This window comes from Podarcis melisellensis (assembly GCF_964234715.1).
Source record: "Podarcis melisellensis genome assembly, chromosome: 17".
Classification (NCBI taxonomy): domain Eukaryota; kingdom Metazoa; phylum Chordata; class Lepidosauria; order Squamata; family Lacertidae; genus Podarcis; species Podarcis melisellensis.
This window is the reverse complement of record NC_138534.1, coordinates 6,067,688-6,125,952: the sequence shown is the minus strand read 5'-3', so window position 1 is coordinate 6,125,952 and position 58,265 is coordinate 6,067,688. Positions and strand designations below refer to the sequence as shown.

At 45.4% G+C, this 58,265-nt stretch overlaps 3 protein-coding genes and 1 long non-coding RNA gene across 15 annotated transcripts; 2 read left to right on the top strand and 2 right to left on the bottom strand.

Moving 5' to 3' along the window:
• The first annotated feature begins 4,816 nt into the window (after positions 1 to 4,816).
• On the top strand, positions 4,817 to 12,293 carry LOC309360569 (RNA-binding protein 3-like). 4 transcript variants are annotated; one of them, XR_014164216.1, is made up of 8 exons: positions 6,152 to 6,273; positions 6,363 to 6,469; positions 7,560 to 7,665; positions 7,773 to 7,848; positions 7,933 to 7,997; positions 10,962 to 11,101; positions 11,593 to 11,667; positions 11,867 to 12,293. XR_014164216.1 is itself a non-coding variant. In XM_081895136.1 (7 exons), the coding sequence occupies exons 2-6, from the start codon at positions 6,171 to 6,173 to the stop codon at positions 7,994 to 7,996; spliced, it is 459 nt and encodes a 152-aa protein (XP_081751262.1). In that variant the 5' UTR covers positions 4,817 to 4,964; positions 6,152 to 6,170; the 3' UTR covers position 7,997; positions 8,389 to 9,027. The 4 variants fall into 4 exon arrangements, 2 of the variants coding, with proteins under 2 accessions (XP_081751262.1, XP_081751261.1); XR_014164217.1 differs by having other exon boundaries at positions 7,930 to 7,997; XM_081895136.1 differs by lacking the exons at positions 10,962 to 11,101; positions 11,593 to 11,667; positions 11,867 to 12,293 and adding exons at positions 4,817 to 4,964; positions 8,389 to 9,027 and having other exon boundaries at positions 7,930 to 7,997.
• Positions 8,392 to 10,955, bottom strand: LOC309360572. The gene is made up of 2 exons (XR_014164223.1): positions 9,440 to 10,955; positions 8,392 to 9,167 (listed from the first exon to the last, which is right to left on the bottom strand). It is a non-coding gene; the product is annotated as an uncharacterized lncRNA (long non-coding RNA).
• Positions 12,294 to 14,889: 2,596 nt separating the features above from the next.
• LOC309360571 (cold-inducible RNA-binding protein-like) lies at positions 14,890 to 28,201 on the top strand. 7 transcript variants are annotated; one of them, XR_014164218.1, is made up of 8 exons: positions 14,890 to 15,050; positions 17,484 to 17,598; positions 19,481 to 19,587; positions 20,150 to 20,243; positions 20,336 to 20,414; positions 21,952 to 22,015; positions 25,575 to 25,671; positions 27,797 to 28,201. XR_014164218.1 is itself a non-coding variant. In XM_081895140.1 (7 exons), exons 2-6 carry the CDS (start codon positions 17,496 to 17,498, stop codon positions 22,013 to 22,015), a joined length of 447 nt encoding a protein of 148 aa, XP_081751266.1. In that variant the 5' UTR covers positions 14,890 to 15,050; positions 17,484 to 17,495; the 3' UTR covers positions 27,797 to 28,201. The 7 variants fall into 7 exon arrangements, 2 of the variants coding, with proteins under 2 accessions (XP_081751266.1, XP_081751265.1); XR_014164219.1 differs by having other exon boundaries at positions 25,575 to 27,639; XR_014164220.1 differs by having other exon boundaries at positions 25,575 to 27,687.
• Positions 28,202 to 33,688: 5,487 nt separating this feature from the next.
• On the bottom strand, positions 33,689 to 38,798 carry ABT1 (activator of basal transcription 1). Of its 3 annotated transcripts, none has more exons than XM_081894788.1 (4): positions 38,748 to 38,798; positions 37,595 to 37,946; positions 37,012 to 37,187; positions 33,689 to 35,511 (listed from the first exon to the last, which is right to left on the bottom strand). In XM_081894788.1, exons 2-4 carry the CDS (start codon positions 37,857 to 37,859, stop codon positions 35,173 to 35,175), a joined length of 780 nt encoding a protein of 259 aa, XP_081750914.1. In that variant the 5' UTR covers positions 37,860 to 37,946; positions 38,748 to 38,798; the 3' UTR covers positions 33,689 to 35,172. The 3 variants fall into 3 exon arrangements, with proteins under 3 accessions (XP_081750914.1, XP_081750913.1, XP_081750915.1); XM_081894787.1 differs by having other exon boundaries at positions 38,718 to 38,796; XM_081894789.1 differs by lacking the exon at positions 38,748 to 38,798 and adding an exon at positions 38,560 to 38,584.
• Between the last annotated feature and the right edge of the window lie 19,467 nt (positions 38,799 to 58,265).

The following is a 58,265-nucleotide window of genomic DNA, read 5'->3' as shown; positions in this document are numbered from 1 at the left end:
GTTTTTCATGTGTACTAAATCTCAATCTAAAGTTGTTTTTTTAAAAAAACCATTTAACCACATCTGTTAACAAACATGGATACATATGCTATAATGTTATTGTTTTAGTTAAATAAATTGTTTAAATTGTTGAGGTAATGATTGTTTTTCTCCTTCCAATAAAGTACAGCAGAAAAGTTGTCCAAATATGAACGGTTAACTTATTAAGCCTCATAATAATTTCATAATTATCTGTCAATGTATTTCTAATAGTATAACCAAATCAGTAATTTTTGATATAACTGTAAAAACTATTCTGAAAATTTATTATTCCAAAAATGAAACCTTCATCTGGTTGTAAATATTAAGATTACACCAACAAGAATGAGTCTTTCTGTAAAAAAATGATTTAAATCAAGTCTTACTAACCAGTGATTTAAATTGTGATTTAAATCAAATCCACCCAGATTACACCCTTGCAAAGTGTTTATGTACAGTGGTACATACACTTCAGGTTACAGACTCCACTAACCCAGAAATAATACCTCGGGGTAAGAACTTTGTTTCAGGATGAGAACAAAAATCGTGCTCTGGCGGCACGGAGGCCCCATTAGCTAAAGTGGTGCTTCAGGTCAAGAACAGTTTCAGGTTAAGAACAGACCTCTGGAACGAATTAAGTACTTAACCCAAGGTACCACTGTATTTACCTTTTAGACCTTGAAGGATCTGAGATGGATGGTGGTGGATGTATTTCAAGGTACCTTCACACCCTCCCACATTTCAGAGATGAAAATTGGGGTGCTCTTGTGTATGTGTGACGTGCCTCGAGTGGCACACTAGAAATCATTGCCTCAGAATGATTTTGTCTCTCCTCCGCCACCACACATTATGTACTGCTGAAAGCTCTTTTTGGCCTACTACTCCAGATTTCATTCATTTGCTCTGAAATAGCCTGTCTAGTCTAGCACTGGCCTCTAAAAGAGTGAAGCAGGATATATTAGTAAACTTCAGAGTTTTCAGTTTTGTTTTTTTACAAAAGACTTTGTTTAATAAAATGCTAAATGCTAAAATGGATCTGCTGGTTTTTGTTGCAGGACAGTTTCAACTCAAACGGAAAAAAAAATTCACAGTGGCATCTACCGTATATTATCAGCATTGTTTGGGGAGGGAAAAGATGGAAGGAAAGTGGCACCAAGGGATTTTATGTCTGTATAATTTGCATGCTTGTGCCTTAAATAGATGCATGTCCAGATGCATCTACCCACCTATTGGGAGCTTTAATTAATCTAGAGGAGCTGAACCGTGAAGAATTCTAGTGCATGTGTGTGCAAATTAATACAATCTTGCAAAGGCGTTCCCCAAAGACATAACAAGGATGGTACCTTTCAAGAGAATGATACAAGAACAATAAGGACTACCAGTAACTTTTACAAAGGGACTGCTGGAATGTGCTCACCTGGTCTCAAATGCATATGCATGTAAACAACTGCACATGGAACACATGAAGAAATTATTATTATTATTATTATTATTATTATTATTATTATTATTATTATTACTATTTTGACTTGTCCCTTGTTATCTAAGGCCTCCAAGAGACTTATATTTAAAAGCATAAACAAGAGCACATTATTCCATAAAAGATAAATATTATTTTTATTATTACAAAACTTTTAAATTTTTTACAGTAATTTGAAACAATCCTTCCCGGCTGCAATAGAAAACTTTTTAATCGCAATAATAATAAAACATAACACAGACCATCAAAAGTCGGGGGGGTAGGTACATTTTTACCTGGTGCTGAAAATATGTCAGTGAGTGCCAGGCAGACCTCTGGAGAAAGCATTCCACTGTTGGGAAGCCAAAGCTGAAAAGGCCCTCTCCTTTGTCATCACCCTTCAATTTCCCTCAGAGGAGACCAGAAGATGGGCCTCAAGTGAAGATATAACAGTCTAGGTTTATACTGTGAGAGGCATAAAAAGCCGTAAAGAGATTTAAAAGTAAAAAACAGCACTTTGCATTGGGCTTGCAAGCAAATATATATGCAGCCAGTGTAATAGGAACAGTACTGGTATGCTTGCTTCAAACCTATGTGAAGTTAGGCAGCCGTGTTCTGCACTAATTGAAGCTTCTGCACTATATTCAAAGGCATCCTCACATAAAGTTCATTACAATAATCCAATCTTAAGGTTACGATGTTGTTGGTATTTGTCTCTCAAGAGACAATGGAGTGTGCTTGTGGGGGTGAAGTCAAACTGCTGCATTTGCAGCACCAAAGTGATCTCCCCAGGGCACAAGCCTGGGCAGCATTCATGGAGATCTTGGGCTGCCCAGACGACAGGACCCCTCCCTCAGCCTCGCTGATGTGGTCCAGAAGAAAGCAGAGCAATATGTCTGGCACCAGCTTGGCTGCAGGAGTTGCAGGAAGGAGGTCACAAGGCGCCATCCAACCACCTTAGGGACTCTACTCCAGATTTGTGTAGGGTTTACTCTTTAGCCTTCTTTTCCTGAAGATAGCCTGCAAGGCAGTGGAGGGTTAGAATCAGTGTTTTCTTTCCCCCCGATGAACTACCATCCCAAGTTGATGAGCCCCATCTGCCCCTCACCTCTCTCTACAGCATGTGCAGAAACTGCCTTCTTCACCATCGGTTTCACTATTGGTCTTGTTCGTAGTGTTGTAAAAATCCTGCCAATTGCCCAGACCATCTCTGTATTCCACAGCTTTATTAGGACTTCAAACTATAAGCCAGCCACACCAACTAGAAAACTCCCCAGAGCTCTCTGGAAACCAAGTGGATCCATGAGTGTACAAACTGCCACTTCATATACATTAGTTGATTGAGATTGATTTTCCACTGTTGATAATCAGATGCTATAATAAGGCAACTGTGTTTTTTTCTAAAAGGGAAACATTTTCCAAATTGATGCAAGAAAGGCTAGGTAAAGAGACCCCTGACCATTAGGTCCAGTCGTGACCGACTCGGGGGTGCGGCGCTCATTTCACTTTATTGGCCGAGGGAGCCGGCGTACAGCTTCCAGGTTATGTGGCCAGCATGACTAAGCCGCTTCTGGCAAACCAGAGGAGTGTACGGAAACGCCGTTTACCTTCCCGCCAGAGCGGTATATATTTATCTACTTGCACTTTGACGTGCTTTTGAACTGCTAGGTTGGCAAAGAAAGGCTACTGTCACATAAATACAATCTGCTACAGCTTGAGAAGACCCTCTAGTAATGTGTAAACAGTGTGGGCCAAGATGCTCAAGCATAATACATTTACAGCACACAAAAGCATCCTTATTGTCATTTTGTGACATGTTGCAGGGCAGTTATTTTATTACAAATTCCAGAAAGCTAGCCACGCCTGTTGCAACAGTCTTCTCATGCAAATTTACTCAGGAGCAAGTCCTATGTTCAGTTGTGCAAGTCCTATGTTCCTTGTATAAGTTTTTAAAGGAACAGCAACATTGAATTCAGTGGAACTTGTTTCGGGGTAAGCATACATTAAAGTTAGGACTGCAGTCTGAGCACAAGGGAGCAAACTGCAGTCTAATGTAATGCAAAGTCCTCCAAGCAAACTGACAGAAAATGGAGCAGTGGCGGGAACCCTGCAAGACTACCATGGCAACAGCCTCTTTTAAAAGGCAATGTCATAAATCTCATAGTATCAGGTTTCGTGCGTTAGTAATGAAAATGTTGGTAGTGCTATCTTGAGGTTATGATGCACGAGGTTATGAATCTCAGTAGTTATGAGCTATCTGGGTCCCATTTGTAAGTGGTCCATTTAATTTAATGTCGTGGGGGGAAGCTAGAAATATGTAGGAATTTGCTCCCGAAAGCAATAGTTAAGAAATTATCTTTATAAGGAACAGCTAACATGTCCACGGAATAGAGAGCAAGCTGTTGACGGCGGGTGATTCGGTGCTACCGAGTATTGCAATTTCTGGAATCGCGTTCTTTATCCATGGCTTTTTCATTTTGAGTACAGACGGTACCGTCTGGCCTACGTCCACATATGCAGAAGGGCGCTGCTGGCCTCGGGAACGGAGGTATTCAGAAGCCCGCGGGGGAAGCGTCTCAAGCCTCCTCGGAGCAAAGGGGTTGCGAAGGTGGAAGGCGGGCTATCAGCGCGTGACGCGCGTCATTCGGCTTCACTAACGTCGGAACGTGCGCCTCGCCCTTCGCGTCTCCTCAACCCTGCGAAGCAGCCCCCGCTAACTTGGGAATAATAATAATAATAATAATAATAATAATAATAATAATAATAATAATAATGATTTATTCCCCGCTCATCTGGCTGGGTTTCCCCAGCCACTCTGGAGGCTTCCAGGACATAAAAACATCGTAAAACGTCAAACATTAAACATTTCCCGATAACAGTAATATTGTCCACGGAGGCCTGGGCTGCAAGAAACCTGTTTAGGGTCCCACATTATTTCCTCAGTTTGTCTTTCAAGGCACCACAAAACCCGCCTTGCTTCAAAAAAACCGGGCGAGTCAAACGTCCCGCCCTTAACGGTCGGCGCTCTTCGTCTTCCTTCTGGCCCTTCTCCCTCCCTGCCCGTAAAAAAGCCTTCCTTCAGAAATGGAGGGAACAAGAACGACCATTTCGCAAAGCACGGCCTCAAATGAGCAGTCGCTCCCCCGCCCTACAATCCAGTCAGAACCGGAAGCGCAGGTCTCTATTATGTGGAATGGAGAGGGAGGCGGAAGCCTCGCGCGAGTGAACAAAGGCCCCGGATGCTGCAGCACATCTCTTTTTGGAGGGAAAAAGTTGAACGGATCCCCGGATGTCGGAGCGACCTCTCTCGTACCACAGGCGTAACGGTCGTGCGTAGTAAGCGCATGCGTAGTTTGCGCACTTAACCCTAGGAAGGCGCGGCGTCCATCACGTGATTGGTCGCGGTGGGCGGGACGCTATATAAGCGAAGCGCGGGCGGTGCCTCGGCCGCATTTTCAGCTGTTTGAGCCCAGGAAGCTTCCCTTCGGTAAGGCGGGGGGGGGGGCGGTCTTGCGGGGTTCCTTTGTTGTCGGTGAAATGCGCGGTGCAGGGGCGGGTTGTTTCCGACGCTTCCGTTCAAACAAGTACGTCAGTAGCGAGGTAACGGTGGCCGTTCCTCGGTAGCGACGGCGTGAGGGGGTGGCAGTGGGGGCCGCGGCACCAAAGCGCACGCGCGTTCGGAGCCGCGTTCCGAATGCTGATGATGTGCGCATGCGGCGGAGGAGCCCGGTTCCCCTCGCGCGGCGAGAGAGAGAGAGAGAGAAAACAGCGGTCTGGCGTGGCGCGCGTGCGCGTTTTGGTTTTGGAACCGGGGGGGGCGGGGCGGGCATGAGAAGAAGCAGAGCAAGGAAATGGCGGAGGGGGGCGCGCGGGGCGCACTGGCGAGGCCATGCAGCGGCCTTCGTCGCCTGCCGCCATCTTTGGTCGTCCGGATTGCCCCTCTTTAAGCTGGGGGTGAACAAGATGGCGCTCGAGGCGGGGAAATGGAGGGCGGCCTCGAGGCGGGGAGGGGGAAGCGCCGTTTCCTTCGCCTTCGCGCCACCCCCACCTCTCGCCTTCCGCTGAGGAGGAACATGCAGTTGAAATAGAAACTGAGGCGGGGGTGTGGCTTAAGGCTTGCTCCTCTTTATTTATTTAATTTTTTTTTAAAAAAAAAGTCCCAACAGCAGCCCTGAACTCGAAGCTTGTAGGCGCTTGAAGTGGGTCAGATTTAGCAACTGCTGCTGTGACGCGAAGGGCGGGGACGTATTAGCACGGCCCTGAGAAGCTTTCCTTTTCTGATTGGTAGTAATGCGCAACCACATGGAGCTTGGCTAGGCGAGGGTGGGTGGAAGCGATGGGGACAGCATGCGTTATAAAACATGCAACAGGTTTTCTTAGTGTTATGGCACCACATGCAGGGTGACTTGGGGGGGGGGGAATTAAGCCACACTTGATGAATTGAGTGAACAGAGCAAGAGTACCAAAAATATTGGGACTGGTGCTTAACGGTGTCTATTGTTTGTGGAGGGTTGGGGGTTTTAAATTCTCCCTCACGGACTGCGACAGGTTGTTTGCAGCTGGATTTTGCTAACTTGCTCTGCAATAAGCATTGGTGGTTCTTCAAATTCTCGTAATGGAATTATTCCAGTATTAGACCTCTGATCCACAGTTGTGCACGTTTCTCTTCTTCAGACTCCTCCCTACCACCATTATGTCTTCTGAAGAAGGAAAGCTGTTTGTTGGGGGTCTGAATTTTGACACAGATGAGCAAGGCCTGGAGCAGCATTTCAGCTCTTTTGGACCCATTTCTGAAGGTAAGCAAGTGTGGTGTTGGGGGTGGAGTTTTCCCCTGGGATCAGCATAAAATTGGATAACTTTAGCTACTTTTGTTTTCTGTTCCTAGTTGTTGTGATCAAGGATAAAGAGACCCAGAGATCAAGGGGCTTTGGCTTTATCACCTTTGCCAATCCTGAACATGCATCAGATGCCATGAGAGCCATGAATGGAGAGGTGAGTACTTCTTTGTGGTGTGATCTGTTGTGTCCTGGCTGCTTTAATTAAATAATAATAACAATAATAATAGCTTTTATTCCCCAGCCAGAGCCAGGCTCGGGGCAATTAACACCAGTAAAATTACAATAAAAATGTAATGGGGAAACCAATTTAAAATACGGTTTAAAATACAATGAAACAAAAAAAGTTTCCCAGGAACCATACTGCTTTGATTTTAATTTTTGTGAAATGCCCTTAATTAAACTATATCAGAAAATGGCCTTTTCTTGCTTGCAAGTGTCAACCCAATAGTAGGGAGCTGTTGCAATGTATGCACGTTACCTAGAAGCACATGTGGTGATGATGCTTCTGATTTAGTGTCAAAGTGAGCAGTTTTTAATGTCATAAACTGGTGAGAGACAGCTACATTGGTAACAGGCACAGATGAGGAACCTGTGGCCCTCCAGATATTGCTGGATTTTCCTTCTATCAACATTTGACTATTGGCCATACTGCCTGGGATCCGGCTCTTCTTGGGAAGCTGGATCCTGCATTCTTTCAGTTGTATTGAAAGCTCATTGAGTGGCATTGCTAGTTCACATTTCCACTATCCTTCTTACTTTCAGATAATAGTAGTAGTAGTAATGTTTATTGTTTAAACCCAGGCCATCTGGCTAAGGTTCCCCAGCCACTCTTGAGACAAGCTACTCTCAGATTACCACCCACCTTTACAGGGTTTGCACCCAACAGGAATCTCAGCAGCAGGACTGCTTTCTGTGATTCCATTTCTTAAGGCTACCAGAGGTTTTTCAGAATATTGACTTATCTTTGGGAAGTTATTTTTTAAGTGGTTCAATTTGCTGTGTGATCTTTTGTAATGCAAGTGGCAGATACCCAAATCTACACAGGTGGAGAACTTCAGAACTCAATTTAGAAATAAATCCACTGAACTCTACAGTATCTTAATAAGAGCAATAGTACTTGGTGAAGAGTCATGTTTTATTAACAATTGGTTATGTGCATATGAAAATTCATGTAAATAGTTGCTTCGTTTGATCAGCTAGTTAAACAAGCAATGGTCATAATTAAAGTACTTGTTCATTATCAGTCTGTAGATGGGCGCCAGATAAGAGTTGATCACGCAGGGAAGTCTTCCCGTGGATCTAGAGGTGGCTACTTTGGAGGCAGGGGGCGAGGCCGTGGTTATTCCAGAGGTGAGTATAAGGAGATTGAAACAAACATTTGCATGCATTGGGGTAATGAAGTGGGTGGGGTTGCTGGTGGCTTAGTTGTCACTGAATTATTTTTTTCTTCCTTGGAGGTGGTGGAGACAGAAGCTATGGTGGGCGATACGACAACAGAAGTGGAGGCTACAGTGGTTCCCGGGACTACGGCAGGTAATTGTGCTGATGTGCAAGAGCATCATTAATGTTCAGCTTTAGGTGAGCAGATATAAAACACAAATGCTTTGTTTTCAGAAGTCAGGGAGGTTATAACGATCGCTACTCTTCAGGAGGCTCTTACAGAGACAACTATGACAACTGAGGTAAGTGCATTTTGGGAAGGGAGTGAAAATGCTGTCTTGCCAAAACGCTTGTGAACTATCAGTGTTCCGACTTCACACTGAGTAACAGCAGTAACTACAGCTCCCTACTGAGTTGTCAGTATCAAAGATGTTTTTTTTCTTTTTTGTTTATCTGCCATTTGCTCAGATCTAAAACATTGCAGCCTTCAGTTCACATTACTGGTAAATAACTTTTAAGTGCATGTTGGACCTTAAAGAACTCTTAGATTCAAATTGCAAAGTTGTCAGAGTGCTAACTGGGGGAGGGCCTGAGATTCCTAGCATCACTAATCTAAAAAAGTAGGAGTGGTGAATTGCTGCAACATGTCCATATGCTTGTGCCTTTATGATTGTACCTGCTTCTTGTCCTCAGCTCACACCGAGTAAAAATCCTTCCTGAATCAAGATCGTCCTTCCAATGGCCGTATTTATAAAGATTTTTGGAGCTTCGCTGAATCTTGTTTAGTTACCTACTTGTATCTTCCCCCATATAGCTTTTGTCACATGCAGCCCGAAAGCTTCCTCTACAAGATGGCCTGTTTAGACTTTGCTCAAGAGTTGGTTTTTTCAAGAGTGGTTTTTAAGCAATTTTGAAATCGGTTTTATTTGTCTTGCTTTCTCAATCCAAGGTTTCTTTTAACGTGACACATGGGGCCCTACAACTTTAAACAGCTGGAAACTGAGCAAACCTTTTTTTTTGAAATAGTGCAATGCACTTGAGTTCAACTCTTAGCATAGTAAGGGAGGGCAACAAATGCAAACCACCTTGGTATTAGTAAAAGAATTAAATGATTCACGCTGGTTTAGTAAAAAGCTATTTTACTGTAAAAAGTAAATCCAGAAATCAAAACTGAACGCTTTGAGAGGTTCTTGAAAATGTTTGTTTATATTGTCCTTTTTTTACTGGAAGAAACGTGCATAATTCAATTGACATTGTATTTGAAGTGGATAAGGAAGTTCCTGTACTGAGTTTTTGGCTTTACGAAGCCCATTAAAATCCCATCTGAAACAATTCTCTGCTCTTGACGTTTGACATCACATTGCACCGCACAACTTTGATAGCTTAGTGACAAGGAAGCAAAAGCATGTTGGGCCTCACCTAGGTAAATCCGGGGTTGGTACCCAAGTAATAAATTTGATATACAGTGGTGCCTCGCAAGATGAAAATAATCTTTTCCGCGAATCTCTTCGTCTAGCTTTTTTTTTTCGTCTTGCGAAGCAACCTGCTTAGCGGCTATTAAAGGCTTAGCGGCTTAGAAAAAGGGGGGAAGCGAAAAGACTCGCAAGATGTTTTCGTCTTGCGAAGCAAGCCCATAGGGAAATTTGTCTTGCGAAGCGCATCGAAAAACGGAAAACCCTTTCGTCTAGCGGGTTTTTCGTCTTGCGGGGCATTCGTCTTGCGGGGCACCACTGTACACTAATACTTAAGCGGTTGGTGTGAAATGGTGGAAACAGGAAATCTTCAACATGGGGAAGTGGAAACATCTGTCTGCTCCTTAAACTGGCTATAGGATATTTTAGCATGACTTTAAGCTTTAACTGTAGCATATTGTTAGTCATGTTGTATCTGAATAACTTTGTATCTAAATGATATATATTACCCTAATTGCACAAACCAACACGATTTCCTAGAATGTTTATAGCTGTGCCAGTGCTATCATGGGGAAATGAATCTGGGTAGTGGCTGGTGGCGGTGAAATACCTGTGGAGCCTTGTGTTTCAAACAAGGCTCCCAGTGGAGTTCAATACAGTGTTACCTGCAAATCTTGGGCTTTCTTTCTTAGTCTTCAAACAGTGAATTATTTAGCTGAGCCTTTAGTGAAGGCACATCATTATTTTTGGTTTGGGAGTCACTACTACAGAGGGACCAAAATACAGGGTGCCAAGCCAAAAGACGTGTGATGAAACATGTGCCCTATGTTTAAACATTTAAGTTCGGTGTTATAACCTAGAATGGGTTGGTTCTCCTTGCTACAATAGTAGTACACAGTATTGCTGTTGCTAGAGAGGAAGACTTGGGAAGGACTTGCCTCCTTACACAAATGCTAAAGTAGGATAATGTATCCTACTACAACTGGTAAAAATTCAGCTGTCAGATGAGCTGGTGGAGAAGGAAGTTTTTGAAACTGGGGGGCCTTGAGGCTTTGTTCAGGGTTAAGGCTGAACTGATATTGGGCCTAGATGGGCCTACCTGTAGTTAGCTCTGTCCTGTTCTTACACTGTGAGAATTCTCTGCTAGCGTGTGGAAGCCAGTGTCCTTGGAGACCCCGAAGTGTGTTGTGCCTCCTTCAGTGCGATCCATGTGAGACGAAAGCTGCTCTTGGCTAGTTCATTTGTGGAAATAGTCCTGTATTTCGAGGTAACTTTTTTGCTCATGTCTGCATCTTCCCTCCCACAGAGCTCCATTCTTGTGGCTACAGCAAACCAATGATTCTTATTTCTTTGACAAACGTACTGGGCAAGTTTGGGGTCTCCTCAGACCCCACAAGAACTTGGACTGAATCTGCTCCTTTTTTTACCTGGGGTGGGAGGGCCTATCTGGCTGTTGCGACGAGATTTGCTTTCAAAAACTTAGAGGGAAGGTAGTTGGCCAAACAGTACTTGGGTTCATCCAGCTGCATTTGCTGTTTTGTCCAATATCTTGTAATTGTGCCTTGTGCTGACCTTGGACTCGTTAATTGGGAAGACTTCCGATTGCAACATTGTTTGGGTGTGGGAGGCTTCTATTTCCACTTAAAACATTTCCAATTCTTAGTGCATATGGCGGCTTTTGGACAAGAAACTAAAAGTGGGAGAAAAATCTGAACTTAAAAACTTGGGGAATCTCCCAAGGGCTAGGTGAACAGCATCACCTAGGCTTGGAATATCCTGTTAGACATGTATAATCTGAATACAATGAGAATTTGAATGAACTTGTTTTGAGTGACACTGCCTTGTTTTTGACAGGTTAGAAGAGATGATGGTGGCTATTCTATCCTGAAAAAGTGTTGGCCACACGATCTTGAAAGAAGTGATGGAATGGAACAGGAACTATTCTTTGGATCCTGAACTTGAGCTACGAAGTAAACAGTTTATCACACATCAAAGTAAATATATATTTTTCTTAGAGGAAAACCTTTGCTTTCATATTCAGTAGTTTAAGCATGGCTATGTGTTGCTGTGCCATTAAACTGTGGCTATGGTACAAATTGATTTTGGCTATGCAAAAGTAAATAGGAGATCAAACTTCCATTGGAGAGGGTCAGAAGCATGTTACTAGTGAATTGGTACTTCATTAGTCACACACAGTACAACTATATTGCTTAGTGTTCTGCTTGTGCAAGAAGTGATGGCAGCAAATAGCTATGGTCACTTTTTTCTTGCAGCACTTGATGAAAGTAGCATGGCTCATACCTTGTGCATGATAAACTTGTGACAAACTTACTGATTTGGATGCCACAGAAGTAACCATTTAAATTTTCTAACTTTAATAAGCAGTTAGTTTCTTCAAAACCAGGAACATGCCTCAAGGCTCATAAATGGCTGTTTCATATCTAGGGTGTCCTTCTATAATGACTGACCAATTCTTTTCTTGCAGGGTCCCTATAGCTACTGGGTAAAGTGGACAAGAGGAAGATGCCTCTTGCAGAGACTTGTTCAGCCGTTCAGACAGGTTTGTTTGTTTATTTTAAAAAACCCATTAAATTAGATGTATCTGAAGGGAGCAGGAGCAGTAAGCTGAATTGGTTTGAGTTTAGGTCGGATTTATGTTAAAAGGCCTTGGCACAAACTCCTGTAAGAGTATTAACTGACTTAGCACATTAAATCGGTGAGTTCTGTGTGCTAATTTGTCTTCTTGCATTCCGTATTAGGTTAAGTGTCATTACTGGAATGAACCTATCAGCTGGCAGCAGTGGAGCAAGTAGATTACTACGGGCCGTGCATTCAATACTGTTGGAATATAAGTGCTTATGAGGAGGCCGGCTGGCTAAGAAGTGGAAAGTGCTCAAAAGTGAACTGAATTTAAAGAATTGTGGGTGCTCAATTATGTATTACAGCACTTTCTGAAATGTTTAATTTAATTTGTAAAATGTGAATGCTAGCTATATATAGTGTGTTTTGGGGTAGGCTTGTGCAGCGCTTGAGCTAAAATCTATTGAGACATATAAGTGGAAGAGTGTCTGAAACCTTAACACCAAGTGATGTAAAATTTAAATACTACTTAAAACAACTATTTATGTGCTTTGAAATCCAAATATGTTAAACCATGGCTTCTAATAAAAATGAAACAGTAACTGACTTAGTGTTCAGCTTGCATTCTTCAGCACATCACCATCTTAACACGTACACAACCTTACAGGGTAAGCAGCTGGTTAACATTAAAGAAGGGTGCATTGACTTCCAACTCCTTGCACATCAGACGAGTAAGCAAAGGATTACAAGTGTGGACTGAAGGAGTATATTTGATAGGTATTTTACCATACCTCAAAAAAATGTTTTATAAGAAATGCAGAACATGCCTCAGTGGAAAAGACAGGAACCCTCATGACTTGGATTAACTAGCTTTGTGCATGATTTTCTATTTCTGAATTTATTTAGTGATCAGAATACATAACATCAGTCACTCCTAAATTAAGATCCACAGGTAAATGGAATGTTGAGGGACTTGTCAACCAAAGTACACTTGGGCAAATAAGCACCTCCCCTCATAAAACTACATATAGCTACTAAGGCTAGAACTCAAACCCCCTGAACTATTTACATCCTATTTCCAGACTTTCTTGTCCATTAGAAATTCAAATCAAAATGGATACAAGAAAGGGATAGCTGTTCCCAAGTTTTTTGCTTCAGATAATACAAGACAGTTGCCTCTGCTTTTCTAGTGAGTTATAATTTCTATGTACTTATGCTTTGGGTGGTAGCTAGGTTCTATTACTGGTCCTAGTAACCTGCAGGGAGTGCTGTAGCAGGTTTGTAAAGGGGCAAGCATAGGTGGTTCATTTTGAAGGGAATAAAAGGTCTGAAATGGGCAATCCCTGTGTGAGGTTTCATAATGCAAGTAGAAGCAATGTTTGCCTTCCATTAGGAACTTGTTTACCTTGCACCAGAATGTAAATTGTTTTGCCGCATTGCACAAGTTCTGCCTTCAGATTTGCTTTATCTCTATAGAGTCCTATTGCAACACGTGAAATCTGACATGGGAAAGTATTTGTTGAATGGGAAAAAATGCAAGTCTAAATCACTCTGGGTGCAAAATCGGCTAGGCACCAGGTACATTTTGCACCTGTCTTGACCACTTGAGACCAAGTGAAGATGTCCGGGTGCAAGGATGGTACCTGATGTTTTCACCATCTGGAGGGGTATGTCTGGGAATCCCTGGATGTGGACTATTTTCGCACACTAATAGGCTATTCGTATGGAATTCTCAGTTACATTTGTTTTACACAATCGGAATGAATTTTGGGAACCATAATGCTTTTTCTGTGCATTTTAAGCAGGAGCAGTCACCATTAAGGCCAATATGTATGTGGATTGTCCCTGGATAGTGCCTGTTCTCAGAGCTCTTAACTTAGCTCACATCTCGTCCAAAAATGCCAACTGGACATTTCATTTTGGCAACTGCAACCTTGGTAGAAGGAGCCATTCGGCACCCAGTTTATATATCTTTTAACACTGGGAGTGCTGGATGTTGCTTCATCTGATAAACCACCCATGGCAAAGTTAGGACAACTAGCAAAATGTCACTCATGTTCTTGCCTATTGTGATAGATGCAGTCCTGTTCTCCATATTGTGTAGTAATAGGCTTCCATGGAAGATTTAGTGTCTTGGATTCCATTGCACATGAAGAGTGCTGTAACATGCCTAGTTTCCAAGCATGTATCCATAACAAAGAAGGGTACGCATAAAATAGGGATCTGGGCTGTTTCCATATCTGTACATAAGCTTGCAAGTTTTTTTTAAGAGCCTTTGTTTTTTTACAGTTTTTTGCAAAGCTTAAAAAAAGCAAAACCACGTATTGCTCCTTAAAAGAGCTTGTATGTGAGCAATGAAAGTCTTAGTAGGGGCCACCTTTCAGGGGAACAGACATTTTTCTACTTCTGAGTGATCAAGATTAATATAAAATCTTAACTTAAGCAAACTACCCTTTATTGTAAAGTCAAAATGTAGGAAACTTGAGAGGAATCTGGGCGATGGCTTAATTTATACCTTGGCCACCGTCAACTAGCAACCAGAGGAACACGGATTTTTCCTTTGTTTTCTTGGCGCTCACATTATGGGAAGGGCCTGGCTCGGTGGCGGCGTCTGCCTTGCTAGAAGGCTCCAGCCTCCATCCCCAAGCAGCATCTCCACGTGGGCTTGGGACAGCAACCCGGCCCGAAACCCTCGAGAAAGAGCAGCTGCCAGTCCGTGGAGAGCAGAGGCAGGCAACCTCCGGCCCGTGGAGCCTCACGAGGCAGACACCTGCCATCATACACGTCCGGCGGGTGAAACCTTGGCTCTATTAGCATCACTCCCTTCACCCGACACTCCCTGCCTGAAACCCTGGAGAGCCGCTGCCAGCCCGGGCAGGCAGCGCGGAGCTAATGGGCCAAGGGCCACAGTTCGGCATCCTTCCCGCACCGTTTGGGCCTCGGCCTTTTCTCGCCTTCCGAATGAAGAGCTGCGGGCGAAGGCGGGCCTGCTTAGGCGCGCTTCCTCAGGATAAAGCGAGGCGAGCTCGAGTAGGCCGCGGCTTTTGTCGGTTATCTTTTGAAAGAGGGGAGGGGGAGGGGGAGGGGCAGGCGCGCAGGCGCACGTGAGGCGACGATGCCTCGGAGATGAATTGGGGGAGCGGGAAGGAGGGGAGGGGCGTGGTCGCCATTGTGGTTTGGCCCCGCCCTCCGCGCGCCCAGCCAATCCCGGCTCGGGAGCCGCGTGTCGGGCGTGGCCTAACCGCAGCCTCGCTTTCATTCTCCTCGCTTGCGTCTCTCTCTCTCTCTCTCGGCGCCATCGCGATACCCTCTTGCCTCAGTGGCTAACGGCTCTCTTCGCATCCTGCTCGGAGACCGGCTTCGGTGAGTGCTTTGACGCCGGGGAAGCGCCCAGGCCGCTGCAGGAAAGCCGTAGGAGGGGCGCTGCATCGAGCATTGGGAGGGGAGCCGGGAGGGTAACGGGGAAGAAAGGCTCCTCTTCGCCGTGTGGGGCGGGGGAGGCTGAAGGGAGAGACGCTCCACAAAATGGCGGCGGCTGCCCATAAAGAAGGAGAGGGCCCCTCTGCGCACACTCCTGTGTTTGAAACGCCGCTCTCTCAGTCTCCTTCGTGAGGAGCGGTGCGTTGCTGAAGACCACCAGGAAGGGACGAAATTGTTCCAGGGGGATGGAGAGCCTTAGACGTGGTCAAGTCCGCTGTAGCAGCAGGTTTAACGCGGGGGCGGGAGAGGAGGAGCCCTTGGCTTACTGCGCCTGCGCGAAGGCTGTTCGCGGAGCGCGGGACAGCAGCGGGGTAGTCTTTGCGCATGCCTGCTGGGGTCTCAGTCCGTAGAACGTGAGACGCGCTGAGCTCGCCTTCCCGCATTCTGCTCAGACCACGTGCTCGCGGCCATTTTACCAGGGGGGAGGGGTGGATTGGTTGGGGCAAAGAATGGGAGCCCATTCTCTCTGCACGTCTGCCTTGATAAGGCGTCGGGAACCGCTGCAACGCTCACTGACTCTTGTTCCTGCTTGCCTTCCTTCCTTCGATGACTTGTTCCAGCTATTGATGCACTGAGTAGATTGCAGGATCTTGCCATACGCACCTGATGGATGAAATCTGCCTCAGGTCGTCAGCCTCATGTTACCAAAATTATTGACCACAAAATTCTAGTAGTTGCTGCACAGGGTGGAGCCAATACCAGGCTTCATAAGATGGTTCGAGAACGCCTGATCTTAAAATATTTTTAGCTTGAAAGTAAGATCCACCTGTACAGCTAAGGACGTAATCCAAGCAGATAAACACTCATTTTCCTGTAAAATAGAAAACGCCCTCATAAAATACTAGTTACAATGAGGTTGCCATAATATAATATTTTATTTATATCCCACTCATCTGGCTGGGTTTCCCCAGCCACTCTGGGTGGCTTCCAACAAAATATTAAAAATACAAAAAAACTTATTTCAAAGTGTGTGTTCACCCTAATCACTTTAATCATAAATAGTATGAAAGTTGGCTCCCTAGTAGGGAAGTGGCTTAACGCTGCCACCTCCTTTTCACATCTGAGAAAGATAGCCTGCATGCTTCCTTCAGTTAACCTTCCATTTTTCTGAAGCAGGCATTGATGAAAATTGAGAAGTGCTTATTAGCATTTCACCTTAGTATGTCCAAACCTCAATGACTGATAGCTTATCAGATGCTCTGTTGAGAGCAATTCAGATAGGCACTTTGAGTAGGGGAAATAAGCATCTTCCGTTATATCACTGGGAAAACAAGTTAACTGCTCATTTGTAGCTAGTTAACTCCTCCCTGCTTATACCTAAGCCCAGTCACCTGTATCTAATTGCCTCTAGAATAATGAACTGTATCAGCTAGGCTCATTCTTTGTCCAGTAAAATGTACTTTTATGCACTCTTAAGACTGTCCTTTACTGAAGAAGGCTCAAGATATAGAAACTTGTAACATTAAAAGTAATGGCACAAGAACACCTTGTCTGGTATTAAGATAGGAAGCATCAAAAGAACATTAGCAATCCTACCTATATGCTGCTTTATTGCATGCTTATTTGAGAGTAAGTCACATTGTTTTTAGTGATGCTTATTCCCAGATAAGTTTGCACAGGATTACAGTTAAGACTGCAGTTCTGTGCACAATTGTTTGGGAGTAAGACCTACTGGAAATAATACTTATGAGTAAACATGCATAGTCGCCTGGAAATAAGCAACATTGATTTTTCAGTTTGTTGCTTCCAGATAAATAGCTGCAAATAAAAACAGAATAATTTTTCAGGTTCTCAATGTCACTGCCTCAGGGCATGCAGGGGAAAGTAAACATGTTAAGTTTACAATGCTCAGTTGGAATAGATAATTATGGGTCTCAGTTCAGTGGGAAACAGATAGTAAAACAAAGTTAAGAGGCTCCTGGCCTGGAAGTGAGACTGCTACTGGAAGTCAAGCAACTAATGAAGATAAGCTACAAAAGGAAGATGTGACCCTGGTCAATATGGGCAACCTATACATGAGTGACGACCATACAGCAGATTAACAAGAACCCTGGCTTTGTACCATATTATTCATTGGTTTAATGAATATTAATTTGCCCCCATCCAGCAGAAGGAAAGAAACTGGGTTACAAAAGAGCAGCAAGCCCTGGATGTTTTGCTGACAGATGAAGAATAATGATAATCTTTTCCTGGAAAATAAAAATGGGCTGTTAGTTGTCAGTGAGCAGCTACTTGTAAATTGCTAGCGTAGCCTGTTATCTTTTGTCCTTATTCCCACCTATGTTTGCCAAATCTAAACACATTTCTTCCCTACAGATCACTTAAACAATGGCATCGGATGAAGGAAAACTCTTCATTGGAGGGCTCAGTTTTGACACCAATGAGCAGAATTTGGAGCAGTTGTTCTCCCCCTACGGAGACATTGCAGAAGGTGAGGAAGGGTGTCACACCTGATTTTATTCTGTAATTACAGAAGTTCTGAATCTGTTAATGTTTCCACACCAGGAAACCAATTGGTAGGGCTTTGGGGTTTGCAAGTGCATGCACTCACACAATGCTAGCAACTATACTATGATAAGTTAAAGACTCATCCTTCATTCAAGGCATGATAACTCTTTGGCTGAGGCAGAAAATCGCCATTGTTTGTTGAAGCAAGCAAGAGCCACCATTGTAATTCAAGGATGCATTCCAGAAAACAAAGAGTTTGTTGAGTGGGGCTGATGAGGGGTGTGGCCTGGAAAAGTCCCTGGGGCCTGATAGAGAGCCTTCAATGCCCACATTTGGCCTGCAGATCATAGGTTCCTCACCCCTGTGTTAATGTCAGCAACCTTGAATGATTTAGCACAGGGCTCAGCAACCTTCAGCCGTGGGCTGGTCCACCGTCCCTCAGACCATGTGGTGGACCAGACTATTTTAGGGGTGGGGGGATGAACAAATAACCCAGAGATGCATTTTAAATAAAAGGACACATTCTACTCGTGTAAAAAGACTCTGATTCATGGACCATCCGTGGGCCGGATTGAGAAGGCGATTGGGCCACATCCGGCCCACGGGCCTTAGGTTGCCTACCCCTGATTTAGCAATTCCTGTGCTGTATCGCTTCAGATCACAGCTGCGGTTTGCCTGCTCATTCATGTAAAATCCTTTTTTCTAAATGTACAAAATGAGTGTGTGATGAAGACTGTCCAACCATGTTCATATTGAATAAATGGGGTTTTGTTAACATGAGAGAGCACTTGATACATATCTGCAGTCTGAAGTGATACTCCTGGTAATATATAGTGTTAATAATGATGTGCATCTTGCTTTCTCCAAATTGTGTTGTAATTAATCAATACTATGGCTTGCTCATTTGATCTGTTTCAACATTAATTAAACTGAAATTGCAAGCTTGCATTCAGTCCCATGGCTTGCTTTAGTCATTACCAAACACATCCAACCTTTCCCCCGTTCCTTTCTAAAACAGTTCTGTAAATATTCACAATGGTTTTCCAGCCCTGTTCAGTTTCCTCACCCCTTCTTCTCAACTCTATGCACACTCTTGCACATGTGTGAGAAAACCATGAAGTCAGCCTGTTTCCTTCCCCTACCCCGCAGGTTATAAAAGCATCCTTTACTATATGTTTTAGCACATGCTTCCTCAACCTCGGCCCTCCAGATGTTTCGAGACTACAATTCCCATCATCCCAGACTACTGGTTCTGCTAGCTAGGGATCATGGCAGTTGTAGGCTGAAAACATCTGGAGGACTGAGGTTGAGGAAGCCTGTTTTAACAAAATGTTTCAATATAGCCTGAATTTTATAAAACCTCGATCCAAAGTTGTCCTTATTATTTATAGCTGTCAAAATGGGGTGAGGGGCATGTATAAGTTAGATATGAAGAATGCCAATGATATATGGCTGCATCTTCTTTGTTTTCAAAGTGATTAATTGTATTCAAAAATACAAAAGGTATCAATATGTCTAGTTGGGAGGGATTGTGCTTTGATACTACAGACCCTTGATGTATTGGTCTGAGGTTTCCTGGAAGCAAGCTCTTGCGATTGAGAGATTGGTTAATAAATTAACTGAGCTCATGAATGACAGCATCTTGTTTCCCCAGTAAGCTAGACAGCAGGGTTTTTCTTATTCTTCAGCATCCAGTTCTTGGAACTTATTTCCCGGATGTCCCTGTGTGGTTATAATGTCCTTCTAAGCAGTCTTGTGAGTCTGAAGTGGGGCTAAAGAAGGGACCTGGCAAGGGACACTGGCTGTCATCTACATGTAGAAAAAGAGCCAGGAGAATAATCTGTTACAATTTTTTCTCTCTCCAGTGGTTGTGGTGAAAGACAGGGAGACTCAGCGGTCCAGGGGTTTTGGTTTTATTACCTATTGCCGTCCTGAAGATGCCAAGGATGCCATGAGGGCCATGAATGGAGAGGTAAGTGTTGCCTGCAGAGATTGTTCACCATTTCTTATTCATTCTCTATTGCATCCACTTTCTTTGTAACTTCTAGAATATGGAGGGCTATTAGATGTGATCTTCTGTTATGCTTGTATTGCAAAATGTTGTAACTACCTACTATTATCTTGGTGGGTGTGCTGCACAGTGAGCAGTAATAATTTTTAGTCCTTAATTACAGCTCCAGGGTTGCTTAATTCACCTTTTTAAAAGCGACTTTATGATGCTCTTCTAAACTGGGGTGGGGAACCTCTGGCTTCTCAACCCAGAATCCACATTTGGTTCATGAGGCCATTTCATTCCCAAGTTACTCTCATCTGATGTCATAAGTGATGTCAGTTGTGTGGAAAGTTCAGTCCTGTTTGGTTGGGGTGCACCAGTGAGATACACAAAACTGGTGTTCCTGAATTCAGCTTTAAAAAATATTTTTAATCCAAGCTTTGATTATATTGGACTCCTGCGTCCTTGGTAGCAGGTTGGAAGATTAGCATCATCTTGTTAAAAGCTCTGGCTCTGATTTGTTCTCTTGCTTCTCCCCAAGTCTGTGGATGGGCGTCAGATCAGAGTGGACCAGGCTGGAAAATCCTCCCGTGGCTCTTCTGGAGGCAGAGGGCGTGGACGTGGATTCTCCAGAGGTGAGCTTTCCTGTGGCATGTGCCCTTCCGTGCTAACTGCTTAGTGGTGTGGGAGCAAATAGGCTTGATAAACATTCGTGTCTTTGCTGCAGGAGGTGGAGGATATGGAGGTGGCCGTTATGATAACAGAAGCGGTGGCTATGGTGGATCTAGAGACTATTATGGCAGCAGGTAAGACCAGCACACACACCTAAGAGATACTTGGTTGCAGCAGATTGTGGTACCTACAAATATGATGTTGAGATCATGATCCTTTGTGTTCTGTATTAGAATAACAGTTTGAGAGTTCCTTCTGAACCATTAAACTTTTCCTTAGAGGTAGCAAAAGAGAGCTCTTGAATTGCTCCTGATTATTTTAGCACTAGGAAATAGGCTTAGCCAGCTGTGTGCTGCTATGGCACGGAAGCTGCAGGTATTGCTGCTTTACTAACAACAGCCTATCATGTAGAAAGGAAGACTAGTCCTGCCATGCCTGTGTTTCTCTTCTAAATAACAACACAGTTGGTGGGTATGAGTCTGCCAGTAAGACTTGACTTACTGTAATTGAAATTGTTAATGTTAAATGAATATCAAATTACAGTGCTGCTGTATGCCCTTGTTCCTTCATGTATTGTGATTGGCTTATGTTTCATTTTGGTGGGCCGTGGTGGCTGGAATCTAGTCTGGGATGATGCCTGGTTTTCAACATTGCTGAGATACATCGCCCAGTCCAGGCCCCTATACATCTCTGGCTCATGTGAGCCAGAGGGGCACCACAATTTCCTTAAACTGCTCAGCTGGGGGATGCGAATCCTCCAGCCCCTCAGCTGAGCGAGCCCACATACTGCTGCAGCTCGCGCAGGCCAGGGGAGTTACTCAAAGGTGCAGGCAGATGGAGCCTGAGATGGTGGTCACCCAGAACTTCTTCAGGTGCCGTCTGCAGGCAATTTGAGCTGATGCAATGCATTGTCAGCTTAAAATGTCTGAAACTGGTATCACGATCTGAACAACAATGGAATCCTGCTTTCCAGCTGGTTTCTCTTTGCCCCTAAAGCAACTTAGCCAAAGTGATGCCTTTTTTATGCTGCTGGACTCAGCCAGCGCAGCCAATTTTCAAGGAACATGGGAGTTGTAGTACATCAATATTCAGAGGGCCATAGCTCCCACCGCGTCCTGGGTTTGTGCTGTGATTCTGGTCATTTTGTGATGCAGATCTATGCCATCTGTGTACATGGTGCTTTACAAAAACTGCAAGAAGCAAAGAAGTAGTTGCCATTTTGCATTCATATAGGTGCTTACTGGGTACAGTATTGGAAAGACATCTTGAAAAACTAGTATAGCTAGAAATGGATCCTAGTTTTTTATAACCTTATTACTAAATTGGTCCTTCTCTTAATGACCAATTTATATACAGCACTTAAATAAGAATGAGGTTTATAAATGAGCAATTCTGTATTGCACGTAAAGGTTCTTTTTGTGATTTTGGCATTATAGTGATATTTTAATATGCCCACCTGTACAATGGGACATCAGCCCCAAAATAAGTTCTGGGTGGTCTTCCAGGTCCCCAGATCAGATTTTTTTTTCCATGGGCGGGAGGAAGCAAAGAAGAATCCCCCTGCATGAGTGGATGGATGCCTGCTCATACTACATTGAATCTCACTCAATGTATAGCATTTAAGAGCAGCTCAGCAGTGACATATAAGTTTTTTGTGCTTTTTCCCTCAAGGAATCAAGGAGGCTATGGAGACCGTTACTCTGGGAGCTCCTACAGAGACAACTATGATAACTAGGTATGTGTATGTCTAAGCACCATCTGCTTCTGATAACAGGATAGCTACTAAAGCATAGGAGTTAGTTCTCTCACGTCACAGACTAACTTTGTCAGCAGAACTCCTTTCCTCATCAGCAAGTCTAGCATAATTGTGTATGGAGAATTGGCCTGTTGCTGGAGTGAAGCAAAAAATCAAAATGGGACAGTTAAACCCATCCACACACTTTTTTTTTTTAAGGGACACTGTTGAACCAGTCTATAAAAACCATGACTACAGCCTTTTATACACGGAAACTTTCTCCGAACCGTAAGTTTATGGGAATTAAACCTCCACATTCCTAATAGGGTCTTTAAAAACAAAAAAGGTGTATGCAAATATTCATTTACTGGCAGATAATTTCCACCCTGCATCATCTCCAAGGCTGCAAACAGTTGCCCTGGGCTGGGAGGAGGGAGACTAGGTTAGCATCATGCACCAATGTTCTTCAGTGTACTTTATGATTTGTACCTGCTTCTTGTCCTCAGCTTGCACCGAGCATAAATCCTTCCTGAATCAAGATCGTCCTTCCAATGGCCGTATTTATAAAGATTTTTGGAGCTTCGCTGAATCTTGTTTAGTTCTCTACCTGTATCTTCCCTTTTTGTAGTCTTACCACAAGCAGCCCAACAGCTTCTGCTACAGGATGGCCTGTTAGAGCTTTCTGAAGGAAAACATTTTAATTTGCCTTTTTTTTTACAGGTGTGTTTAAGCATTTTTGAATACATACTTTTATTGCTTTCCCCCACCTCCACCCCCTGGATTTCTTTTAACACACCAAGATGGGGGTTCTGACCTATTCTTCACCTATAATTCCCCAGAGTCTGAGCAAGGTGTGAGGATCCTCCTTGTTTTTATAAATGCATTAATACCTTGTAGTTTTGTAAAAGTCCTATGGTGTAGCAAGCAAGGGGTATGGTGGAAGGCAAAACCCCCTTGATTATAAAGGGAGACGTGTGTTTGATCTACAGAAATCAGAATTTATACTGTATGATGTACCTAGAACTGAAGCTTGCAGAACTTGCAAGTTGTTCTTGAAAAACCGTTTGTTTATATTTTTTTTTAAACTGGAAGACACACATGTAACTCGATATTGTACTAAAAGTGGTTAAGGAATTCCTGTATTCAGTTCTTTGGCTTCACGGAGCCTATTAAATGCCCTTCTGAAAATGAAATTTGTTCTTGACGTTTTAACACTTCAACTATGCCCTATCTAAAGCCATAATACATGGCACATATTTTATACTGCTGTGTATTTGTTAAACCTTGGAGAGGAGATGCCGAGGAATTTCAGTACTTAGTTCAGTGGGCTAAATCCCACAAGCATTTGTATTTGGGTACTTGGTATATTGTCAGTTTGAAACTTTGTGCCTTGTGTTTGGGATTCTTTCTATATTGGCTTCTGTGCCACAGAACCTCTGCTGTTGAGGTATTCTGGGATAAGCATGTAAGATACCAGCCTGGCCTGTGGAGCCTGAACTAGATGCATCCAGGAGTACGGGCTATCATCCCTTGGGTGGTATTCAGCTTGACTTTTACCAAAAAGTATACCCATTGAAAACAAAGTTTGCCCATTAATTTCAGTAGGTTTACTCTGAGTAAACTTTGTTCGATACCACTCCTTGTTTGACTATATACATCACAGAGGAATATCTGTAACAGTGGGCAATCTGTCTTAATAGGGCAGGTTATCTGCTGTTGCCAATGTCTCCACTCAGGTACCTAAGAAAAGGGTCCCAAAGCAGTGTGTGAAAACCACTGAGCTAACGTGTAGGTGGGGCTCTATGCCATGATTCCATGGGAGTTAATACCACCACCACCTTACCTCCCAAATTGTGTACGGTGTACACCTTGACTTGCAGAAAATACCAGACTTTGATTTTTAAAGGGGAAAACATGTTTTAGTATTGACAATAAGCCTGAATATATTTGGGGAGAGGGAAGTTTACCTACAAAAATCTCAGAAGCTGCTATCTCATCGTGGGCCCAAAGACTTGAAGTGCTTTGCACGCCTTCTTGCCTTCCCTTGTGGGTAGCAAAACTAGACTAAGTCATGCAGTGTAAACATTCATTGCACAATTGAAATAAGAGCATATGCAAATTTGGTGTATTTGCATTGTGTGTACTAGATGTAGAATGCAGCTGTGTTTTGCACAGACTGTGCAAGGGTACACAGACCTCTGCGTAGGCTGTATTTCATAGCCAACCTGCGTTTTGTCACATTTACGTTAAGGCTTGTTTTGTGATAAATCTCGGGGAACTATTATGAGACCCTGAAAGGGGCAGGGGCAACAAATACACGGGCTTCAGAACAGAGTCAATACTTCATTGGAAGGGATTCTTGCTGTGGCTTCTGGTGTCCTGTCCTTTCCTGCTGGAAGAGTTTGCTGCTGCTGCTGCTACTGCTACTGCTGTTGTTGATGCTGCTGGCCGAGCACTTACTGATCTTGGTGGTGCCTGAGGTAGTGCCTCCTGCTTCACTGCTTTTTCTGTTCTTTATATCTTTATAATTTACTGGAGCTACCAAAAGCCAGTAGTTTGGTACAGTTTTGAGACAGATACAAGAGAGTTTCCACTGTTGGCTTTTTAAGCCATTTATATACACCCTTCATAAACACATACGTCAGTATGATTTTCAGTACAGTTTAACATCTAACAACAATAAAAATACACAATTAAGACATGAAAAATCAAGAGAGTAATTAAATGACAGAGTGGAAAAAGAAAATTACCAGTTGTTTCAAAAAAACGAATGGTTGTTTTAGTAGGCAAGCTCCACCAAATGCTACTTTTGGCATCTTGTGAGTGGGAGGCTGAGCTTTCTGACCACAATAAACTGGTTTCTTCCTTTGCTTTGTTTAAATGGAGCAGGGAGCAAACTCCACAAAGCCAAAAGTCTTGAGTGGGGTGGGTGGTTGTATTTCAATGTAAGTATTTTTGAAATTACAGTAAAACCATTCCCAGAAAGAAAGAAAAAAACTGGGCTGGTGTGTGACACCTTGTAGGTATTTTGATGGGAATGGTAAGCACACATTGTTGTGACTTTAAAATCTTAAGAAATCACTCTGGACTTGTTTGATGATAGATGAAAGCTGGTGGGTGTCTGCCACTTTACCTGCATATGTTGAAACCAAATCCGATTTAAATGCATCTCATTTCAGTCGTAGTGAGAGGAGCTAATGGTACAAGAGTCAAGAACATTCTATAAATTGCTGCATCAAGTTGTTGATTGAGAATGCTTATAGATTATCAAACTTGTGCAATCATTGTGTGGCCAGGTTGCTTCAGTGGCCCATTGGCTTAGTTAGGCAGTGGTTTCTTGTGGTTGCTTTTAAAACCATGGTGATGTCAACCTTTTGCTCCGATCCCATTTTGTGAGTAGAGGATTAAAATACCCTGTCTTCAAGAAGGAAGATGGAATGCCTGTAAAATAATGTGGATTAAACCCAAGACATCAGAATTCAGCAGGCAAGCCTCCATTGACAAGATAGTCATGGTATTGAGTATTGAGCCAGAATTGTAACATGGCTTTATTTGGCAGGTGGAAGGGGCATCCCTGGATCCGGAAGTGAGTTTACCTCAAGGCTGGAGTTGAGAAAAGACTTTCCCTTTGGGTACCTCTCTGGAGCTCCTGTCTTGTGCGTATATTAATGTGGTCATTCTAAAATAGAGGGGCAAACCTTCTAATAAAATGAAGTTAGGTTGGGGGTGGGTGGGCTGAGTACTAATTAAGTAATGCAAATACACTTGCACACAGACACATCAACAGTGGCATCTGCTATGGCATGGATGCACCATTTGAAAAGTGCTTCTCCCCCCCCCCCATCAAAACTTGGTTTTTATTAAGACTTTACTCCAGCTGGTGTAGCCTTCATAAAAACCAGTGTTTTCCCATGTCCCCACATTGACAGATGCCATCCAATGAGAGAGAGAGCATTCTCTGTAAATTGCTGCATGAAGTGCTCCATGAGTGTTCATTGACAATGCCTAGAAAGTCTTGTGACTCATGCAGTTTTTGTGTGTTGAGGTTATTTCAGTGGCTCCTCCAGTCTTGGGCGCTGGCTTCTTGTGGGTGCAGCCTACTTGAGAGCAGGACAGAGTTTACCCATCTCTGCTCCTTGTGTATAAAGTTTCTTCTCCCTACTGCTCTTCATTCTGCAGCCAAAATAGTGCAACTTCTGCCAGACCTTTTAGAACCTGCTTCGTTTTGGCTCTAAGCTGGAAGCAGGGGCATTGCTACTACTTGGTGACACTACTCTCCCATTCCTCTCACCAAAAGCCAGGGTGGGAAGCTCATTTTCTTCCCGAGCCCAAGAGCTGAACACATTTCTTAGCTGTGGTTTGTTAGAAAGCTGCAGAACCTGATCCACAAAACCTGGGTGACTCCAGAAAATGAATGGGGCATAGTTAGCTCATCCCCATCCTGTTCTAGAGCTTTGGGTCTCTGGCTGAGAGTAGGCTGTAACAAGATTTGTTTCCTCTATTGTCGTAAGTGGCCATCACTCCATTTAAAATTCAACCCACTGACCACAGGACCTTAAACGCTGCTGTTTCAGGAAGTGGAAATTGATGGTATCAGCTGGGAGAACTGAAATAGTAAGTTTTTGTGAGAACACCCTCAGTTCTTGTTGAGTTTAGTTTTGAATTTCTTGTTGGTGTTTTTCGAGCCCTCCTCCAAGTGTGTGTGGGGTGTAGTGTTGCTGAGAGCACCCTTTAATTCTCCAATGTGGGCGCTTGCTTTTGGCCCTCGTGAAGTTATTTTGTGGCCTAGCACTGTTTTGCTTGCTGGTTGATTTACGGTGTTTCCTTGTACTTTAGCGTATATTGTGTGTTTAAAGGGATCACCACTTCAAGGCTTCCCTAGGATGAAAAGCTGTATATAAATATTGTAGCAATGGGATCGGGGCAGGCATGGAGAGGAACTTAATCCTTTCCTCCCCTTCTGTGGTCCTGGGGGAAAAAATCCTTTTCTGAAGAGGAAGTCCCATCTGTTGGTGCTGAGGAAAGCCTTCCCCCACCCCAAATGCAAATAACATCTTCGGAGAAGGGATTTTCCTCAGGATGAGTAGAAATGAAGGAGAAAAAGGGTTACATTCCCTCTCTGATCCCACCAGCTGATTCAATATCCGGTTTTTAAAAACATGCTGGTTAGATGCTAAGGTGCATTTGTCCTGAGACTAGGTTGTGAATTTTTAATATCTTCATGCTTAGAGGGCTTCCAAAAGCTGTAAAGCATCAATAAATAAATTATTTTCCTTTCTTTTCTTTTAAAAAGGCACATGCACTGTTGCAGACCAGCTTAGGTTTTCCTGTTGAAAGTCAGTATGTGGTGCACACATTTAATTGAAGTGGGGCACACAGTGCAGTGGCAATTGGAATTGCAGCTCAGGGAAGGGGAGATATGGAAGGCTCCTTACTCTTCAGAGGAACAGAATCCTGCTGGATGTCTCTTTGTAGCTTTGGTATCCCTCTGCATTGGACAGTGGCACTTGAGAACTCATCTCCGCTGACTCAGAAACTGATGCCGTTACTACAAGCACTGATGGTGCCCCACCTCAAAGCAGCCTGGAAGAAAGTCCTCAAATCATTAGTAGGGTGGCAGAAAGGTAAAGAGCCTGACTGAGTTCTGCTATGAAGGGACGGGGCAGTGCAAGGTGGTTGTAATTGCTTGTGTGGTTTTCCCCCCCAAGGAGGCGATATGTTCCAGAGGTGAGTAGATGTTTGAAGACCAAAAGTATTGTGCTTCCTTTCTTTGTCTTTCAGAGTGAGCCAGTGAAAGATCCTGAGAAGGACTGCCGCTACCACACAAGTCCTGAAGAAGCAGCCTTAGCAAATGCTGCTTTTCAGAGAAAAGGCAGGCTGTATTAGTGCTTAGAATCAGATGAAATACTGGGGAGCGTTGAAGGAAGGTATCCTTTACCTTCATGCCCAAACTTTCTTTTTTGTCCCCTCTTCCCCCTTCCAGGGGCAATTTGGCAAGCAGGGTTGTGAAGCCCCATCAAAGTAGCAGGGACTTACTCCTAATCCTCTTGGAGATGATGATTCTCAGCCAAACCACTTAAAATCCTGGCCTGCCACTATCAGCGTAAGATGCAGCCTTCGAGCATTTTGCCAGAAATGTTTTTTGGGTTTTTTTTTTTTACAATAAACATCTTCCAGAAATCATTAGGTACTTTGTTTTGAAGAATTTATTTTATATTGCTCAAGCAATATAAAGGTGCTCAACCCTGTGGCAACATCTCAGCTCCAGGGGGTTTTGAACGATCTGGATTAATTCTATTCCAATCTGGTTTCTAGCCCAAATCTAGGACGGAGACATCTTCCAACCCTCGAGATAATCTACACCAGGGACTAGTGGGTCGGGGCGAGTCTATCCCTGTTCAGTCTGGTTATTTATATCATCAACCATAGTATCCTTCCACAGTTCCTGGCTGGGGAGAGGGGACTGGTTTGTGGCAGCAGTCTTCCCCTGTTGCTGCTTAGCTGAAAGCTCCCTTTTCTACAAGAAGCAGCTGCCGCTATACATACATTTGAATACATACATTTGCATGCAAAGCAGTTTGCCTTTTCCACTACAGGGTGAGTCTGATCCTGTAGAGGTTTCTCCATTCTGATTTAAATCGGGTTTGTTCAATTTATATCTCCCTCCCAAAGTAGCCCAGAGCAGGGTTGATTGATTTTATGTACAAAGGCCAAGAATGAGAAGCTGAGGGTGTATCCAGATGTGAAATGGGATATTGGCAATCAGGATATCCTGTGACTTTTTTATAAAAAAAAGCAGTGGTATTTCCTAAAATTTATACATACTGATTGTGAAGAAGAAGATTTTACTATTAATATCCCACCCATCTGGCTAGGTTTCCCCAGCCGCTTACAGCAAATATAAAACAGTAAAATATCAAACATTTTAAAAAGGGGAAACCATCTAAGCAGTTTACAAAAAATGAAGCAAAAAAAATAAATTTAAAAATTACAACAACAGTATATTTCAGGTTAAAATAGGATACATTATAGACTAGTTTCAGCATTCTGTGTTACTCGATGACAGATCTACAGAACCAAATAATTACTCCTTATTTCTACCTGATTATTTCAGGTATCTTTGATCTGCATGGGGTCAGATTGAAATCCAACAGGCAGAAAACGAGGTGTTGGGTCTGAAATAGATAACTGAGCTCCTGCTTCACTAGCAAGGTCCTGATCTGGATGGGGGGGGGCACCTCCAATTTACAGTTTTTCTATCTATTTATTTATTATAGAACTAATTGTGGAAGGGTTGTATTGTTTACTTTTGCCATCTAAATGTTTCCTGTCAGGAAGAAAGTGGTGAAAAGCAAACAGCAATCTAAAACACTATATTTGATTGTGTCACAAGGGAGCTTAGAGTTGGCAACTTGACCAGGAAGAAAATGAATTCTCTGAAACCAGAAGCTTGAAAAACTCTTCTTTCTTTTTTTAGAAGTAGGACATGCCTGAAAGATGCCAACTCCATTTCCTGTTGAGAAGCAGTGTCAATAGTCTTACATTTCCTCATAGAAAAAAAATTCTGAAGATCTGCAGAGCTCAGAAATAAAATGTATTTGTGCAGTATTTTAACTGCTTTTGCATATTGCGCAGTTCCTTTGATGGCAATACATTTTTTCAGTATCGTGCTACATACTTGCATTTGACTTGTGCTCAGAGATACTCTTGTCAAAAGTACTATTTTCTGTACCTGTTCCTGGTAATTATTCCCCCCCACACACACTTTTTTGCCTTTTAGTAATGTCATATTAAATTTTTGTTGGCTGTTGACATTCTTAAGGTTTCAGCTTCTTTCAAGAACACACAGTTCTCTTGAGGGGCAGCTGCAACTTTTTAAATGCATGAGCAACTAAAAGCACAGGTGTTAAACTGCAAGGTGCTGTGTACTGCACAACCTGCCATTTCACACTGCTTGAAGTGTTGCTTAAAAAAATAAGAGAACAGGCTGTTTTTCTACTATTACTTCTACCAAGAGAACAATTGCCCTCTTACAGCAGCTGCAAAAGGAAGGGCAGGGGAGGGAGGCATTTTAAATGAAAAATCAAATTCTGAAATTCAACTGTGCTGTAAAGACACAAAGTTCCAAAGCAGCCACCAAGAAGGCCCTGTCCCATGTCCCTGCCAGCCGTGCTTGCGACGGTGGCGGGATCAAAAGAGGGACCTTCCCCAAGGATCTCAGAACCTGGCCCAGTTCATAGGAGGTAATAGTATCTTGAAGGTGTAGACTGAATACAGATGGGGAAGGATGGCAGTGGTCAGTCGAACCCCAAGCTACAGAGGTTAAACTGACCACCTGTGTAATCTATACATATAGACAAGCTTTATGCATGTAGGCTGTGTACAAGGGCTTGGGAGCTGCACACAAAAACATGAACATACACAGATTCTGATGTGGATACAATGGGGCTTCTCATCTCTATCTTCCTGCCCCCTCCCAAGCACATACCTCCCCCCCTCTTGGGGACACCCCTGCGGCTATCAGCTCATGTGGTGTTAACCTCTTTGCCTCATTCCTAAAGACCCCCCCTTTTATGAATTCATAGTTGTGCCTTGGGAAGTCGAATGGAGGCTGTTCTGGAAGTCCGTTTGACTTCCAAAACATTTTGAAACCAAGGTGCAGCTTCTGATTGGCTGCAGGAAACTCTTGCAGCCAATCGGAAGCCGCGTCGGGTGTTCGGGTTCCAAAGAACGTTTGCAAACTGGAACACTCCTGGGTTTGCGGCGTTCGGGAGCCAAAACGTTCAACTTACAAGGTAAGACTATATCAGAGGTCAGCAAGGCTTACTGGGCATGGGCTGGGTCACTGCGCATGTCTTGCACCAGAAATCACTTCTGCGCATGACCAGACACCAAAAATTGTGCCTGCACAGAAGCAATTTCTGTAGCCATGGCCATGCACAGATGCAATTTCCGGTGTCTGGGCATGTGCAGAAGTTATTTCCTGAGTGTCCCTGCGCTACACTGCACTGGTTTAACGCAGCTTGCAGGGACTCGCCGGGCAGCTCAGCTCATGGGGCAATTAAACGGCCTCTGTGGGCTCCTTCTGGCCCATGGGCCTTAGTGGTGCATACAAAGGTAGCCTGCTGTGAAATGCGCTGTGCCGAGTGCTCCTCTTCAGGGTTCCAGCCACCAGCAGCTTCTGCGGTGCTCCATTCCACCCCCCCCCCTTTGCCCAAGTCAGTCCACGTTGAGCTGCTTCTGGGTTTTCCCTTTTGAGATTCCCTCCTCCTGTAATAATTTTTTGTACACCTTGGGGTTCCTGTAAGGCTTGCTGCTATTTCCCTCTTCTATTGGGACGGGGCAGTTTGATCTGGGTAAGGACCCACACTCGGAAAAATGGGTTTGCTGCTTTGCACAGCAGGAGTGAGAGCAACGTTTCTGGGTTCAAGAACAGGAACCGATAGTTCAGTAACAGGAGCGTTATTTAAAGGGGCCTCTAAAATCTGCTGCTAAAACTGAAGGCTCAAGTTGTGTGATTCCAGGGCAAGTCCTCAGGCTGCCCCTTCCAGAGCATTCAAGGGGGACCAACAAATCGCAAGCTCTACCAATGCCCTCTAGGCAGTCTGCAGCGCACGTTCCCTGCTGCTGCCTCCCCTGAGCGCATTCACCTGGCTGGAATGTAGCTTGATACACAAAAATAAAAGGCAGTTTTGTTTCTCTGCCCACTACCAGCATTCAGCCCCAAGGAGGTTGCCCAAGAGAGAATGTGGCCCTCCAACTTGAAAAAGAGTCCCTGCCTCTGGTATAGAGGTTGTGCATACTCTGCCTCCCCCTTGTGGTAATCCCTTGCCATTGCAATGCAGCCAAAAGCACATCTTTGTCCTCAAAGCAGCCTTTTGGATGGAAAGGAAATGCTCGTGAAATGCATCCTGCAGCATGTTGGCCTCTGCATGCTGCAATGAGGTTCTGGCCCACAAAATGGGCCTCAGTAAGGGGCTGTTAAGAGTTTGCTTTTGAGTTGCTGAAGATGCATCTCTACATGGCCTTTGACCCCCGAGACATGTTTTAGGATTTACCCTGTTCTTTTTGACTGTTTTGTTTTAATACAGCGGTACCTCTAGATGCGAACGGGATCCGTTCCGGAGCTCCGTTCACATCTAGAAGCAAACGTAACTAGAGACGGCATGTCTGCGCACGCATGCATCGCTTTTTGCTGCTTCTGCGCATGCGCGTGACGTCATTTTGAGCACAAGCGGCGAAACCTGGAAGTAACGCGCTCCGTTACTTCCTAGTTGCTGCGGAGCGCAACTCGAACGCGCTCATCCTGAAGCACATTCAACCCGAGGTATGATTGTACAGTATTTTTAAATTGCTATAAAACCCAACCTGGGGCTTTGTGGTCAAGGGCAGATAAGAAATAGAATAATTTAAAAAATGAAAATGATGCCTAGTGGTGCAGCTATAAAACTGCTAACACATTTGCAAAGCTAAGCAAGGTCCAGTACAGTTTCAAGTTGGATGGGGGACTGTGTGTAGAGATTTCTACGTTGTAGGGCAGCTTTCCAAACTTTTCATGTTAGTGACACACTTTTTAGACATGCATCATTTGGCAACACAGTAATTTAGCTTTACTAGCAAACCAGAGGTTAAACTAACCCTTTCCCAGCCCTTGGAGGAGAGTGGGGAGTGTTTGCGCAGCACACCTACAAACTGCAGCCGACACTGATGTGTTGCAGCACAGTTTAGAAATCTTCGTTGTAGGGGGTTGGGCTAGAATAGATGACCCCCTGGTTCTATGATGCAAACCAACCACAAGCCTTTCTATTTGTCTGGGCAAAATGGAAATGCAGCAAATTTTCTCGATGTTCTTTTTATCTTTTTGTAAACCACTTTGAGATAAATGGGGTCTCAGCTGGCATACTAAAAATGGAGCTGGTAGACAGCCACCCTGGACACAGAATTGACTTGTACTTCCATGGACAACTATGAGTCCAAAATGACTCCCAGGCTGCACACCTGGTCCTTCTGAGGCACCAGTACCCCATTCATGACCAGGGATTCCTCACACCTGCCCCCCCAAACAATACTTCTGTCTTGTCAGGACTCTGCCTCAATCCATTAACCACCACCCATCTTCCAACCACCTCTAGACACACAGGACATTCACCACCTTTACTGGTTCCAGTTTAAAAAGAGGTAGAGCTGGGTATCATCCACATACTGGTGAACACCTACCCCAAACCCCCTGATGATCTGTCTCAAGAGGCTTCATATAGATGTTAAAAAATGGGGGCACAGCCCTGAGGCACCCCACAAATGACTTCCCAGAGGTCTGAACACTTGTCCCCCCTCTAACACCACTTTCTGGACACAGATAGGAGGGATAAGAACCACTGGATAACTATGTCCCCAGCTCCCAACTCCTCTAGATGGTCCAGAAGCATACCATGTTCAGTATCAAAGGCTACTGAGAAATCCAGCAGGACCAGGAGGCAGGTTTCACCTCTTTGCATAGCCTGCCGGAGATCATCAATGCAACCAAGGCAGTTTCAGTCCCGTGATGGGGCCTGAATCCTGACTGGCGATACAGACGAAGAGAGGTTAAATCATTTAGGACAACATGAAGGGGATACAAATAGTTCAGTTTTGAAGGAAAAGGGTGGAGTGAAAGGAGAAGGAATTCTCAAAGTCTTTCAGAGCTTGTCAAATTGCTTTTATTTTTATGTCTGCCTTCTCACATCAATACAGCAGGAACCTCTCCATCTTTCACTTAAGAGGCAGAAGAGGCTGAGAAGGAATCTCACTTCATATGTAAACTCAATGTTAATCATTATACCAGCTTGTTTCTATGCCTTTCCATGTCTTCCTCCTCCTCTGGAGGTTAGATTCAGAAGCCAAATTGCAGAACTAAAACACATCAATCATATTCCAGCAGAAAAAAGACATTTGGATGGAAACATAGACGCTTTCATCAGGATTTCTGGGCTCCAAGTACCAGACACAATTCCAACTCCTCAACTGAGTTTGTGGGCCTGCAAAACTCTAATTCTGTTTCAAGCTTTTCCTGCATAATGAAGCTGTATGTATCATATAGGGTATGGCTTACCAGAGAAATGCTGAGCATTTCAAACCGGAGCTACAATAATCCAACTGTTCTTTTACCTAAACTGGGAATCAGATACTACTTTAGAACACTTCCCATTTGATGTCTATACACTGTGGTTGAAGAACAGACATAACCAGTGCTTCAAAATGATTTTTTTAATTTACCAGTTGGTACCTGCCTTCTCTCTCACACACACATTAAAAATTGAAATAATTCCGAATGTAGGTGGAGTCTGCTTAGGCTTAATTTCTATTGTTGAAACATTGTGAAATGCAAACTAAAAACAATGAAAAATTTAAATAATTCCAGTAGTAACAGACCACATTTTTGGACAATATATGAAAATGATTGATCCGAAACCCAATTCAATACTTTTTGGAAAAATAACATTTTCATGGGGTCTGTGTGATTATTGCTGTTCCAGCCCCAGATGTTTGCTTCAAATATCAGCTGCATGTTGACTTAACAGTATTATCCCCTTAATGTCACCAAAACACTTAGAATCCCCATTTGGCGCAACTCATTCCAAAGTACCTTGGATGATCAGCGGCAGAGAACTGAAATGTCCACAAAGGCAGTGCTTGGCCTGTCCCCCACCCCCCAATTTCTAAATGAAGATCAAGGTTCCTATTAGCAACTGGATTCTAGCTAGTTTCAGCTCCCCTCCCCCGCAGCAGCATCCGATCTAGAACAGCACACTCTTCCGCTGGATCAACTTCTGAATTTGACTCGGGACTGGGCAAGGTGGGACAGCCAGCGCCAATCTCAGCCGCCAAGAGAACAACCAAAAGAGCAAACCTTTGCCAAATCCCCACAGGGGAAAGCTTTAATGCTGCTCAGGCAAAGCTGGACAGCTTCCTAAAAAGAGGCTCCGCACAGCAGAAAGATCAAGTTTTACAACCACGGCGTATGTATAAAGCGTGCTGTGCACCTGACAACAAAGAGTGAACTTCCCCTGCCTGCTTTGGTAGGTTCAAGAATAGACTGAGTCTGCTTGGCTTATAAAAACCCAGCAGCCAGCAGCTAAACCCGGGGTCAGCAGCAAATCTGACATTCCCGAGGACAAGCGCTACTGCTGGATATTGAAGATCTTGGATAGCAGAGAGCTGTTTGACTGCGATTTCTGCTGGATCTCAGCAGCCCGGGCCAACTGCTTCTTCAGGCGCTTGTTCCCTTTGCTGGTCTGGATTTCTTCCTCAGTCTGGCGCTGGACAAAGCCCCAGCCCTTCTCCTCCTGTCCTCCCCGATTGCCCTTTTCTGAAAAGCGCTTGCTCTTCTCTACATTCTGCAGGTAGAAATTAGTCTCACGCTTGGCCAGTGAAACTTCGGCCCGCATGCGCTGCTGCCGCACCTGACGCTCATAGGCCAGTCGCTCGCTCAGGTGAGTCCACTTGAAGCGGTGCAGATACTGGGGACAAAAGACAAGGAAACTTAAGAAGGGCCCTGCAGGATCAGGCCAAAGGCCCAAGTCCAGCACTCTGCTTCTAACTGTGGCCAACCAGATGCAAGAGGGATGTCCTCCACAGGCCACTCCCAGCAACAGGCATTTAAAAGCATGCCACCTCCAACAGCAGAGGTACAGCATCTTCTTAACACTGTCTAAGAGTGATACTTTATACAGTGCATAGAGTCCTGTGGTCTCTTTTCCTTCCCTTTACAGTGGTTAAGAACCTCTGGTTAAGAACATAATTCGTTCTGGAGGTCTGTTCTTAACCTGATACTGTTCTTAACCTGAAGCACCATTTTAGCTAATGGGGCCTCCTGCTGCCGCTGCACAATTTCTGTTCTCATCCTGAAGCAAAGTCCTTAACCCGAGGTAATATTTCTGGCTTATCGGAGTCTGTAACCTGAAGCATTTGTAACCCGAGATACCACTGTATTAACAACGTTGGCTTAAAAGATTTGACAATCGTGCAAACAGGAATGGCCAACGTCCGAATGATCAAGAAGCACCTCTGTTCTCCAGACATTAGTCCGGGGACCCCTGCTCAGTTGGTTAATCTCCATAATCATGCAGCATTAAACATTTTAGTGATATGGAGAACTCGTACTTGGATGATCTGACATCATCAAAAGGAGCTGGAATGGGAGCAGAGAAATGACTGTACTCCCCAAAAAGTATCCCCTCATGACCCACGTTTGGCAGCAGCCTATTGCTATTCCAGAATGTAGCTGATTTGCCAATGCGATACAGTTTGCATATGAAAGGATACCCATATGGATTCATTGTTTCTTCTCCTTGGAAGTGAAATATTACTTTGAGGGTCAACTCTGGACTTGACTATCCCTGTTTCTCCGCCACCCCCCAGCTCCCTGGGCTTTGGGAGCAAGAAGCACTGTGATATTTGTGCCCACCCTTCAAAGCATAGTTTTTTAAAACTGTTTTGCATCACATTAATGAATAGAAGATGGATGTGAGAGAGGCTTTTGCACACTCATGACTTCATCCAATGAGAGAGCGAGAGGAAAGGTCCAGTACCTTCAGAAATGCCACTTTACACCTCATTCCTTCACCCCCATCGTTCTGCCCGGACACTGAGGTCCAGCACCAAGGCCTTCTGGCGGTTCCCTTGCTGCGAGAAGCCAAGTTACAGGGAATCAGGCAGAGGGCCTTCTCGGTAGTGGCACCTGCCCTGTGGAGCACCCTCCCACCAGATGTCTAATAGAAAAATAACTACCAAACTTTTAGAAGACATCTGAAGGCAGCCCTGTTTAGGGAAGCTTTTAATGTTTAATAGGTTATTGTATTTTAGTGTTCTGTTGAAAGCCACCCAGAGTGGCTGGGGAAACCAAGCCAGATGGGCGGGGTATAAATAATAAAGTATTATTATTATTATTAGTCACAAGATCAACTAGATGCGAAGGGAGTAATCCTTATTTACTGGCGCAGCTCTCAGCACCCACTTACCTTCATATTCCAGAGGTCATAATGAAATCGGCTCCTCTTGCGGACACCCATGGGCGTATTGTGCAAACTGGCAGCTACCACCTTTGCCACACGCTTATCCCTGAATTCTACCCAGCCTTCAGTGAAGTTCTTGGCATTGCTACCTGCTTTCTTCTTTTTCTTTCGTATAAATCGCTCTGCAGGACACAGAGAGGAGGGTTACAGGTTCGTGCAGAATGTGACAATGGCCTAGTTTTAAATGCAACCTCAGTCCACACATCCACTGGCTTCTAGATTTCTCACTCAACTGTAGTTTTTTCATATCCTTTGAAAATGTAAGAATTGCACAATGCTTCAGTTAAGGTGGCATACAGATCATAAATCAAGTAACACTCTGAAATCAGCTTCTCTACACTAATCTCCACGTCTTTCATACGCTCCCCATACCAGATGCTGACACTGGTTCTAAGGCGCCTGCAACCAACATGATATTTTGCTTCGTAGCCTTTCACCATGGCGTTTATTCTGCCTGACCCTGTTCAGCTGACTGGCAGACCCACCCACCCCTGCCCATTGCTCCCCAGTACACACAAAGAAGGCTCACCTTCAGGCTGCAGGAAAATACGTCCTACTTCACCATGCACACTAAGCAAGTTACGGACATGTCGTGGCCGGAAGCGAGGAGGGATGTGACCAAGGTAAATTATGCCTGGCACAACTTTTTTGGCATCATCTTCAGTGGAGAGATCCAACTGAACCTCACTTCCTTCTTCCTTCTGGTCAGTCACTGCCTCTTCGTCTTCAGTGTCCATTACCAAGTCTTCAGCTTTTGGTGTCTCCTGACACTTCTCTACACCTTGATCAGCCATCCAAGCGTTGCTCTAACTGCTATTATTATTATACTGGATGGCGCTGGGGGGGGAAAGGGAACGTTGCGCTGGGAGGTTGCTTTCTTCCTGCAAGGAGAAGAGACATTTGAAAAAATAACAACACTCAGGAATCTGCAAGGGAGAGAATGCCTCTTGTTAACACCCAGACCCTCACTGTCACCCATGGGGATCCCTCAGTGTCTGAGTGCATGACATTTATTGTCACTTGACATTTATATTGCTCCTTATCCCATAAGCCATGGGTAGGCAAACTAAGGCCCGGGGGCCAGATGCGGCCCAATCGCCTTCTAAATCCGGCCCACAGACGGTCCAGGAATCAGCATGTTATTAAATGAGTAGAATGTGCCCTTTTATTTAAAATGCATCTCTGGGTTATTTGTGGGGCATAGGAATTCGTTCATATCTTTTTTCTTTCCAAAATATAGTCTGGCCCACCACAAGGTCTGAGGGACGGTGGGCCGGCCCATGGCTAAAAAAGGTTGCTGACCCCTGCCATAAGCCCTGGGTCGCAGCAGACATCTGCGCCACTACTGGGCAGGATGATAGAAGTCTGTGTTGCCCAGTCCTGTCTGCTTCTCGGGCGCTATATTGTGGCCTGGTAGACTGAACACAATGCCAACAATACAGCATATAGCTGTGGTTCTCAAAGGGGGTAGCAGGAACAATCAAGGGCGATTACTCGTGCTGCTGCCCTGCATGATGTTGCGTGCACGCCTTCACACGTGCGCGCAACACGTGTCAGTGCCAAGCAGGTCAAAGCCTTAAGCCTCCATGCCCCTCCGCTCCACTCTCCTGCCTCGCCCGTGTCCCGCCCCCGCCACTCGCTCCCTTCCGTACCCACGAAGAACTCTCACGCTCGGCGCCCACCTGGAATCTGCGCGGAGCACTTCCGGCGCTCACTTACGGCAGCTGTCGCAAAAGGAAGGCGGTAAAAGGAAAGTCCAAGCCCCGCCTCCCCACCCCATAGAGATAGGAAAAGTGACGAGTGACACGCATGCGCATCCACTCCGACTCAATGCAAAAGGAGAAGCCGCCTCTGGTTTGGCACGACTCAGCCAGAAGATTTTTTAGGCCCGTCTGAAGAGATCATTATTGAATCTTTATTGATGTATTTACTTATTTATTTTTCTTTTATTTGCACAGAGCAGCTAAGAAACTGCTTTAAAACAAACACCTCCGAGCGGTGATGCAAGCTGCCGCAATTCCTGCCAAAGCGCCCGATTCTCTGATTTTGAGGGTCGAGGAATCCAGTGCAGCCCCTTTTTCCGCTGTAGACACGAGCAGGGTGCAGCTGCCCTGGGCGGCATTCTCGGCGGACATATGGCAAACAGGGGGAAAGGCATGATTTTTGCAGAATTGCTGTGATATTTTTTAATGCCTCCCATTCCGCGCTCATTTCCAGTTCCTCTCCTATTGTTGCATCCCTTCTGCGAAGCCTACGACAGCCCGGTCACCTACATTATTCCCATCCGCTGCCCACCAAAATGCGGTTCACCATTTCTCTCCTGTTGCGTTTTATTTTTTTCCTAAACTATGTGCAAAATTAATAGCTGTTTTTAAAAAAATAAAATTAAAAAGCCAGCTTTGAGGTCGCAAGGTACGGGTGAGGGTCAGGAGTGCTAGCTTGGCCCCGCGACTGTGGGGGGCCAGGGGCCGTAAGTGTCATGCAGTAATAATAATAATAATTTATTATTTATCCCCCACCCATCTGACTGGGTTTCCCCAGCCACTCTGGGCGGCTTCCAACAAAATATTAAAATACAGTGGTACCTCGGTTTAAGAACCTAATTCATTCTGGAAGTCTGTTCTTAACCTGAAAATGTTCTTAACCCAAGGTGCCACTTTAGCTAATGGGGCCTGCTGCTGTGCGATTTCTGTTCTCATCCTGAAGCAAAGTTCTTAACCCGAGGTACTATTTCTGGGTTAGCGGAGTCTGTAACCTGAAGCGTCTGTAACCCAAGGTACTACTGTACAATAGTCTGTTAAACATTAAAAGCTTCCCTAAACAGGGCTGCCTTCAGATGTCTTCTAAAAATCTGGTAGTTGTTTTTCTCTTTGACATTTGGTGGGAGGGCGTTCCACAGGGCAGGTGCCACTACCGAGAAGGCCCTCAGCCTGGTTCCCTGTAACTTGGCTTCTCGTAGTGAGGGAACCGCCAAAAGGCCCTCGGCACTGGACCTCAGTGCCCAGGTAGAATGACGGGGGTGGAGACGCTCCTTCAGGTATACTGGACCAAGAGCGTTTGGGGCTTGGTTTAAAGGTCAGCACCAACACTTTGAATTGTGCCTGGAAACGTACTGGGAACCAATGTAGGTCTTTCAAGACCGGTGTTATGTTTTCTCGGAGGCCGCTCCCAGTCACCAGTCTAGCTGCCGCATTCTGGAGTAGCCCCACGTAGAGCACATTGCAGTAGTCCAAGCGAGAGATAACTAGAGCATGCACCACTCTGGGGAGACAGTCCGCGGGCAGGTAGGGTCTCAGCCTGTGTACCAGATGAAGTTGGTAGACAGCTGCCTTGGATACAGAATTAACCTGCACCTCCATGGACAGCTGTGAGTCCAAAATGACTCCCAGGCTGCGCACCTGGTCCTTCAGGGGCACAATTACCCCATTCAGGACCAGGGAGTCCTCCACACCTGCCCACCTCCTGTCCCCCCCAAAACAGTACTTCTGTATTGTCAGGATTCAACCTCAATCCGTTAGCCGCCATCCATTCCGCAACCGCCTCCAGACACTCACACAGGACCTTCACCGCCTTCACTGGTTTTGATTTGAAAGAGAGGTAGAGCTGGGTATCATCTGCATACTGATGAACACCCAGACCAAACCCCCTGATGATCTCTCCCAGCGGCAGTGCCAGATTTACGTATAAGCTAAAGAAGCTATAGCTTAGGGCCCCACTTTCTTGGGGGCCCCCCAAAAAATTAAAGGAAAAAAAACATTGAATGTACATTTCCAAAATATAAGATGAAAAACAAATAAAATAACAAATACATACAGCAACAGTGTTTTGTGTTGTGTAGGCTCCTATGATGTAAGTAATGATCCCCGCCTGCTAGCCTGCTCCCTAAATATCACTGGTTTGCTCATTTCTATATATAGGGTGCCTGCTTTCTGCATGGACTGGTTGCAAATGGCTTTAGATACCTATTAGGTCCATAAGTTACCATATAGCATATATTCAACACGAAAACAGCAACAATTTGTTGTTGACAAAGGACAGCTGGACATATAAAGGGCCCCATTACTTTCAGTAGCTTAGGGCCTCGTCAAACCTAAATCTGGTCCTGGTGCCATGCAACGTAAATGGCCCTGGCACTGAAATTTGTGGGTGCCCGGTTCCTTCATCGGAATTTTGTGGGTGCTCGTGCACACATGGCCCCAGGGGATTGGCACCTATGGTGGGTGCGCTCCAAGCCCTTATCCTATCAATGGCAAAACCTCTTGCGCTTTGACAATGCGCACACGGTCCAATCTGTGTCCCGGAAGTTCCTGGTAGCGCAGCGACGACGCTTTCTTCCGATTGGGTTTCTTCGTAAGTCTATGGCTTTTCTTTGTCTTCCTGGGAAGGAAAGCACATGTCCTGTTTCGAATACAGAGCCCAGATGGAAGGAAGGCGCTCTCGAAGCCAAGTGCACGAAAAGGTGCCTCGGAAAAGATCTTGCAAAGCTGGATGCAAAAAGGGCCTCGGGAAAGATGAAGGGGAAGGGGGAAAAACAAAGTTATGACTTCGTGGGGGGGGAGGGCTTAGTTTAGGGGGGAAAGGGGGAAAGTGGGGAAAGCTAGAAAGAGGAGACATAGGAGCATAAAATTAATCATGGGGTGTGGAGAAAGTGGATAGTGAGAAAAGAAAAGGAAAGCCTCTTGCAAAAGAGTCCCATAACCGCTTCTTGATCTTTGGAGGAAGGGCGGTGTATAAACTTAATAAGTAAATAAGACTCAGGGAAGGCAAAATAAATTCACCCTGTGGAACGCAGATGTCAACAAGATGACTACAACCTTTAGAACAGGCATAGGCAAACTCGGCCCTCCAGATGTTTTGGGACTACAACTCCCATCATCCCTAGCCAACAGGACCAGTGGTCAGGGATGATGGGTGTTGTAGTCCCAAAACATCTGGAGGGCTGAGTTTGCCTATGCCTGTTTTAGAAGACATCTATAGGCAGCCCCATATAGGGAAGCCTTTTAATGTGTAATGCTTTATTATGTTTTCATATATGTTAGAAGCCCCCCAGAGTGGCTGGGGCAACCCAGTCAGATGGGCAGGGTACAAATAAATTATTATCATTGTTAATTGTTATTTGAATTGGCTCCAGCAAGAGGCAGGAATGGCCACCAACCCAGATAGCTTTAAAATGGGATTAAAGGCAGGTTTGCGGAGGAGCCAGCTACCAACATGGCTACGAGCCACACCATGGCTGTTCCCCCTCCACGGTCAAGGCAGCACACCTCTAAATACCACTTGCTGGGGCGTGCCCTATTGCTCCCTTGTGGGCTTCCTAGATAAGTCGGGCTTTAAGTGTATGGTGTGGTTCTGCCCTCAGTTAAGCTATGCAAACCCCTTGAGTAGCCACTTAGGTGAAGGTAAAGGACCCCCGACAGTTAAGTCCATTCACGAATGACTCTGGAGTTGCAGCGCTCATCTCGCTTTACAGGCCAAGGGAGACGACGTTTGTCTGCAGACAGTTTTTCTGGGTCATGTGGCCAGCGTGGGGAAAAAAGCATGGTAAATTTTATATGTGCATAGCGGCAAATGTAGATACGATCACTATCTGTAATAATGAAACACAAAGGTTGGACTACTGCAAATGTTCAATCTGTACAAATGTATCAGCCTGTCAGATGGAACCATCTTCCCTCTCCTGATATGCTGTTTTGGGGACACCCCGTCAATTTCAGGGGGGCATGGGAATATGAGGGATGGCGCATTACACAGGGAGAAGCTGTTTCCAGTCTGCTCAGCGGGTGCTTAGAATAGTTGATGGGTAACCTCAGGGCCTCTACAACCCTCATTTTGAAACTGCATTTGGACCAGACAGACTGCCCTTCAAATAGAGAACTGCCCTGTGCTGGCCCCGGGGGGAAGGTTACTGTTGGCGTAGTCAAAGTCCAGTCCTGGGTCACTAGCCTGGAAACAGTTCACAAGGAGTGGGGCAAGGTCCAAAGCCGGAAGCTGGGCGGGGACAGGAACACTGGAGGGTCAGGTCTGGGTCCGGGCAGGAACAGGTACTCAACAACGACGTTGCTCCCGCAACCTGGGACCGGGCTGACTGGCCTTTATCTTCTCTGAGGCCAGGGGCGGTCCCGGCCCCCAGGAGACCCGCCTCTCCTGGCCTTAAGGCGAGCACTCCTCCTGGGAGAAACCAGTTCCCTTCGCCTCTCTGCCCTGAGCCTCTGCAGTTCAGGAGAGGCTGAAGGGTTACTGGGCCCAGGGGGAGACTCACCTGTAGGCACTGAGTCCTCAACCACCTCTGGAGCCAGAGTGGATTCACCTGGTGCCTGCTCCTGAGGATCTGGCACAGGTGTAGGCGCTTCAGAATCAAGGCCCTGCCCCAGTTCAGCCGGCCCTGGAGGCGGGGAATCCTGTGCAGGCTGGGATTCCTCCGGTTCAGCCTCTGAATCGGATTCCCAGGCCATCACATGCCGTCTGAAAGGAAGGCCACAAGGCCATCCTAATTAACCACAAAGGTCCGAAACATCATGCGGAAATGTCCCCATTCAATAATAATGTTATATATCACCCCAATCTCTGCCGAGTGGTATGCAAGACTACAGGAATGCCTGGCGCTCACGCAGGGTTTAAGCTTCCTTTGGAAAATTAAGCATCATGGAGGCTGAAGTGTCTTTATCATGGGTAGGCAAACTAAGGCCCGGGGGCCGGATATGGCCCAATCACCTTTTCAATCCAGCCCTGGATGGTCTCGGAATCAGCATGAGTAGAATGTGTCCTTTTATTTAAAATGCATCTCTGGGTTATTTGTGGGGCATAGGAATTCGTTCAGGTTTTTTTCTTTTTCAAAATATAGTCCAGCCCACTACAAGGTCTGAGGGACAGTGGACCGGCCCCCTGCTGAAAAAGTTTGCTGATCCCTGGTGTTTATGATACAATGGTACCTCAGGTTAAGTACTTAATTCGTTCCGGAGGTCCATTCTTAACCTGAAACTGTTCTTAACCTGAAGCACCACTTTAGCTAATGGGGCCTCCTGTTGCTGCCGAACCGCCGGAGTGGCTTCTGTTCTTATCCTGAAGCAAAGTTCTTAACCTGAAGCACTATTTCTGGGTTAGCGGAGTCTGTAACCTGAAGCGTATGTAACCTGAAGCATATGTAACCCAAGGTACCACTGTATATGGTTTATTTACACAACTGTACAACCTGAGGCTGCTTACAGAGGGGCTCACAGTCACAGCAGCAGCAGCCCAAAAAGCACCAGCTCATGTCATAGTAAGAGCATCCCAGCTCTTGCGCGGTGCATCCCAGCAAAACTCCAAGCCCGTTGCTTCTCCCCTGGCATAAATTCTGGTCTCTTTTATAACCCAGGGGAAGGTCCCTTCTTCAATGGGCTAAAGCTTATTATCTCAAAGGGGATTAGCTTTTCACACCTATTCCTACTTTTCCCTTTCAATGCTTTGAACCTCAAATCCCCCCCAGGTGGTCACCTCACAAGGAAAATGGTCTTTTCAATTAACACTTGTTGTTTGTGAAAATTACTGTCCTAATACACAACCAAGGAAGTGTGCCTTCTTCAGTAGCTTTTACATGTGATAATTACAGAGGCTTATCATTGGGACCCCACACCACTTATGACCCCCAATACACACTTGGGTCTCCCTTTCCCTGCTCCTAACACACCAGTTCTAATTAAATCCTAACATTGATTGAACCCAAGCATTTTGCACCCACAGATCTACAGCAACTTATAAAAACCTCTACAGCTCCCAAATGGTTGGGGCCAAGCAGATTCCCACCTCACTGTAAGAGAAAGCTCACATCTACACTAACTCAACACCCTCCAGCTTCGTAATAGGTTCGTTCACACTTTCGCTTGCCCCATGTTTTGTAGCCACGGGTCCGAACAGTTTTGCCCTTCCCCTGCTGCATTTCCCCAGAAAACCTGCTCTTTAGCGCTAATCGGAACAAACAGCAATTCACAGAAAACACAGCTGTGGTGTTAGTTCCAATTTAGCACTAAACTCTGGGTTTCCCCAAGGGAAAGCGGCAGGACAAACCAAGTGTGGATAAGCCCTACGTTTCAGGAATTTTGATCTCCCACTGCAGGCTTTTATGAGCCCACAAAATGCTCATCATCAGGACCCCCAGAATAATCTGCTATGAGTAACATATCCCTCTGTGTAATAATGAAATTACACAGGGGACACGGGTGGTGCTGTGGGTTAAACCACAGAGCCTAGGGCTTGCCGATCAGAAGGTCGGCGGTTCAAATCCCTGCGACGGGGTGAGCTCCCATTGCTTGGTCCCAACTCCTGCCAACTTAGCAGTTCGAAAGCAGGTCAAAGTGCAAGTAGATAAAGAGGTACCGCTCCGGCGGGAAGGCAAACGGCATTTCCATGTGCTGGTTCGCCAGAAGCGGCTTAGTCATGCTGGCCAGATGACCCAGAAGCTGTACGCCGGCTCCCTTGGCCAATAAAGCAAGATGAGCGCCGCAACCCCAGAGTCGGCCATGACTGGACCTAATGGTCAGTGTTTCCCTTTACCCCTTTACCTTTAATCATGAAATAGGATGGGCTGGCACATAAGATCCAGTGAGTTAAAAAAGGGTAAGCAATACAAATAACTGATTGAGAAATAAATGGAGGCCCAGATGCAAGATGAGAAAGCCTTGCATCATGGATGCCAAGTGCTTAGAGACCTACGGCAACTTTCTTCTTCTTTAATTAAAAAAAAGTGAGTATATGGAGCATAAAAGAGCATCTTTGAAGCAGTGTCATGCAACTTAACAGAGGTCCTCATTAAATGCAGCCCTGGTGTGATGCTCTTAGAAAAGGCAAGCCTATAAATAGCACCAGTCAAGTGGTAATGTGGAAACAGTTTCGGGGGTGGGAATTACTCGGGTATCTGAAGCAAAAATTGGACCAGCACACACAAAAAGATTTTGCAGCAGCTTTGGGCAATTAATTGGCCTTAGGATAATCTCTGTGGTATTTCTCTGTGTGCAGGGCAATTAAATTTGCATTTTAATGAAATCGTACCAGTCAAAACGATAATGCCGTCGAGATCTCCCAGGTTCCTGGTGATAAGCAAAGTGTAACAAGTGACTAAACTTGCATACAAATGAGTCACGGAGGAGAGTTGCAACCGGTTCATTCACTTCTGAGGTCATAAAAATGACCCCCTTGGTCCAGTACTGGAGACAGTGAAGCTGGAAAAAGGAGAAAGTTTGGACAGGGTGGGAAAATCCATGGCAAATGGCAATGAATAGGAATGTCAGAGGCAACAGTAAGAAGAATTTATGCAATGTGTAATCACTCCTACTTGCATCTACTGAATACTGTGTTTAGTGGTATCCAATAAAGCGCAGAATTGTTAAAAATTACTAAGCCATAATATATTATGGAGTAATTCCCACAGTCAGGATCTCCTATTCATTTCCCCCTCACTAGGTGGAGCTGGTCCATCAGCTTTCGGACCCCATTGGCTGCAAAACATTTCTAGATGCTAAAATAGGCGAGAAGTCCCCACTGAGCTGCATATTAAAAGCACCACATAAATACTTCCAAGCTCAGGCAGGCAAGGACAATTAGCAGGGAACCAAAAAGAACGCAAATTCTCTGCATGCTTTCACTACCCGTTAGCGGGGATGGTCTCTCTCACGTTGTGTTTTCTGCCCCTTTAGAGAGGGCCCAAGCACGCCCAAGTGAAAGGCTGGAAGTCCAAGGGCCACAAGTCTGTGGCGGAGGGAAACTGGTGCTTGTTTATGTTTGTGCCAGCTTTTTGCGCTGCATTTATACGGAAAATCCCGATCTTGCGAGGTTTGCTGAAGCAGTTTTAGAACAGAGCAAGGCAACATTCTGGGGTTTGGGTTTTTGGTAAGCAATTTATTAATTTTATAATAACAAAAAAACAACAACATCATAAACAAAATTTCAAACCATAATATTTTGCTTGACTTCCCTCCACTCCCCCTCTTGGTTCCATTTGTGCTTGTTCATGCACATCCATAAAACCTTATACGCTGGTACCTCGGGTTACATACGCTTCAGGTTACAGACTCCGCTAACTCAGAAATAGTGCTTCAGGTTAAGAACTTTGCTTCAGGATGAGAACAGAAATCGTGCTCCGGCGGCGCAGCAGCAGGAGGAGGCCCCATTAGCTAAAGTGGTGCTTCAGGTTAAGAACAGTTTCAGGTTAAGTACGGACCTCCGGAACGAATTAAGTACTTAACCCGAGGTACCACTGTATTCTTAACAGTTCAATTTTAAGACCTTCTTCATCTTATTACAAGTGACTTTTAAAGGTTCTACTAATGTCAAAATCTATACACAAAGCTTTAAAAAAATGCATTAAACATTTCCCTTAAAAAAATAAAATCAAAGTCCTCTTTCTTTCTTGGGTTAACCGATTATCTAATTTGTCCTGCATAGTTCGCTAATTTGTTTTGCCAATTTTCTTTGGCGGTGGCTTCTTCCTTCTGTAGGTGTGGGGTGGTCTTTGTGGGAATGTTCAGGAAGGCAGGAGAGGATATATTGTTCAAATATATCCTTCCTAACTTGTGTTAACAAGTTCTACAATTTAGCAGAGTAACATTCCCCTTTTCAAACTTGTACAGCGGATAGATTTGGCAGGCTTGTTTAAGCCTCTAAAATAAGGCTTCTGGTAATTTCCTCTTTAGTCCCTCATAAAAAGATAGACATGACACACTCTTGTATAAAAGTATATAAAATAGTTTACTCACATTCTGTTCACAAATGGAACCCAGAAGGCAGACTTAAGTTACAAAGTATATACACCTGGAATCCATCCCATAAGGAGATAGTTCAAAGAGAGATAGTCAAAGAGAGATATGGCTGCCTCCTCTGTGCTATTTTTTTACCTGCACAGGTGAGGCCACGCTGGTCACATGCAGAGGAAGTCTGTCCCAGCCCAGGAGGAAATAGGAAGTTACAACTGGCTGGTCAAGACATCCCCTTTTTATGTTCACTCTAGGAATACAGTAATTTGACTGCTCTGTGTTTCACACCCCACAGTCTTGACTTGGCATCCCCTCTCAAATACAGGGACAAAGTCTTTCTCTCTATAAGAGCAGGCAACATTCTGAACTGTCAGCTGCTGATTCAGAGTGAGCCAGAGACTTTCTGGAGAAAGTGTGTGTGTGCGCAAGAAACTCAAACCTGTCACTCAAGAGAGAGGAGCATACCTCCCTGTGTGAAATGCTCTCTCAAGAACCGTTAAGTCCCAGAGTCCTGCTGATATTTCCTGTGAACAGGCAGAAAGAGCCAGCAAGGTATGGCAACAGGTGGAGGCAACACAAGAACCAAGGACTGTGCAACTTAACAGCTGGTACCTCTGATAGGTCACACAAGCCTGTGAATATATGAGTGTAGCCACTGATATCCTGAGCATACCAAATAATTTACTGTAGGGACAGTGTCTAATGGACATTTGTCATTTGTGTACAGTTATGATGCAGCCAGGCCACACTGGCCTATCAACATAAATCAATCGACCAGAAACACAAAGAGGTTAAGCAATGGGAGAAGAAAGAAGCTAAAGGATGCTAGTCCATCGTCCAGTTTTCAAAACATCCAAGCAGGGCTCAGGGTAATGATACCAGGGCACTGCTTTGGGAATGTGTTTCCAAGGAGGCATGGGCTAGCCGCTAGAGACCTTGGAAAGAGGGAAAGGGGTTTCACAGCTAAAAGTGAGGCATGGAAGCCAGGGCTTTCCCTCTTTCTCTGGAAGGCAGTTCAAATATGGCAGAAGCAGCCCAAGAGATTTGGGTGCCTGGCGCGCATCATCGAAATGAGCAGAGTGTGACTACATAATTTTATAACCACTGCTCCATAGCAATTGTTGTTATACTTTTCCATTCACCATATAGATGGGTTTATGAAGCATTTCTGTATCCTTCTGCTGAAGAAGAATTCCACGAAACAGTGATGAGGAATCACTGTTCACAACGTCTGTTTGCGAACTACTTCAGCAGCGTTGGACGTCATAAACAAAGCTTTACAGCCTGTTTTCACCAGATAAGAATATGATACATTGCTTCTTTCAGAGACTTGCATAGTCTTCAAAGACTTTCAGAGACTTATAAGACTTATGTTCATTTGGTTTTATGTTTTCAAGATAATCCATTAAGAGTGCATATTTTGTGACTTTCAGAGATTCATGTTTTCTGTTTATGTGATTTTATATATTTCATATTATATAAAGAGTGTATATTGATATCGTATCATTATATTTGGTCATCGTGTTGCCTTAGATATTACTGACTATTGTTTGCAACACAGGGGTTAAATTGTTTGGTTACTTGCCCTCAGGTAGAGGGCAGGATGTTGCCCCATTCCCAGTGCTGAAGTAACATTGACCTGAGAGTCCAGTCAAATTCTGGATGGAATGAAGGGGCATCATCTTGTTCTTTACCTCAGGCATGGGATAGCGTCAGTTGGTGGAGCATGACTCTCAGGTTCGTGGGTTTGAACCCCATGCTGGGCAAAAGATTCCTGTGTTACAGGTGGTTGTGCTAGATGACTCTTGGGGTTCTTCCAACTCTACAATTCTATGATTCTATGAAAATATCTGGGGCAAACCTTGATCCAAATGGCTGAAAAGTGTAATAATGAAACAGGTAAAGGTAAAGGGACCCCTGACCATTAGGTCCAGTCGTGGCCGACTCTGGGGTTGCGGCGCTCATCTCGCTTTATTGGCTTTATTGGCTGAGGGAGCCGGTGTGCAGCTTCCGGGTCATGTGGCCAGCATGACTTAAGCCGCTTCTGGCGAACCAGAGCAGCGCACGGAAGCACTGTTTACCTTCCGGAGTGGTACCTATTTATCTACTTGCACTTTGACGTGATTTCGAACTGCTAGGTTGGCAGGAGCAGGGACCGAACAACGGGAGCTCACCCTGTCATGGGGATTCGAACCGCCAACCTTCTGATCGGCAACTCCTAGGCTCTGTGGTTTAACCCACAGTGCCACCTGGTCCCTAATAATGAAACAACAGCATCCCAAATAACCACCTGAGATGTCAGCCTCTTTTTGCCTTTTCTAAGGGCCAACAATGGAATTTGGTGGGTTAAAATAAAAATATGTCATTTTCTTCCCCATTTGGGTGACAGGTTTCCTTCCCAGCCACCGTATAAAATCATTCTTTAAAGTGCTCAAAAGAAGCACACCGGGACACTCCCTGTGTTGCAAAATCCTCTGCTGCTGAACCAGGCAACAAACAAAACAAAACAAAATCCATTAACTAAGTGGAGAAAGTAGCTTTACTTGAGGACATGATCACGTTTTGTACTGACCAGAAGGGGCAAAGGGAAGAAGATCAGAAAAAGGAGGGAGGAGCATCTCAGTCCCTTGTTTAGAAGGGAAAACCAAAGTGGTACATTTTAAAGCAATGTAACCACTGAGCCTCTTGGGCTTGCCAGTCGGAAGGTCAGGGGTTCGAATCCCCATGACGGGGTGAGCTCCCGTTGCTTGGTCCCTGCTCCCACCAACATAGCAGTTTGAAAGCACGTCAAAGTGCAAGTAGATAAATAGGTATCACTCTGGCGGGAAGGTAAACGGCGTTTCCGTGCACTGCTCTGGTTTGCCAGAAGCGGCTTAGTCATGCTAGCCTCATGATCCAGAAGCTGTACACTGGCTCCCTCGACCTATAGAGCGAGATGAGTGCTGCAACCCCAGAGTCGTTCACGACTGGCCCTAACGGTCAGGGGTCCCTTTACCTTTACCTAACACAACATCCTATGGCACTCATGGTGATTCCTGGGTCTTTCCAGTGCAGGTGCTACCGGTCAGTTTGCTGGCAGGTAAGTCAAGCTTATCAGGGTACCTAGATGAGAGAACCACTAAAGGCTAGCTGTGTGCCCACTGCTACCAATCTCCATGGCAATGTGTGCCTGCAGTTTCAGATGTACCCCCAATAGATATGCAGTGATGGCAGCCCTGATGTCAGGGGTCAGCACCACTGGGCTGGTTGCCCAAACGTATGAGAGGGCCCACAATCCCATCTTCCCCACAGGGTCTTCTCTTCCATTATCAGGAAGCAGGAGTGCACCAGCCGCCACCAAAAGACTCACTGTGGACACATCAGAACACAGTGCATTTGAGTCCTCAGAGGCAATGCAGGGAATTCAAATGGCAGGTCCTTGCTGGCTAAGGAGACCTTCTGTTGCTGCTGCTGCCAGGGCAAACTAGCTTTATGGTAAGGGGGTTCATGGTGTGCAGAGCTACTGCTTGCCAGGAAAGGGGGTTTCTTGCTTCCACTGTCCAGGAAGGAGAGCAGAGTCATTGCCACTGTCCGGGAAGACACAAGGCAAGAGAAGCCCATGGAATCGTGGAGTTGGAAGGGACCACCAGGGCAATCTAGTCCAACTCTTTGCAATGCAAGAACCTTTTGCCCAATGTGGGGGTTGAACACACAACCTTGAGATTAAGAGGCTCTTGCCAAACTGGATCTTGCCAAATCGGGCACCAGCCTGAGTGTTTGTGTGGCCTAACCAGCTTAGCCAAGTGCTCATATGAACTGTGTGCATTCTAGAACAAGGCTGGTCAACATGTTGCTGGCTTGGGCTACTGGGAGTTGCAGTCCAAAATCTCTGGAGAGCACCAGGTTGGCTACCACTGCACATGGTCCAGAACCCTCTGCAATGTGCAGGTATTGTTCGGCATTCCTCATCAGGCAAGAGAATGTGAACAAAGAGTGATATTAAACTGAGTTGTTTTATGCATAGAACGAGGTCCTAACACACAGCAGGACTTCTCTCTCCCCCCTCCAAATTCTGCTCTGGAGGGTTTGGATGATGAGGTGACTGTAATAGGCTTGGCAGGCATATGGGTTAGCAGGGGGGAAGAGTCTCATTGTGCAAGCAGGCTTTGTTCCTTGCACACATAACCCCACTAAGCACAACATTGAACCTACAGTGTTTGCTGAAATCTGAATGTTTGGGAATCACTCCTCTAGGGAAGGCAGGAACTCAGGATCAAATATTAATTGCAATGTTGGGGGCACACAAATACCACAATTCTACTTCCAGACTTACCATTTACGTCCCGAGAGCATGTGGATAATACATCCATCAGTCTCACGCTGCCTCAGTTTCCCTCCACTTTAATGGGGAGATAATCATATTTCCCAGCCTCATTAATGCTGGCGGGAATCACCTTAACATCGTTCCATGGAAGAAGATGGAGGATTAGTCTTATAGTGGAATTCTCCCTCCTTGCTCTCTGCATATTCATAATCCTGTGTGACATCCCGGTGGGTTATGGCGGGAAATGGCTGTGATGGGACGCAGGATTATGTCTGGTGAACCCACAAAGGAAGCCGGCACTGGGAGGAGATGGCGTGTCAGGGGAAATCGTCTTAGTGACAGAAACAAACCTCTGAGAAGGGGAAGTGTGGGAAGCGATTGCCACAAACATGGAATCTATGCTGATTTGTATACAGCGCGGCATGTCCCCGCACCCCAAGCAGCACTCTGTACGAAGCACACACACCACGGTGGTCCTCCTAGCCAGTCAGACTCATATCCCCTCATTCCATTTATGACACTGAGCTCACACAGATGACAGGCTTTATCGCACATTTCACCACAACTGAGGTAAGGATTGGTAAAATCCTCTACAGCAGGATGATAGCGGCAACCTAGCTGTGCTGGGCCCTGGGGTAAACCCAAGCAACGTGGTCCAGGTCCAGTCCTGAATCCAAGGGTTCCGCGAAGAGTCATTCTGACAGGGTCAAGGCAGGAAACCAGGCAAGGTCAGGCACAGGGTCACAGGTAGGTTCTAGCAAACAGCAATGTTGCTCCTGCAACTTGGGGCGGGGTCCGACAGCCTTTTATCTCTGTCGGGTAACGGCCGGTCCTGATCCCCTGGTGACTCACCTCCCTGTCTCGCCCGAAGGCGAGCACTCCTGCGAGTACTCAGGTCTCTCCTTCTCTCAGACCTTAGTCTCTGCAGCTCGGGAGACATCAGTGAGTTACTAGACCCAGGGGCCACCTCAGCCTCCCCTGACCCAACTGGTAGTGGAGCAGCTGTAAGTGATGGCCCAGCTGAAGGCAACAAGGTAATCCCCGCATCTGGAGCCAGGGCAGGCTCAGGCCCCTGACTCGGCCCAGCTGGTGCTTGTTGCAGGGGAACCTGTGCAGACTGGGGCTCTTCAGAATCAGGCCCCAGACTTGGTTCCGATGCCAGCTGAGGCAGAGGATCTGGTGCGGACTGAGACTCCTCTTGTTCCGAGTCCGAGCCCATGTCCCAGGCCATCACACTAGCCCACCCTAAGGGGAGGGAGCTCATCCTGGGATGAATGGCTGGATGGTCTGTTTGGTCTGGCTCATTATTCTCTAATCCTAGATATACACCCTCCATCACCTTTGGCTCCTGTCAGGTTGGAAGGCATGGAGCAGCAGCGTTCACTTGACTGGTGACCTGCTCTCCATGTAGTTTCATCTTTGGCGAAGGGTAACACTCAAGCTTGATTGATGCTTTTGAATTATGGTGCTGGAGGAGACTCTTGAGAGTCCCATGGACTGCAAGAAGATCAAACCTATCCATTCTGAAGGAAATCTGCCCTGAATGCTCACTGGAAGGACAGATCCAGAAGCTGAGGCTCCAAGACTTTGGCCACCTCATGAGAAGAGAAGACTCCCTGGAAAAGATCCTGATGTTGGGAAAGATGGAGGGCAGAAGGAGAAGGGGGTAGCAGAGGACGAGATGGTTGGACAGTGTTCACGAAGCTACAAACATGAAGAGTCGGACACGACTAAACGACTAAACAACAACAACACACAAGCTGCATCCCCAATCCTAAGTTCTGGTAAAAGGTAAAGGTAAGGGACCCCGGATGGTTAAGTCCAGTCAAAGGTGACTGTGGGGTTGCAGCGCTCATCTTGCTTTCAGGCTGAGTCACCTTTCATCCACAGACAGCTTTCCGGGTCACGTGGCCAGCAGGACTAAATCGCTTCTGGTGCAACGAGACACTGTGACGGAAAACGGAGCTCACAGAAATGCCATTTATCTTCCCACCGCAGTGGTACCTATTTATCTACTTGCACTGGTGTGCTTTCAAAATGCTAGGTTGGCAGGAACTGTGACAGAGCAATGGGAGCTCACTCCGTCACTGGGATTTGAACCACTGACCTTCTGATTGGCAAGCCCAAGAGGCTCAGTGGTTTAAACCACAGTGCTACCCTTTCTAGGTTGCAAATCACCTGTTGCTGGGAGCTGCAGAAGAGAGGGTGATGTGGCACTCAGGTCCTGCTAGCAGGCTCCACGGAGGTTTCTGGAAGGCCAGCTGGGAGAACAAGATCAGGGAAGAGATCTGGCCTGATCCAGTAGGACTCTTCTTAATTCAAGTCCTAACAGCCTTGCGGCACTGAACCACAGACCTTGTTAAAGCAATAGGCCTTGTTGAACAATAGGCTTGTTTGCCCAGTGAGAGCCAGTGTGGTACGATGGTTAGAGTATCCGACCAGGAGACCAGGGTTCAAATCCCAACTCAGACAAACAGCTCACTGGAGAAAAAGTGGGATAAAATGCAATCCACAAATAAACGCATATCTCCTTGAGCAAGACTAACAGAGCAGCCTACTGAGAGAGGCTGTCCTTCTCACCGTCGCCATCGATTCAAGCCAAAATGGCTGCCTAAGCTGGCCTTTGTCACTTGTGTCTCCTCACATCAGCCTGACAGGCCCTTCCAAGCACTTTGTACCTCAGTTAATACATCTATCCCAATAGAGCAAAGAGATGAAGTCCGTTCACAGAGAACGGAAGGTAAAACAGATATTTTTGCAGCTTTTAGCTGAATATTTGTTTTTTTGGTTTTTAATAAGGAATAATGGATGTTGCAATTAGGCCTGTGATTGGGATGTGTCTGTGTGGATAATGTCCCTCCTCTCCCGCACAACCCCATCAAGTCTAATTCCAGGCTCTCTCTTTTTAATCCAGCCCGTCCGCCCCCCCCCCCCCAGCCCTTGTATCAGTAAGCGAGACAGCTGTCTCTTCCCCTGCTAATACAGCCAAATCCCTTCCCAAACTGCACGGCTGCTGGCAAAGCCAAGCTCGCAACCCTGGTCACAGCAAATATTAATTATGTCGAGCTGGGTAAACAGTTGGCCTTTTATTGTAATTAAGCGGGATGATTTAATTGGGGAAAAAGGTGAAAGGAGGGAAGAGAAGAAGCTTCGGACAGGCGAGGGTGACCCAAGGTCTCCCGAGGGCCTTGACATCAGTACAAAGGTGGGCGGTGGGATATCAAAATCAACACAGCCCTATGAAATCTGCCCAGGTTTACAGTGCAAAAAAGCAGGTTATGCAGGTCTGTTGACCCAAGAAAAAATATTGGCTGTTAGCAGAGGGTTACCATGACTTTCCACACTTCATTTGGTTTGTTTTCCTCACTCTCTGCTCAGTCTAGAAGTATTTGCCTGTTTTTATCTATCTTCATTCCTCCACACACCTGAATGCATTCATTCCTCCACACACCTCCACACATCCTGATGTTCTTATTCTGGAATCGACCACGAGGCAGTTCAACATACCTCTGTCTCCCTTTATTATTATAAGACCCTCTTTGGACACAGTAGCTGAAGGAAAATGTTCGAAAACCCTTTTTTTGTGAGGGGGTGGCACCTCTGTCACACAGGGGATTCTAGCCACTCCTTCCTGTGGAACGGCTAAGGGAGCTGGGCATGTTTAGCCTGGAGAAGAGGAGGTTAAGGGGTGATATGATAGCCATGTTCAAATATATAAAAGGATGTCACATAGAGGGAGAAAGGTTGTTTTCTGCTGCTCCAGAGAAGCGGACACGGAGCAATGGATCCAAACTACAAGAAAGAAGATTCCACCTAAACATTAGGAAGAACTTCCTGACAGTAAGAGCTGCTTGACAGTGGAATTTGCTGCCAAGGAGTGTGGTGGAGTCTCCTTCTTTGGAGGTCTTTAAGCAGAGGCTTGACAACCATATGTCAGGAGTGCTCTGATGGTGTTTCCTGCTTGGCAGGGGGTTGGACTCGATGGCCCTTGGGGTCTCTTACAACTCTATGATTCTATGATTCTATGATTCTATCCTTGTTGGCATTCACAGTATTGTGTACTGCGCACAACCAAAAGAATTACGGACATGGAGATTTAGCTTAGCAGAGAAAGTGCTGAATGTTCAAAGCTGCCTCATGAAGAGTCAGTCTCATGGTCTATGTTCGGGTTGCCATACATGCAGATTTTCCCAGACATTACCGGGTACCGGGATTTCAATGGCGGAAGTGACGTCCTAAATGGTGGAAGTGACGTTCCTAAAATTGTGGGGGTTTTGCATTTTTTCCACCCCACACCCCCGAAAAAGGTCAATGATTTGTTTGTGTCCGGATTTTCACTTCTTGAAATAGGGAAAGCCTGGTCTATCTAGTCCAGTATTGTCTGCTCAGACTGGCAGCAGCTCTCCATGGTCTCCTGCTGTGGCCTTTTATATCACCTGCTACCCAGGATTCTTTTAACCACAAATGCCAGAGACTGAATTTGAGAATTTCTGCTTGCACAGCTCTGCCTCCCAAGCACTGATGGTTCCCTGATTGGTAAATATCCCGTCTGATGTCCAAAGGGCCCTACTTGATAAAAGGAAAAGAAGACTGAACTGGCCTAGAAAGCTTTGCAGCAGTTGGGATTGGCATTCTTGGCACAATGAGACCTTTGAGGTCTTCTCCTGGCAGGGAAGAAGGAGGAGGAGGAGTTTTTTATATCCTGGCCAGGCAGCAAACAAGCAAAATAATAATACAGTGGTACCTCGGGTTAAGTACCGTATTTTTTGCTCTATAAGACTCTCTTTTCCCCTCCTAAAAAGGGGGGGGGAATGTGTGTGTGTCTTATGGAGCGAATGCAGGCTGCGTACCTATCCCAGAAGCCAGAACAGCAAGAGGGATTGATGCTTTCACTGCGCAGTGATCCCTCTTGCTGTTCTGGCTTCTGAGATTCAGAATATTTTTTTTCGTGTTTTCCTCCTCCAAAAACTAGGTGCGTCTTGTGGTCTGGTGCATCTTATAGAGCGAAAAATATGGTACTTAATGCGTTCTGGAGGTCCGTTCTTAACCTGAAACTGTTCTTAACCTGAAGCACCACTTTAGCTAATGGGGCCTCCCGCTGCCACCACACCGCCGGAGCACAATTTCTGTTCTCACCCTGAAGCAAAGTTCTTAACCGAGGTACTATTTCTGGGTTAGCAGAATCTGTAACCTGAAGCGCATGTAACCTGAGGTACCACTGTAATTAAAGCATCTTAAAAACAATTCCATTACAGATGCAGACTGCATAAGATCTCCGCTTGAAAGAGAAAGGTCTTCAGCAGGCACTGGTAAGATCGCAGAGTTGGTGCCTGTCTAATGGGAAGGAATTCCAGGGGACCCGATTCCCAGATTGTGAGGAGCAGATCTCCTGATAAGATGGTGGCTGCAGGAGGCCCTCTCCTGAAGAGCACAGTGATCTGTTTAGGGGGATTTAATGGAAGTGGTCCATAACGGCAATGGAGCAATGTGACACTTTGGATTATAATCATTTCCACTCATACCGTGTGCGTTCAATATGCATCTGAAACTGTACAATCCACCTGCAAGAGGGAGAGAGCAGCAGGCTTAGGGGAAACTCCAAGATTTGCAGAAGTCCAAAAAGCATTAGAGGGAAGGAAAATCCTAAGAGGGGAAACCCCCAATCCCCACCCCATGCAAGCAGCTCAGTGAGGACTGAACACACTCAGCGAACCCAGATTGCTAACTGGTTGTTGCAGGAGGGGGAGATGGAATGGAATGCAGCATCCTAGAGCAGGCTGGCTGAGGATGGAATGGTGTATCCCGGAAGAGGCTGGCTGGAGCCCTGAGCAGAGGTATAAGGCTCTGCAGTACGTTTTGCTGCAGGTCGCACCTGTCTGCAGTCCTGCACCCTTGAGAGCAAGACCCATTGAAAGCAGTAGAATCTTGCTTTTGAGTAAACTTTGAGAGGAGTGGTCTGCATGTACATCATACAATAATAATAGGCAAGGAAGGAGATATAAATGGATGAATAGATAGTGGTGTGTGTGTGTGTGTGTGTGCCAGGCAGATTCCAGCTCTGGAACAGATCTCTTTCAGACCCTGTTTTTAGTGATGAATTAATGCAATTGCTTCTCCCTCATCCCTCCCTCCATGAGTGAAATGGCATCAGAAACAGCTGGCATTTGTGCCGA

What these genes read in the sequence shown, in the direction of transcription:
- LOC309360571 (XM_081895140.1), top strand. Translation starts at nt 17,496, where the DNA reads ATGGCATCGGATGAAGGAAAACTCTTCATTGGAGGGCTCAGTTTTGAC. An exon ending in CTACGGAGACATTGCAGAAG is followed by an intron (nt 17,599 to 19,480) that starts GTGAGGAAGGGT and finishes TTCTCTCTCCAG; the next exon opens with TGGTTGTGGTGAAAGACAGG. An exon ending in AGAGACTATTATGGCAGCAG is followed by an intron (nt 20,415 to 21,951) that starts GTAAGACCAGCA and finishes TTTTCCCTCAAG; the next exon opens with GAATCAAGGAGGCTATGGAG.
- ABT1 (XM_081894788.1), bottom strand. Translation starts at nt 37,859, where the DNA reads ATGGCTGATCAAGGTGTAGAGAAGTGTCAGGAGACACCAAAAGCTGAA. An exon ending in TATTTTCCTGCAGCCTGAAG is followed by an intron (nt 37,188 to 37,594) that starts GTGAGCCTTCTT and finishes TGTGTCCTGCAG; the next exon opens with AGCGATTTATACGAAAGAAA. An exon ending in ATGACCTCTGGAATATGAAG is followed by an intron (nt 35,512 to 37,011) that starts GTAAGTGGGTGC and finishes TTTTGTCCCCAG; the next exon opens with TATCTGCACCGCTTCAAGTG.
- LOC309360569 (XM_081895136.1), top strand. Translation starts at nt 6,171, where the DNA reads ATGTCTTCTGAAGAAGGAAAGCTGTTTGTTGGGGGTCTGAATTTTGAC. An exon ending in AGGCCGTGGTTATTCCAGAG is followed by an intron (nt 7,666 to 7,772) that starts GTGAGTATAAGG and finishes TCTTCCTTGGAG; the next exon opens with GTGGTGGAGACAGAAGCTAT. An exon ending in GGTTCCCGGGACTACGGCAG is followed by an intron (nt 7,849 to 7,929) that starts GTAATTGTGCTG and finishes CTTTGTTTTCAG; the next exon opens with AAGTCAGGGAGGTTATAACG.